This window comes from Sorex fumeus, unplaced genomic scaffold, assembly GCF_029834395.1.
Source record: "Sorex fumeus unplaced genomic scaffold, SorFum_2.1 ptg000131l, whole genome shotgun sequence".
NCBI classification, from domain to species: Eukaryota; Metazoa; Chordata; class Mammalia; order Eulipotyphla; family Soricidae; genus Sorex; species Sorex fumeus.
Genome location: NW_026606188.1, coordinates 39,860,464 through 39,928,978, shown reverse-complemented (window position 1 = coordinate 39,928,978; position 68,515 = coordinate 39,860,464). Strand labels below are relative to the sequence as shown.

At 54.1% G+C, this 68,515-nt stretch overlaps 4 protein-coding genes across 4 annotated transcripts; 1 reads left to right on the top strand and 3 right to left on the bottom strand.

The window, feature by feature from the left end:
- The first annotated feature begins 15,904 nt into the window (after window positions 1-15,904).
- On the top strand, window positions 15,905-20,892 carry AMIGO1 (adhesion molecule with Ig like domain 1). The gene is made up of 2 exons (XM_056139109.1): window positions 15,905-16,055; window positions 16,456-20,892. Exon 2 carries the CDS (start codon window positions 16,518-16,520, stop codon window positions 18,000-18,002), a length of 1,485 nt encoding a protein of 494 aa, XP_055995084.1. The 5' UTR covers window positions 15,905-16,055; window positions 16,456-16,517; the 3' UTR covers window positions 18,003-20,892.
- A 7,349-nt stretch (window positions 20,893-28,241) lies between these two features.
- LOC130046192 (probable transmembrane reductase CYB561D1) lies at window positions 28,242-30,483 on the bottom strand. Its single transcript, XM_056139113.1, has 3 exons — window positions 30,212-30,483; window positions 29,731-29,768; window positions 28,242-28,893 (listed from the first exon to the last, which is right to left on the bottom strand). The coding sequence occupies exons 1-3, from the start codon at window positions 30,357-30,359 to the stop codon at window positions 28,390-28,392; spliced, it is 690 nt and encodes a 229-aa protein (XP_055995088.1). The 5' UTR covers window positions 30,360-30,483; the 3' UTR covers window positions 28,242-28,389.
- Window positions 30,484-32,216: 1,733 nt separating this feature from the next.
- On the bottom strand, window positions 32,217-39,598 carry ATXN7L2 (ataxin 7 like 2). The gene is made up of 11 exons (XM_056139114.1): window positions 39,427-39,598; window positions 37,591-37,656; window positions 37,261-37,365; window positions 36,696-36,906; window positions 36,197-36,486; window positions 35,729-35,811; window positions 35,104-35,357; window positions 34,199-34,397; window positions 33,943-34,064; window positions 32,721-33,513; window positions 32,217-32,326 (listed from the first exon to the last, which is right to left on the bottom strand). The coding sequence occupies exons 1-11, from the start codon at window positions 39,551-39,553 to the stop codon at window positions 32,270-32,272; spliced, it is 2,307 nt and encodes a 768-aa protein (XP_055995089.1). The 5' UTR covers window positions 39,554-39,598; the 3' UTR covers window positions 32,217-32,269.
- Window positions 39,599-43,385: 3,787 nt separating this feature from the next.
- SYPL2 (synaptophysin like 2) lies at window positions 43,386-58,396 on the bottom strand. Its single transcript, XM_056139110.1, has 6 exons — window positions 58,286-58,396; window positions 58,132-58,206; window positions 48,287-48,411; window positions 47,088-47,286; window positions 45,784-45,975; window positions 43,386-44,052 (listed from the first exon to the last, which is right to left on the bottom strand). The coding sequence occupies exons 1-6, from the start codon at window positions 58,337-58,339 to the stop codon at window positions 43,906-43,908; spliced, it is 792 nt and encodes a 263-aa protein (XP_055995085.1). The 5' UTR covers window positions 58,340-58,396; the 3' UTR covers window positions 43,386-43,905.
- Between the last annotated feature and the right edge of the window lie 10,119 nt (window positions 58,397-68,515).

The following is a 68,515-nucleotide window of genomic DNA, read 5'->3' as shown; positions in this document are numbered from 1 at the left end:
AACCAGCTCACCTTTTCTCCCTTCTCAAGGAGAATATGGGTGTGTGGGGACTGGGGGCTATGCTAGTTCATGGATCCTTCTTCAGCATATAAAGACATCTGGTTGGTGAGACGGGAGTGAGAGTACAGTGGGCAGGGCTTTTCCCTGAACATGGTGACCTGGGTCCAACCCCTGGCACTGCATACTCGCCCCCAGGGTTGCCAGGAGCGATCCCTGAAAAAAGAGCCTGGAGAGAGAGAGAGTCCTGAGCATGGCTGAGTGTGGTCCCCAAACCAAAAAATTCTCAAACTGAAACATCTGGCTAGCCTAACAGCTGGCCCCTGCCACAGGGCTGCATTCCCGCTCTACAGAGGTGTCACCCCTTAAAAGAGGACCACCCTCGGGGTTCCACAGTGGGGCATGTGCTTGGCAGAATGGTGTGGGTCGGGGTGGAGGGGGGCAATGTCTTCCCAGAAGACTAGATCACCTCTACATTCTACATTTTTCCCCCCAGTTTTTCTTTTGGGAGTGGGGAATGGGGGTTGGCCATACCCAGTGGTGCCCAGGATTTACTCCTGGCTCTGGGCTCAAGGATCACTCCTGGTGGTGCTGGGGGCTATATCTGGTACCAGGGATTGAACCCAACCAGTAGCACACACGGGAATGTATGCATTCCCTTCCCTGCTGCATTCTTTCACCTGTCTGTGCATCACTTTTGATGCTCAGGGGTTACTCCTGGCTTTGCACTCAGGAATTACTCCTGGTGGTGCTCGGGGGACCATATGGGATGTTGGGGATCGAACCCAGGTCGGCCGCGTGCAAGGCAAACGCCCTACCTGCTGTACTATCGCTCTGGCCCCATTATGTGCCACTTTTCTTAAACAGATAACAAGCTGCTGGTTCCACCCGGGCTGTGAGAAGCCTCAGTCTCTTTGAGGAGGGTCTTCCTCACTCGTGTCCCTCCTAGCAAGTTTTCAAGACAGAGCGAGGGCAGTCGGGGGATGATGGGATGCAACCCAGGGTGGGGGCTTGAGCGCTGGGGACCTGAGGGGTGTGGGGAGAGCTTCTGACCCCACAGTCTGTCTCTGAGTCAGCGTTGTGACAGCCTCTTTCTAAAGTTAGGCCCCTCACCAGGATCTGCCTGACTTTCACACAGAAAGAAACGCCTCCTCCACAGGCTGCAAGAGCTGGACTCAAGGAGCAGCCTGATGAAGGCGATGGTCAATGTCACAGAGGGGACCCTGGCAGCCCGCCCCAACCCGGGGCCAGCCGTCCGCCTGTCCTCTCTGCTGGCGGCACTGCTGGGAACCACTCCCTCAAGCCGTGGGCTGGCAGAAGTAATTAGGATGCTAAGTGCTGCGCACATGGTCCCCGAGGACCCATCTCTCCGTGCGCTTGGCCACCCCCCAAACCTCCGGGAAGTCTTCGCCGGTCCTCTGAGCCAGCTCCCGCCCCGGCGCGGGACCCACCGCCACCGCCTGTCCGGAGCGAGGCTGCTGCCCTCCAAGGTGAAGCTGAGCAGGAGCGCTCAGAACTGTGCGTGTGTGTTGGGGGAGGCGGGCGCGGGCGGGGGAGGCTGGGAAGGGCAGTGCCGCCTGGAAAGGTTTGGAAATTTCCCTGCACCCAGGAGCAGGCTTGGAACCCTGTCAACCGGCGCATCACCGCTCCGGCGCGGCCTTGTTAGCGAGGCAAGCCGCAATCAGGAGATAATTAGCTGTTACTTCTTCCCGGCGCTAATCAGCGGCCCACTGCTGCACGGTGCACGGGGCTCCCGCCCCCAGAGCAGTGGGGGGATTCGCAGGGACCTTGAGCTACCAGCCAGGAGGCAAACAGGGGAAGACCAAGGGCTGGAGGAGGGAAAGAAGGCAGAGGAAGCCCCCTCAGGCCAGGGCACCAGACAGGGCACCGGACTCTGGGACCAGGGAGCCCCAGGCATCCTGGGCGCCTCTCCACTCCTCCTGGCCCTGCTCTTCGGGTGGGGCTCGCTGGTCAGTAATGGGCGGCTGGTGTTCAGCTTGCTGTTCTGCCTCACTGCAGTCAAATTGCCTTTTCTCCAAGGCGACTTTCAAAAAAAAATGACATTTATCAAAGGCTGCTGAGCAGCGACCTTGGTGGGAAGCAGAGGGTGGGGGAATTCTCTGGAAGCTGGAAAAAAAAAGCCAGTAGGATCTGGGGGGAAAGCAATGCTTTCAGGCCTCCAAGTTCGTGGGAATAGTCACAGGGCGTGCTTCCTGTCTGGGGACAGCCACCTGGCACTCACCTGAGCCGCCACCTGCCTCCGTCTCCTCCGCTGCCTTCTCTGTCCAAAGAGGAGGCTGAGGCAGAGGGTCAAGTGACTGGGAAGGGCTCAGGCCTGTGTGGCATCAGGAAATACAGAAGCAGAGCAATAGAAGCAGGTCCAGAGTATCTTCACCTGAGACGTAAGGAGGTGCCATTTTGGTTATAAGGAAGGGGAGCAGAATGGCGTGCCCTGAAATTGTGTGAAGAACTAGTTCACAAGGTCACCGTTGCTGTGGGATCTGTTTGCACGTGTGTTGGAACGGCCTGGATAAACCCCTCCACGTCACTTCTCGGCCCCACCGCTGGGAAGATAGCTGAGTTGGGAAGAGAACCAAAGGGTCACCTGGTCAACTTCTGATGCTATGAAGGACTTGGCCGTTTGCTCTCCTCTCCGTGGCTCCACCGCCCTCGGAACAGGGCTGTCCCCTGTCACCACACAGCGTGACTCACTGTGTCTCCTCAAATTAAGGCACTTCAGAGCAGAGACTGCTTCTTATGCACCTATTTTCACATTCCATTTTTCTAATCTTTGGAAAATGAGGGCCGCCCTCCCCACCGGAGAAGTCCTCAAGAAACTCAGTGGTGCAGGGGATCCGACTCGGGGCCTTGAACTTGCTTGGCATGTGCTCTCCCACTGTGCTCTTCACCTGGTTCCTATTCTACTTTTCTACACTTGAGTTCACAGGAGCTCTTGCTCTGCATGAATGGGTGTGTGTGAGAGAAAATGAGTGAAAAGACTGATAAGACTGATAAGACATTTGGGCAAAATTGCTGTCCAGTCTCTACTTCCTGTGATGGGGAATTTATGACCTCAAGATGGAAAAGCTCCATGAACAGAGAATGATATGTCAGAAGATAGAATAGAAACTGGGTCCTCTGACATATCTACCCAACCGACCTGCTCATCCCTTTAGAGGCTAAAATAGAACAGATGGGCCAGAATGATAGTGTAGTGGGTAGGGCATTTGCCTTGGACACAGCTGACCTGGGTTCAACCCCCAGCAACCTATATGGCCTTCCAGGAGCACAGACCCTAAGCACAGAGCCAGGACTAAGCCCTGAGCATCGCTAGATATCTCCCGAAAACAAAACAAACCAAGAACAGAGACACTCAACTCAGCACTCCATGGATAAGCTCTATGAAGCCTTTGTTTGCCAATAAATGTGTGTAAAATCCTGTACAGACCCATGTGCTCAGGGGCAAAGAATTCATTGGTTTCACAAAAGGGTATGTGTGACTAGAATTCTAAGCCACATTCTTTTTGTTTCTTCCCTCTTTCTCATGAAAATACATACAAGACCAACCACAGACATCAAGATGAAAATCTGTTAGATTTTCTCTCCTTAAATTTCTGGGAAAAAAAAAAAGAACATCTCCAGGCTCTTATGTATCTTGGGCCAAACTAACTCTGTACTCTAACCATAGATGAAGAGATGCTGGTTAAAGCTGAACACATTCATGTCTGGGTAAGACCCACAGGAAGTTAAAGGAAAGGGCATGATGGGAATTCTGCCCAAGGTTACTCCACGTTGGATGAGAGCAATTTGCTTCTTGGGAATACAAGCATCCTAGTGGTACCCACAGAAAGGGGATAAATCTGGGGTTGCAAGACTCTCTGCCATTCAAACCACTGTTTCAATCCTTCTCAAAACTACAGCTAATAATGCAACTCCCTAAAGACACTAAATCTCTGTGAGGTCCTACAAGAAAGCTCTTTACCTGAAACCTATCAGGTAGGTCATCCTTTGCAGTTGTTGAGATTCTCACTGGTTCATACACAGGTCTTCAACTTTCAGGAGTGGTTACTACCACTTCCTCCCAAAGTAAAGTCCTAGGTGCTGTCATGCCTCCTAAAAGAAATCCAAAGCACTCATCAACATTCTCAATCCACACCAAAGTCCTAAATAGTGGTTCCCAAATTTGGGCGTGCATAAAATGACTGAATTTCATGTTAACTACAGTGTCCCAGGCCTTATTTTTATGAATACTAAGAAATTCTGGGGTGAGCCTTGAAGTCCTTCCGTCTCCCCCTGCCCACCCCCCTCCCCACCAGATTCCTTGGAGATCCTGGTGTAGACAGTCTGAGAGATACAGCAGGAGAATTGCTCTGAAGGGGACTGTTTCTCCACAGCCTGGATCATCAAAGAGCTTTCTTTGCATGCTCCTAAGAAGCCTTATGCAGTGAATCAAGTGCTCTGGGATGCACTTCACAGGGAGGAGGTAACATAACTACTGTTTTATATGTGAGAAAACGGAGGCCCAAGTAACTTGCCCGCAATCACATCACTGGTGGAGGATGGAGGTGATATAAGAACCAACTCACCACAATTAATCCACAACCCTTTCTGGCTGACCACAAGGACTACACCATTTTAATGCAGTCCTAAACAAGAAAAGACCACCAAGGAGCAATAGTACAGCAGGTAAAATGCTTGCCTTGCATCCAGCTAACCTGAGTTTAATTGCCAGCACCCTGTGTGGTCCCCCAAACCCACTAGAAGTGATCCATGAGCACAGAGCCAGGAGTAGAAACTGAGCTCAGCCGACTATAAGAGCCTCCCCCAAAAAATAAAAAAAGAAACGTAAATAAAAGTAAGACTATAGAGCTCTGTAGCACTGTTAGCACTGTCCTCCCATTGTTCATCGATTTGCTCAAGCAGGCACTCCATTGTGAGACTTCTTGTTACTGTTTTTGGCATATCAAATACACCATGGGGAGCATGCCAGGCTCTGCCATCTGGGCGGGATACTCTCAGTAGCTTGCCGGGCTCTCCGAGAGGGGCAGAGAAATCGAACCCGGGTTGGCCTCGTACAAGGCAAACGCCCTACCCACTGTGCTATCGCTCTAGCCCAAGACTATAGAGATGTTTCTTAAATTGAGTAGAATTCACAAACTAAATTTTTAGATCCTAATTTTTCTAGGAAAAACTATTTTTTCATTTGTTTTATGGGTTTTTTCTTATCTTTTTGCAGTACTGAGGATTAAAACCAGGTTTCATGCATGAAAGTTCTTTGCATGCATGTGCTTTATATCCTGAAACTATTTCTCCTTTCTTTCTTTCTTTCTTTCTTTCTTTCTTTCTTTCTTTCTTTTCATAATGTAAGAGTACTGCTATTTGTTCAGCCATTAATTAAGCTGATTGAATTGGGCATGAACTCCACATTACTTTTATTTTCTGAAACTATTTCTCTGGCATATTGGCCTCAACCCGTCATATAACACAGTGGTCTGTCCTGAGGGCACGAGAGCTGCTCACAAGAAGGCTTCGGTGATAGAGACATCACAGGCCGTGCTCTGTTCCAGCAGCTGCCTCTGGCTGTGCCCCAGCCCGGCAAAGTGCTGCCCAGAACTGAACTTGCTTCTCAGCTACAGAAAGTGCCAACAGGAGTTCCTCCATACACAGTTTTATTTATTTTTGACACCCCTAGGGTCTGCTCCTCAGCATTCAGTCTGGCTATTGAGCCTCGCCAAGACCGGCAGCAGTCTTGGTGACCACTTGGACCACACCTGGCAATGGGGATCATGCGGTGCTGGGGATCGCACTCGGGGTCCAGTGTACCCAAGGTTCATGCTCCGAGCCCTCCCCTGGTCCTTTCCATGGTTTTGATTTTTATTTAGTGTTTTTATTTTTATTTTTTATACTGTCAGGGGGGCTGGAGTGGTAGCACAGCGGGTAGGGCATTTGCCTTGCACGTGGCCGACCCGGCTGACGCAGGTTTGATTCCTCTGCCCCTCTCAGAGAGCCCGGCAAGCTACTGAGAGTATCTCGCCCACATGGCAAAGCTTGGCAAGCTACCTGTGACGTACTTGATATACCAAACACAGAAACAAGTGTCACAATGGAGATGTTATTGGATCTGCTCAAGCAAATCGATGAACAACAGGAGGACAGTGACAGTGTCAGGGATCAAGTTCTGGGCTTCACACAGGTGAAACATGCACTCTGTATGGAGCCGCATCTAGTCTGCCCACGGCTTTATTTATTTTTAATTTACTTGGAGTCCTGTTCTATGTGACTCAGGAGTCACTTGAGCTCAGTGCTCACTCCTGGAGGAAGGGGTGGATGGTACAGCGCTGGAGATCAAACCCGGGCCTCAAGCAAGCCTGTGCCTGACCCATTGAGCTGTCTCTCCAGTCCCCTGCACTTGTTTTATTTTTATGACTTACAACGTTATTCATGACTGAGTTTCAGCCATGTTCCTACACCAATACCTTCATCAGTGTCCGCTTCCCTCCATCAATGTCCCCATGATCATGTGTTTTTTTGCTTTGTTGTTGTTGTTGTTGTTGGTTTTTGTTTGTTTTTGGCTACACCTGGCGATGCTCAGGGGTTACTCCTGGGTCTGCACTCAGGAATCAGTCCTTGTAGTGCTCAGGGGACCATCTGGGATGCTGGGGATGGACCTGGGGTCTGCCATTTGCAAGGCAAACACCCTATGGCTGTACTATTACTCTGGTACTGCTCATGATTTTAAAGAAATCACTTGCTGCTTGTTCTTGTCCTTCCTTCTGGGCTGGTGTGTGCCCTCTGGAGACAGACTGGCAGGATTGGGCCACTCTATTCCTGGCTCTGAGCCCTTCACAACTTCAGCTGCTACTGGTCTTCCTTTTGATTGTTTGTTTTGAAGCCATATCCAACTGAGCTCAGGGATCACTCCTGATCTTGTCCAGGGACCCTTTTCGATGCTGGGTATTGAACCCACGTGGGCTGTGTACAAGGCAACCACTCTACTTGCTGTACTGTCTCTTCAGCTCTCTTCTCCTGGGTTTCCCCTTTCTACCTCTCATTCATCACCACTGGAATCCTACAATGTCCTTAATTTGTGGCTGTAACCCCAGTAGAGTCCTGGCCACAGATCCCAGACTCTCTTCCAATCTAGCTGCTCTGCAGTATCCCCAGAAAGTCTCAGTGCATTTAACAGAACCCTGAACCAGGAGGAAGGACACGGCCACTTTGGCTCCCCGCTTCCCCGATCCCCACTCCCCATCATTTGTAAAGTTCCTACTGTGTGCTAGGATTAGGTTAGGTGTATGTATTCACTAAACCCTCACAACCAATTAGGAAGGTGCTCTTATGTTTTGTTTTGCTTTTGGACCACACCTGGCAGTGCTCTGGGCTTACTCCTGGCTCTGTGCTCAGGAATCAAACCTAGGTTGTCAACATGCAAGGCAAGGGCCTTATCCCCTGTACTATCTCTAGGGCCCCCAGTATCAAACGCTGATCCAAATAAGTCTGACTCTAGATAGATCATACTCACCCACCACAGAGCTACAATCCCTCTCTAACCTTCAATCAGCTCGTTCCCGTGTTTGTTTGTGAACTTGTCTGCTAAGGTATCTTCCAGCCCTGCTGTCTAAATTCCTCACCTTCCTGGGAAGGGCTAGACCTTAATATTATAATTAAACCAAGGACAGTGCAAGTGGTTGAAGAACAGGAACTCTGAACATAAATGAGTAGTAAGGACTCAAATGAGAAAAAAAAAAAGGACTCAAATGAGTATGGTTAACTCAAAGAGTTACTCAAAGGCCTTAAATAAGAGAGAAAAATTCCTACCATTTAATTTAACTGTAATCCCTCCCCCAAACAACAAAAGCACTGACTTCCTAAATGGAGATATTAACTTCCCAGATACAATACAAAACTGGTCAAGGACTCATATGAGACGAAAACTAACTAAAATTTCTCATTAGTTATATTTTAATATTAGATATAAAACTTTTTTTTCCCTTTATTTTATTTTATTTTATTTTTTTTAAGTTGTAGATTTACAATTTTTTGTGCTTTGGTTTCAATTATACAATGATCAGATACCCATCCCTCCACCAGTGCCCATTTTCCACCACCATGGATAATATCCCTCCCACCCCCATCCCCCCATCCCCCCTGTCTCTGTGGCAGGGCAATCCCCTGTGTAATATTAGATATAAAACTTTTAGACATCAAAAGAGATTTCACGGATAAGAAAATATCCCTGGGTCCGAGAGAGAGTCCAGGAAGGAAGGTGCTGCTTTGCCCTCAGGCAGCTGCAGTGATGCTACCAGGTTTGAATTCCAGGTCCCACCAGGGGTCAATCCTGAGCCCAGAGCCAGGAACAGCATTCTCCCACCCCCCAAGCCCCCGCCTCCCCAAGCGCTCGCTGCAGGTGATGCTCAGGGGTTACTCCTGGCTGTGTTCAGAAATCATTCCTGTCTGTGCTCAGGGGGAACATGTGAGATGCCAGGGATCCAACCCGGGTCAGCCGGCTGCGAGGCAAGTACCTGACCCATTGTACTATCGCTCCAGCTCCAACAACAAAAATAAGAAAATAGTTCTAGATTCTAATAACGTTATTAAAGAAGAAAAGACCATTTTGTTTGGGGGAGGGGAAGGCTCCTGGTCATCCAGACTCCCACACAGGGCTCCAGGGGCATCTGGTTTGTAGTAACACCTGGGTAACTGAGTCTCCATCTCAGTTGTAACTGAGTTTCTATCTTCAGGATGTCTGGGCAATGCAAACTGACTGCAGAACCCCACCTCTAATGGCTAAAATAACATTTTGAGCCAAAATTTACTTTTCAGTCATATTTTAAGACACATTATTCTCAGGGCAGGACTTTTTTATTTGGGGAGGGAGGGGGACACATACACAGCAATGCTTACGAATTACTCCTGGAATGACAACTCAGATCACTCTGGGAACTAACTATATGGGGTGTCAGGGATTAGAAGGGCTGTGTGAAGGCAAGCCCCCTACCCCCTACACTAGAACTCCAGGAGAAGGTAGGACTATTTTGAGAAGTTCATATGTGAGTGTGAAAAGTCAAGAAAGTGTCCATGATTTAATCAACAGGAATATTCAATCACCTCTGGGGGTAGGTGCTGGGGACTGAATAAGGAGCCTCCGGCACACTCAAGGCAAGCTATCTACCACTCAGTTATGTTCCCAGCCTTGAGAGTTCTCTGTTTTGAGACACTCCAAGAATCCCAAAAGCCCCACAAAATGCAAAAAAAAATAACAATTTTGTTGCGTCTTGTGGAGCTTTTGCAAAATTGATTAAAATGTTTATTTAAAATGGCAAAATGTTATTTTTTTTTTATTTATTTATTGAATCACTGTGGGAAAGGTTACAAAGCTTTCAGGTTTATGTCTCAGTCATGCAAATATCAAACACATTTCCCTTTACCAATACTTATTTTTTCCCATGAAGAACCCCAATAAAACCCCACCCCCCACCCCATATGGCAAAATGTTATTAAAGTATAAAAGTTAGGAAGAGAGAGAGCGAGCACTGGAAAAATATGAGTAAAAAAAATAAACATGTGCTTGACATAGAGGCAGAATGGTGGGTGGGATGGAGCCTGAGGACATGGTCACGGTCACGTTCTCCCGTTGTTCATCAATTTGCTTGAGTGGGCCCAGTAACGTCTCCATTGTGAGACTTGTTGTTACTGTGTTTGGCATATCGAATACATCACGGGGCGCTTGCCAGGCTTTGCCGTGCGGGCGAGAAACTCTCGGTAGCTTGCCTGGCTCTCCGAGAGGGGTGGAGAAATCGAACTCAGGTCAGCCATGTTGGCTGCGTGCAAGGCAAACGCCCTACCGCTGTGCTATAGCTCCAGCCCCTGAGGACATGGGTGGAAGGAAATGAACACTAGTGAAGGAACTGGTGTGTGTCTGAAACTCAGTCATGAATAACTTTGTAAGTCATGGTGACCCATACAAAATTTTTAAAAATTATGTAAAGGAACATAACTCCAAGACTCAGAGACTATAAAATCCAGATCCCGGAACCGCGCGGCCGCATTTGCGGCCGCGCGACATCTTAACAGAACTTTTTTTTATGACATCTTATTGTCTTATTCCTACTTTGGACAAACTTGCAGGCTATCGAATGTAGCCTGCCCACAGGGCAGAGTCTGGCACACTCCCCGTGGCGTACCAAATATGCCAAATACCAGTAACAATGATGGGTCTCATTCTCCTAAATAGCCTTGAATATAATCTCAGGGCTAGGATGAAAGAGACGTTACTGGGGCCTGCTCGAGGCAATCGACGAATAACAGGATGATGTAAAGGAACAGGTAGCATAAGGATTAAGTATATTAAGTATAAGCATTTGCCTTGCATGCAGCTGATCTGGGTCAGTTCCTGACACTGCATTTAGTCTCCTGAGCACCTCTAGGATTGATCCCTGAGCAGAGACAAGAGAAAACCTTGAGTACTGTCAGATGTAGCCCAAGCACGCACACACACACACACACACACACACACACACACACAACAAGTATTCCAGACAAGCAAGGTCCTAGAATGTGGGAGCAAGGCATGCAATTATGCAAGGTCACCTGTACAATGTTGATACCAAGACTGTGCTAGGGGCCACTGGTGGTAGCAGAGAACTTATCTTGCATGTATGAGGACATGAGTTCAATACTTGGCACTACAAAAAGGTTCTCTCGGTGGGTCTAACTCTCAAAAGATTTTTATTTGTGTGTGTTGTTGTTTTTTAGTTTTACTTTGTTGCTGTTTTTTTTTCAGTTTTACTTTATTTCATTTATTTGGGGCCTCCCCCAGCACTGTTCAGAAGCTCAGCACTCAGTCCAAGTATAGGGGATCTGCCAGTGCTGGGGATCAAACTCAGGCCTTCCCTGTGAAAAGCAAGTGTTCTACCCCTAGGAGCGATTGTTCTGGCCCTCATGGGGAGTTTTTAAAAAGATAATATTTAAAAATGGTAAGGCAAAAAAAAAATGGTAAGGCAATTTCACCACTGTTAACTCATTTAATCCCCCACAGAGCACATGAAGTAAGATGAGGTCTTTTCTTGTTAAAGAGAGGGTTCCATGCACGAGGCAATCCGTGCTACGACCGCCCCCAGGGTGCCCACCTCCCCCTGGTAAGCTTCCGACTGAAGACCGGTTCTGCTTCTGTTGCTTTTGGGAATTTGTTATTTTTCTTACTTTGTTTTTTTATATCTCAAATATGAGAGTCATCCTGTGTCTGTTCCTCTTCTGACTTCTCTCAGCACGGTACTCTCCAGATCAACCCATGTAGCAAATTTCATTTCATCTTTTCTTATGACAACTTCTATTTACAGTGCATATATGCCACAGTTTCTTTACACAGTCATCTGATCTTAGACACTGGGGTTGTATCTGGATCTCTGTCTATTGTGACTAGTGCTGCAATGAACATACCATTTTCCAGTTAACCGAATCAAATTTAGTAGAACAAAGTATATTTAGGAGAACAAAGAAATATCCAAAGTATATTTAACCAGCATATTTAACTTATCTAAACCACTGTGCTCCATCCTTACTTCTTTTGAAACCAGGCATTGAGACTAACATATTTAAAATATAATAATTTCATGCAATTATTAACAAATTAATTCAACGATGTTATGTTGACTGCCTATTATCCAGGCATAGGGTGACCCTGCTTTCAGGAAGCTTAGTCTGATGGGGAAGGGGATATGCCAAAAAGCAAAATAACAGGTGAACATTTGTACACCTAAGGACATATGTACAACCTGAAAGGGTATCATGGAAGGGAATGCCTACGTGTGCCCAGAAAATAAAACAACCTTGACCTAAAATTAAAAGGAGAGTCAGACACCTGGGGTTTAAAGGAATAAGGGTTTTCTTTTTTTGAGGGTGTTTGGGGTCACACCTGGCAGTGCTCAGGGATTACTCCTGGTTCAGTGTTCAGGAATCACTTCTGGTAGTACTCAGGGGACCATATGTGGTGCCGGGGCAGGAGAGGTTTTCTGCGGGCAATGGCATGGGCAGGGGCTCCCAAGCAGAGCTCAGGTCTGGGGCCACTTCACTCCCAGCAATACTTAATCAATTGGGCTGGAATTTTCCAGGCTAAGGTGGAGCAGCACTGCTCAGTTCCCAAATTCTGGTCATTAGGTCACCCTAGCAGTGCTCAGGGGGACACCCAGTACTGGGGATCAAACTGGGGCTTGCTGAGATATTTTCCCAGCTCCTAAAAGGAGGGAAAACATTCTTTTTTGCTTCGTTTTGGCTTTTGGCTTTTTTTTTTTTGGCGGGGAGGGGCCACACCCTGTGATGCTCAGGGCTCACTCCTGGCTCTGCACTCAGGAATTACTCCTGGCGGTGCTCAGGGGACCATAGTGATAATGAGGATCAAACCCTAGATTGGCCACAATGCAAGGCAAATGCCCTACCCACTATGCTATTGCTCCAGCCCCAGGAAAACATTCTTAATAGTGAAGACTTGGGGTCACAGAAATAGTACAGCATGGAGGGGATTTGCCTTGCAATTGGCTGACCTGGGTTCAATCCCTAGCACCCCATATGGCCCACTGAGCACTATCAGGAGTAACCCTTGAGCGCCCTCCTCCTCCTCCCCTCCCACCCCAGCCAAAAAAAAAAAAAAGAGATGATGAACTAACCAAAGCAGCATTTCAGAATATATTTAGGAACGCTGGGTTGATCCATTCCAGCAAAAGAAAATAAATGCCTACTAGAAATAACTGGTCACTGTTTATCCTGCCAAGGTTCTCTTTTTGTTGTGGATTTTGTTCCGATGGTTGTTTAGGTCTAGAAAGCAGCTGTGGGAGAAGCTATCATGAGCTCATTCCCCAGATCAGAACCACACAATGGAACTTCCACGACCCTATTCAATAGACTACCTATTCAATAAGGCAGTTAGGTAGCAGCTGAGTGTTTGAAATGTGGCTAGAGAAACCTAGGGAGTAATCTATAATGTTATTTAATTTCAATTCATCAAAACTAGGGCTAGGGGTTGAGAGCATGGCCAGACCCCTGCTTCTCCAAGCCTGTCTCGGGGACTGTCCAAGCCTGCATTGCCCTGACAGCATGTTAGGCATGCAGAACCAGGAGCGCAGTCGGTGGCAGAGCACTTGGCACAAGTGTTAAGAGGTCCTGGGCTTGATCCCTGGTACCCCCACTTACCAAATTCAGAATTCCAGGCCCCACCCTGAACCTCCTAATTCAGAATTTGCTTGTTAACACATTCCTAGGTGATCGCATGCATAATAATTTGGAAACAGTATGGGCACTGCAGGGTGAGCTTGTGTTTGTTGGGGGGTGGAGGGGTGTCCCACACAGCCTGGGCTCAGAGCTGGGGATCGAATCTGGGGTTCCTGCATGCAAAGTAAGTGAGTTGTTTCTCTGGTGAGCTATCTATAAGGGGGGAAATCGGCTAAGGACACATAACTGTAATAACTTCTTCACACTTCAGATACCTACAGTTATGATATGTTGGATAGAAGTGGGTTTCTTTCTTTGAATCTGTCTCTCCTCTATCCTCTAACAACTGAAGAAATAGGACAGAGCAAGAGAGAGGCAGGATGCTGGGTCTAAGCTACATTGGTGGCAGGTGACATGGCTTCTTCAGGGCTACTTGTACAAAGTAAAATGTGCCATTGCCAGGGCTGGAGCAATCGCACAGCAGGTAGGGCATTTGCCTTGTATGCGGCCGACCTGAATTCGATTCCCAGCATCTCATACGGTGCCCCAAGCACCGCCAGGAGTAATTCCTGAGTGCATGAGCCAGGAGTAACCCCTGTACAATGCCAGGTGTGACCCAAAAAGAAAAAAAAGTGCCATTTCCTAGATAATTGACGTGAGTGTGAAATTCACGGGAGGGAGTTCATTGGACTATTTTCTCTACTTTTATGAATTCTTAAAGAGTTTTCAGAACTAGAAAAACATGTGATTACAGAGATGACCTGTGTGACAGCCAGCCTGGAAGCTTACCCCTGGGGACTACCTCCTCCTGCTCCTCTTTCTGTCATCACCTTTCCTACTAAGCCAGCACAAGTCTATGTGACCAAGGTGGAGGGGACAGGTGCGCCCTCGAGAGCTGCAGTGTCTTCAGTCTGGGTCTCTCTTGGCTCCCTGGCCTTGAGGGAGGCCAGCCACCATGATGGGAGGAGACTCAAGCAGTCCTCCATGAAAGGAAGTCTCTGGGGGAGAGGAGCCAAGGTGTCCTGCTGACAGCCAGTCTCGCTGACACACAAGGAAGCCAAGCTGCTGCCGAAGGATTTTCGTCCCAGTCAAGCTTCCACTGATGGCAGCTGTGGGAGCCTCCAGCCAGAACTACCTGCCCAGCCGCTCTTCAACTCTGGTCAACAGAAACAGTTAAAAACGATGCGTGTCTGTTCCAGTGAGCTACTGAGTTTGAGGGACGATTGTTATGTGTCCCTTAAGAACTGGCAATAGAGAGTAAGGTGGATTGGGGCTTTCCCACTCCCTGACACCCTCCCCACTTTGTTTCCGATACCTAAAAAGGCTTTTGCACTCTCACATGCCAGCACGCTTCAAGGTGATAAAATGCTGACTTAAATTCATAGTAAAACATGTGTGACAGATATAAATTCTTTTTCAAACTCTTAGCAGGCTAATGTATTGAGATATTAATTTCAGCCTTGCTCCTGATGTTGTAAGAGACTAGAAAGAATAAAAATGTGATTTGTTCCCCAGGATCTACTGTCTCAAACCTAAAGTCAGAAACTGTGCAGTCAAAAAACTGTGCAATCTCCCTTCTTTTCACCATCCCCTCCCCCAAGACCCACACTGCCCACCGCCACCAGTGGGTTACAGCTCCAGGGGGTTGGCAGAGGTGGGGGTGACCCTAAAGAAACACACACTATCCTCATCTCAGAGATTAGGTGACAAGCCGGTATGGAATTACTCTGGGTGGGGGGGCGGGGGGAGTGGGTTTGGAAAGTGGGCCGGGGTGAGGTCTAGGCGATGAATAAGGTCCCTCAGGCTGGGAAGGGTTTGGAGGAGAAAAGCAGAGGCCAGGAAAGGAGAGGCAGCTGGGAGAAGCATTTGGGGAAGAGGGATCCTGGCCAGGCACCAAGACTCCCAGCCCCACCCCGCTGAATTGTCCGTGGTGCAGCGAATACTTAACCGCTGCCCCAAGCACTGTAGATCCAAGACTGAAATTTTATGTTTTGTGTTTGGGAGCCGCACTCAAAGGTGCTCAGGCCTTGGTCTTGGTTCTGCACTCAGGACTCACTCCTGGCGGCCCGGGGAACCGTATGAGATGGCACCTGGGTCGGGTCTGCGCCCTGCAAGGCAAGTGCCTTCCCCCGCGCTGTGCTCTCTCGGCCCCAATTTTTGATTTTTTAGGACTTTCCACAAATTTTCGAAATATTCGGATCTTAGAGACCCCTGCGAGAGGCCCCCACCTCCAAATCTGGGGGCGAGAGAGAGGGGGCACCTCCAGCGTGATTGATGAATTTCCCGCCAACACTGACACGCGGGAGCCGAGCCCGATCCGCTTTAATCGTGAAATTAAAAGGCTGCTCGCCCCGGAGTCAGTTTCGGCGAATTCCGTTCAGTTTGACCTACTTTCCCGAGAGTGTTCGCGCGGGGAGCCGGGCCGGGCGGCGGCAGGGGCGGGGGTCGGGCGCGGGGGCGGCGCGGCGGGGCCGGGGGGCGCGGCGGGGGCGGCGGGGCGCGCGGCGACCCCCCAACCCCGCACGTGCGCCCGCCCCGCCCCCGCGCGCGCGCGCCCCGAGGCTCCGGCGGCGACGGGCGCGCGCGCGGTGCTCCTGCCCCCACCCGCTCCCGGCGCTCGGCTGCGGCGCCTCCCGCGCCCCGCACGGCTCCCCGCGCGGCCGGACCCCCGCAGCGGAGGCGGCGGCCGAGGGGGCGAGCGCGCTCGGGGCCCCGGAGGAGGCGATGGTGCCCGGCGCGGGCCCCGGCGGCCGGTGGGCGCCGCGACAGGCCGGCCCGTGGGGCGCCGCTGCTGGGCCAGGCCGCGACGGAGCTCCCGCAGCGGCCACGGGCTGAGACGCGTCCTCGCCGAGCAGGTGCAGTGGCCGGAGGCCGGGGGAGGGGGGCCCGCCGACAGCCCGGGGACCCGCGAGCCTCCCGGGACGCGCCCGGGCCGGCGGGGTGCCCCGGTGACCTTCCCGCGGCTCCTCCCCGAGACCCCGCCGACCCCGCCTCCAGACCCCGCCCATCTCCCCCCGCCTGCCCCCGCAACCCACCGCCCGCCGGACCCCGTGTCCAGCCCTGCGGGGCCGCGCCCGCTCTCCGGGGCCCCAGGATTCGGAGCCCTTGGTGGCGCGGGGCCTTTCCCTCCCAGCGCCAGGGGACAAGGCGAGCAGGGGGTGGTGCGGGCGGAGCGGGGGACCCACCACCCCGCCGCCCGTGGCCTCTCCCTCCAGCCTGTAGTGACCCGCCCTCCTCCCCGCTGTCCCCCACCAGAGCACGCCTGCGTGACTTCCTGCGCCTCCCCCGTGGCCTTCCTGGTCCTCCCCGGTGACACTATGCAACCCCGGCGCCGCCACCTGCGAGGCCTCTGGCTCCTGCCGCCCTCCTGGTTCCTGCTGCTCCTGGAAGTGGTCAGAGCCGGCCGGCCCGGGGTGAGCTGCCCCGCCGCCTGCCTGTGCGCCAGCAACATCCTCAGCTGCTCCAAGCAGCAGCTGCCCAACGTCCCCCACTCCTTGCCCAGCTACACCGCGCTCCTGGACCTCAGCCACAACAACCTGAGCCGCCTGCGGGCCGAGTGGACCCCGACGCGCCTCACCCACCTGCACTCCCTGCTGCTGAGCCACAACCACCTGTACTTCATCTCCTCCGAGGCCTTTTCCCCGGTCCCCAACCTCCGCTACCTGGACCTGTCCTCCAACCAGCTGCGGTCGCTGGATGAGTTCCTGTTCAGCGAGCTGCAGGCCCTGGAGGTGCTGCTGCTGTACAACAACCACATCGTGGCCGTGGACCGCTGCGCCTTCGACGACATGGGCCAGCTGCAGAAACTCTACCTGAGCCAGAACCAGATCACGCGCTTCCCTCTGGAGCTGGTCAAGGAAGGCGCCAAGCTCCCCAAGCTCACCCTCCTGGATCTCTCCTCCAACAAGCTCAACTTCCTGCCCCTGTCCGACCTGCAGAAGCTGCCCGCCTGGGTCAAGAACGGGCTGTACCTACACAACAACCCCCTGAACTGCGACTGTGAGCTCTACCAGCTCTTCTCCCACTGGCAGTACCGGCAGCTGAGCTCCGTGCTCGACTTCCAGGAGGATCTCTACTGCATGAAGGCCAAGGTGCGCCACAGCGTCTTCCACCTGGGCTTCCTCAACTGCAGCGAGTACAAGGAGCGCGCCTGGGAGGCCCACCTGGGCGACACCCTGACCATCAAGTGTGACACCAAGCAGCAGGGCATGACCAAGGTGTGGGTCGCTCCCAACAGCGAGCGGGTCCTGGACGAGGCGGCCAACGGTTCCGTGACGGTGTCCAAGGACGGCAGCCTTCACTTCCGGCAGGTGCAGGTGGAGGACTCGGGCGTGTACACCTGCCACGCCATGGGGGAGGCTTTCAACGAGACTCTGTCCGTGGAGCTGAAGGTGTATAATTTCACCCTGCACGGGCACCACGACACCTTCAACACGGCCTACACCACCCTGGTGGGCTGTATCCTCAGCGTGGTCCTGGTCCTCATCTACCTGTACCTCACCCCATGCCGCTGCTGGTGCCGGGGCGTGGAGAAGCCGTCCAGCCACCAAGGGGACAGCCTCAGCTCCTCCATGCTTAGCACCACACCCAACCACGAGCCCGTGGCCGGTGAGGACAAGGACGATGGTTTTGACCGGCGGGTGGCCTTCCTGGAGCCCGCCGGACCTGGCCAGGGTCAGAATGGCAAGCTCAAGCCGGGCAACACCCTGCCGGTGCCCGAGGCGGCCGGCAAGGGTCAGCGGCGGCTGTCGGATCCCGAGTCCGTCAGCTCAGTCTTCTCTGATACACCCATCGTGGTGTGAGCAGGACGGGTTGGTGGGGAGATTGTGCCCCTGGAGAGGTAATGCACCCCGGAAGGCTCCGAAGGGATGGAGGAGAGGGCGGGCTGCTCCCAGACGGGTGGGTTCCCCCTGACCTCGAGGGAATGGGTCGTGGGTACGACCGCAGGCAAGACCCCAGCCCGGGTGTGGCTGTCCGAGTTTTCAGAGGCGGAGGGCTGAATGTGAGGTGCCTACTGCACCTGCCCTGAGGCCTGGCTCCAAGAGGCCGTATCTGCGCTGGGGAGGAGAGAGGAAGGGCTGGGAGGAAGAGCGGATTCCCTCAACTCGTCAGGGTCATCCTTAGCTCCTTTGGAGAAAATCATATTTTGGGGGGGAAACACCACTTTTTATTTTTTTCCGCTTCTGTCTTGGCCCACCCACACCTGTGCTGTTGCGTGTGTTAGAGAGAGCTCGCCACACCTGGGAGAAGCTACAGTGAATCTTCTGTGGCCAGGAAGTCACATGGGAACATGGGACAGCTGGGGAAATGAGAACCTGTGGGAAACTGAGTCAGACGGGAAGGGTGGGCCTCAGTCAGAAACGCTCCCCACAGCTCAGCTGAGTCTTCCCTCTGCTGCCTTCCGCGTTCCCAGTGGGCCCTGGGGAATCTGGGCGGGAGACTGGCCTGTTGCCAGTCAGATGTGGCAACAGTGTGAGATGTCGTGGCCTCTGGACCTCGGCCCAGGGACCAACGGTCCTGAGGGTGACAGTGTGAAATGGGGAGGGGATTCAGCATCCCGGCACAAAAACGGGGGTGCAAACCCCAAATAGGCCATTTCTCTGACAGCTGACACCCGTGGCCAGTGGCCATGTGTCAGAGCAAGGTGCGGTCACTGAAGGCAGAGGAGTTGGGGCCACTTGCCCCAGATGTGAGGGGGGAGGTGGCTTCCCACCGGGAGGGGCAGCTGCGGGGGCCACGGCCTCCGTTGTGTAGCACCCAGTGGAGTGACCTGATTTTCTGGGTCTGCTCTCTCCCCAGCCTCCTTATCGTGCTCAGGTGGGGTTCGCTTAGGTGGGGTTCGCAGTTTTGCCTCATCTGCTGCCCTGCAGACGTAGGAGGTGCTGAAAGGCCGGGCACCTGCTGGGCTAGAAAGGGTTTGGCTAGTCACCGTCACTGTCACCAGAGGGTTGGGATGGAGCCATCTCGCCCTCCCTGCCCCAACAGTTAGGAGGGTGATTGGGTTCTGTGCTCTCCCCGTGACCCCCTTGGCACTCATCTAGAGATATGAGGACACGGGGACCACATCCGTCCATGCTGTCCCTCAGCCAGAGGTCAAGTCTGACGTTCCATGTCCTGGTGGTGAGGGCAGAGAATGGCCCAGTGGACTGCCCATGGAATCAAGGAATGCTGGGGAGCGCGGTCATGGCGCCCTCTGTCCTACAGGCCCCAGGGGATGGTCCCTTGGAGCTCTGGAGGGACTGGGCAAAGGTGAAAGCCTTTTCTGATGCAGCCCCCCCTCCCCCTAGGGTCCCTGTCTGTTTGAGGTTGTCCAGATTGTCTTGTTTCCTCATCTTTTCTTTAGGTTCCAGCGAGTGTCACTTTCCTGTGGGGGCAGATGTGGGCTGGGAGGGCCTGACCCCCACTGCCGCTAGGAGCGGGAGGGAGATGGGTGCTGGCCGTGGAGAGGGAGCTGCCCGTGTGGGGCTGGGCTGCGAACAGGCTCCTGTGCTCCCCCATGCATGCACCTGCTTCCCTCGGGACCCTGCGTCCTGTCCCTGCTGACACCCACCGTGCAGAATGGCCTTTCCCCATGTGCACCTTCAGACCCGTGAGTTTCTTCCCTGTAGGAGAGACAGTGACCACGCCAGGCTCCCCCACTACAAACGCAGCTGTTTCTCCCTCCCACACTCTTGTGTTTTTGATTTCTGAACTCCCTAAAGCTTCACCTTTGCGGCCCCAAACAACTTCTTTGCAAAGGCTGGTGTTAGCTGCACAGGCTGAGAACCCTGGCAGGGCCCCCAGAGTGAGGAGATACCTTCAGACCCCTCAGAAACCTGCCTTGGATCCAAGGCTGGATAAGGGAGTGTAGAACTAGGTCACCGATGGGCCCAGCAGGGAACTGGCAGGGTCCCCAGCAGCTCCAGTCACTCTTCCGACGTGACCTGTGGGGGTTTTATTCCCGGGCTTCTGGGACTTTAGTGGTCAGAGCAGCAGTATACAGAGACCCCCTCCTCAGACTCTCAGGGAACCTGAGCGACTCCTCACTGCAGCCTCTCAGCTGGGCCCTGGAAGGCTACTCTGAGGCGCTGATGGTGTCAGTGGGGGCTGGGGACATTCTCAGAACTCCTGAGCCAGTAGACCCATCTTTTTCATCTCAGAGAGTGAGAGAAAGCCTTGAGGCGTCCAGTCTCGCAACTCTGCCCACCCAGAGCCCCTTGGAAGAGACTGTCCCTGTCTGCCATGCCCGGTTGAGAGTGGGCGCTGTGTGGGTCGTGGTTCCAGGTGACAAAACTGTTGGGGGATTGGGTTCTCGGCAGACACCAGTGGGCTGGAACCCGGCCTCAGAAGCCTCCAGCCAATTCCAAGGAAAGGCTGAGTGAGCACCCCATAACCAACCCGGCTTGTGGGAAGCCGGTTCCCTGGGCATGACAGGGCTTTAGTCTGTGAGTGTCCATCACCTTTCCGCTTTGCTTATATTTACGGCTCTCCTTGGTTGAGGGGGTCCCGCCAGGGTGAGCTGAGACGAGTCCAGCTTCCTGTGTGTTCTCACCTCTGTACTCCCCTATAGTCCTGTGGCACCGTCTCCAGAGTCTGGGATCCCCTGACCCCACGTGTCTCCCACTGTGTGTCCCCAGGCTGGCCAATCTTTGGAGCTTCCAGGCTCTGGAAACCAGACAATGATCATTAAACCTGGCTTGAGTCTCTGTTCTAGCATAGTCTGTGACTGGTTTCTTTAGGTTTATTTCTCTTTGCAGTGTGTGGTGGGGTTCACTGTGCCTCGGAAGGGTGTGGTGTGTCTGGGGAGAGAATGCAGTTCTCAGGGGATGCGGAGATTCCACATATCGGACTAAAAACAGCTTTTTTTCCCTCCCCTGTAAAGAGCCAGATAGCAAAGACTAGCCTTTTGAGGCCATAGCATCTATTCAATGGGCCCGGGTGAGAAGCTGCCACAGACACAGTACATAAACACATTAATGTGGCTCCATTCCATTCAGACTTGATCATGGACATGGACTCTTGAATTTCATGTCATGTTAACCAGGCTTTTGAGTTGTTTCAACTATTTAAAAAAATGTAAACACTCTTATTAGCTTACAAACTACACAAAACCAAGCTGTGGGCTCATTTTGACCTGTGGGTCATTGTTTGCCATCTAGCTGGTCGATTTTTGTTTCATCCCCTCTCTTTTGGGTGGGGTGATGTAGAGCCACATGCGGCAGTGCGCAGGGGTCCTTCCTGGGGGGGAAGGGGCTGGGGACTGAACTCCGGTCAGCCCTATGAAAGACAAACACCTTAACCCTGTACTATTTCTCCAGCCCTCAGGTAGATTCTTAAAGGAAATATCCCTGACACTTTAGAAGTATTGAAAAAATTCCACATCTCGGAGGTGGAGCCAGAGAAATTTTTTTCAGGAAATATTGGTTTCCTGAATCCCTGGGGAGAAGGTTCCCCCCGCCCCCAATCTAATGCACCCTCCCCCCATGAGTTCTCTTAAAACTTCACATCGTACCTACTAATTGCACTTTGGGAAAATGCATGGACTGGGTTAAAAAGAAGTGGTAGGCAGCTCACTTTCACAACATTTCAATGACCAGTACATTTTCATGTTGTAAGTGGTAACCACCTTAGTTTGGCCCAGGGTATCTAGTCACCTAACCAGCAGGTTACTATTCACTGACAGGTTCAAGTGTCCTCTGGATTATGTAGAACAGAGAGACATGCAATTCCCATTTTCTTGCTAGAGCCTGCCAGGAATTGGACTGGATTCCATTAAACTCTGAACTTGCAAATTCTTTGGCTACTCTCTCAGTACTTCTGGAAGGGGACTGTCATGGTGGACTCCAAAAGTTGGGGGTGGAACTGGACTGAGAAATGAAAAGAATTGGAATTTGAGGCATTGCCTAATTGCTTAAACTGGTAAAGCTTTGATCAAAGGGCTTGTGGTCCAACTCTTCTCTCGTCTGGAAAATTGTCTCTTAGACTCAGGACAAATGTGGTGAGGGCTAGACACCTCACAGCCAGCAGTACTGGGTAAAGCAACCTTGGCAGTCAATGAAATGATGGACTGTTGCCAGGACGCCCCCATAATGGACATTCACGTAGTGTTTGCTCATCTCCTCAAAGCACTTTTTGCTCTGGCTGACAGTTTGCCTGAGCAGATGAAGCAGAGGACTCTGTTCTCGCCTCTCCTTTGACCAGTACCAAATCTTTTTTTTTTCCTAAGTTTTTTTTTCTTTTGTGGGGGGAGGGGTCACACCTGGCAATGCTCAGGATTTACTTCTGGCTCTGCATTCAGGAATTGCTCTTGGCGCTGCTTGGGGAACCATATGGGATGCTGGGCGTCAGACCTGTGTCCGCTGTGTGACAGGCGAATGTCTTACTGGCTGTACTATCGCACCAGTCCAAGCCAGCACCAAATCTTAGATCCTGACCTAGTTTCCAAACCTGCAACATTGTTCCCCCACCCTCAACCCAAGAAACCCATGGCCACTTCTCTTCAGCCTGTCCCCCTTGCCCCCAGCCCTCCCCTCCCCCTCCACAGTTTCCTAGATCCTGAGTCAAACTCCAGTTCTGGCCTGCTGTCTGGCAGCCCTTGGCCTGCTGAATTCAGGGGAGCGGAGAAGGCCCTTCCAACAGCTGCTTTAGGACTGAAGCTAAAATTCCAGTGATGGGTCAGTTAGGTCTATCTCCCACCTGATCTCTCTTTTTTTTTTTTTGCTCTTTGGGTCACACCTGGCGGTGCTCAGAGATTACTCCTGGCTCTGCAGTCAGGAATCACTCCTGACATTTCACGGAGGACCATATGGGATGACAGGAATTGAACCTGGGTTGGCTACATGCAAGGCAAAGCCCTCCCCACAGTACGATTGCTCTGTTCCCACTCCCCTCCACGCATCTCTTGACTTCTTTCCTTTCAGCAAATGCAGTTCTTGTTCCTGTCTTCCGGAAAGTCAGCAGGGGAAGCTGCATTTTTCCTCTCTACCTAGCAGGGAAGGCTCAGCCCATGCCTAGGAAGGTTGGCTTTTGTGGTCTGGCCACAGCAAGCCCCTACTGGCTGCTTCCTCTCCTGGGCCTTGAGAGAGGAAAGCTACTGTGATGGAAACTGGTAAAGATCGTAGGTAGGCCGCACTCCCCGCCCCCACCTTCCAGGCAAGTCCATCTGGTTACAGCCCTGGAGACCCTGAGGGCATGGAACCATGCCTGAGAAAGCATCTGCCAGTGTGCCAGGGTATGAAACCTGTGGGGCACTGGCCAGTGCTCTCCAGCACGGACCCCAAACTCGGTGGGGAGGACACACATCTGTGTGTACAATGCACACAGGGAGAGGAGTTGCTGCCCCATGCCCAGCCCCCACACTTGCTGTCGGTGTGGGTCTGATCAGAGGCCAGGCCCTGCTCTGGGGACCCTCAGGAAGTGCCACACAGACTGGAAATGAAGCAGGAGGCTAGAGGTCCCCCATGTCTACACAGATATGCGGCCTTAAGTCTGGACATTCTCTGGTTCCGGCAGGTTAAAGAATCATCTGGGAGATTCCAATGACTGCAGGTGGATTCCAAACAGGGGCTTCTATTCTTGGACCCACCGAGGGGGGTGGTGCAGGGGCAGGCAGGCCTTTGCAAGGTGACCTGTGACTTCTTCTAGTCTGGCCGGGCACTGGGAAGGCTGGACTGCAGCCGGCGCCTAGCTGGCCCCACGGGCGTGTGCGCTGGGGGAGCCCTGGCGAGCTCTGGCAGGGCTGTGCAGACGACATCTGGTTCTTCTGTTCCTGGATCCCAGGATGGAATGAAACGATTCAGGCAGAAAAGGAGCCGGAAGTCCCAGCGCCTCTGCTGTTGCTGCCTGGCCTAGGTACTGCAAGCCACTGTACCCTCAGGCATGCGGTGGAAAGTAGCCTTCTCCTCCCTGCCTGTGGCAGGCTTCTGTGTCTGGGGCAGGGGTTAGTTGAGTTCCAATAATTTTTTCCCAGGAGGGGGGCTGCCCAGGCAATGCTCAGAGTGGTCACAGACCTCCCAGTGAATCTCATAAGCTGTGGAAGGGGGGGTTTTCAGTGTGGGGTCCCAAGGACGAAGCGCCCAGGGTTACTCAGGCGACTGCAAGTGTCACCTGGGAGCTACACCCAGAGATGCTTAAAAGGGCCACATGGTGCTAGGGGTCGAACCAGCGTCATTTCCATCAGTGGCAAAGCATATACCGTGACTCCTATATCAAGTCCCTGGCCCCCCAAAAAAGCATGTTCTGATGATAGGACTCTGGATAGAGAAACCAGTGAGTGCACCACGGCTCTGCACTGGCTGGACACAGAGGGACAGGGTGGTAGCACCATCGCCCTTACCTGTGCTTCTCACTGCCCGCCTTGTCTGTGAAGAGCAGAGTAGGGCAGCACGGGGTTAGAGAGGCTGTGACCACCACTCCCCGCAAACTTGTCAACTTTGCTGCAGCCTCCCAGCGGAAAGCCTCCGGCATCCGGGCACTCCTGGGCTGACAGCTGTGCAGGCAGCTAGGAGATGCTGAGGATCCCTCCAGGACGGTCCCCAACACGGCCTCTGAGACCTGGGAACGTACCAGCTCTCCTCCCAAGAGCAAGTGGGAGCTACAGAGCCTGGCGGGGGCTCAGGGCTAGGGGCCAAGAGCCAAGAGCAGAGCTACAGCCCCAATGACATTCGTGCACTGGCTTCAGCCTCTGAGTGACCCAGTCCTCCTGAGATCCCTGGAGTACATGGTTGCCCCTGTCCCTGCGGGGGGTGGAGGGGGTACAAGGGAGAGGATCTGAGGAGACCCCAATTTCCGAGTTCCCTGGTCAAAGTGCTGGCTTTCCACATATTTTTTTTGGGGGGGGGGCACACCCATCTGTGCTCAGGGATCACTCCTGGCAGTGTCCGGGGACCATATGGGATGCCAGGTCAGCTGCATGCAAGGCAAGTGCCCTACCCACTCTCCTGTCTCTCCTGCCCCAACTGCCCACGTCGTAAGGCATGTCCTTTTTCTGCCCACCAGACACAGGGGCGGTGGGAACTCACCCAAGGCTCTCTGCCCGCTAAGCCTGCTGCAGGGCTCCTGAATCGCTACAGGGGGGCCCTGAGGCCCAGGGGTGTTTTCTGGAGACCAGGAGATCAACAGAGGGGCGGGGTCACTGGTAGGTCCATGTCAGCAGCTGCTGCCTGTGCTCGGCCAATCCTGGGGAGCGGGCACCTTCCCATCTAGCCCCCGTGTCAGGCACAAAAGCTGGAGGGGGGACTTGCAGTCACTCGCTGCTGTCCCACTGCCCCTCCCAGAGCACCTCCCTGCTTGGTGATGCTCAGTGACACCAGACAGCCCTGGAAGAAGGGGAAGGTGAGGGCTGGCTGAGTCAGCCAGCAAGTGCTTAGAGATCTACAGCTGAAAGGCCCCGGCACTGCTCAGCTAATGATTATTATTAACCGGGAACAGGCCTTGGCACTGCAGCCAGCTGGCTCAGGAGGATGCCTGGATCTCCCACAGTGAGGTTTGAAAAACAAGGCCCATCCCAGCAATGCGGGGGTGGGAGGGTGGGGACAATGAGAGGGAAGGGATGGGCCAGCGTCGGAGGGGTCTGCCCTGGGAAGGGGGCGGGCAGGGGCAGGAAGCTTGCCCCGGGCCCTGGGATACTGTGCTGGCCGGGAGGCTCTGGGAAGGGGGCAGCCGAGGAGGGGCGTGGGAACCTGCACCCAGCACATCATCCTTGCACCGTTTGGATCTGGATACAAAAGCCGTCTCTATCTCTAATAGCCTCAAGGTTGAGTCTGAATCAAATCAGACTTGGAATCAAGAATTAGTGAGCCTGATATGCAAATTTGTGCAAATGACTTTTTTTTTAATGTGAGCATCCTGGTTTTTTATTTGTTTGGTTTTTTTTTAAGGCAAAACAGGCAGTGTGCCCTACCCACCAGACAAGGGCAAAGGGACACCCTTTGTTCCCGCCCAACCCTTCCACCTCCGCCTGCTTGCTGAGACACAGGCGGGCGGGTGAACTGGGTGCAGGGGGAGAAGGACACAGCTGGAGGCATACGGGTTGCGACCCCCCATATCCCGGCTGCAGGAAGATCCCAGCCAGGCACTGAGGTCTGCCGGGGTCCAGCTGCTGCCCCAAGATGTGAGGGCAGGTGGCGCCAGAGGGGAGGGGCCTCCCGTCTGTCCAGCTTCTGCGCGGTGGGGGTGGGGTGGGGCGGACAGCCCCTGCTGCCTGGCACCGGCGGAGAGGGGACCCGCGGGAAGCCCGCCTCTCCGCCCGGTGCCCTGTGCGGTCAGAGGGGTGACAGCTGGGGCGCCTGCCGCCCGCAGAATATAAATGACTTCCCCCTTCCTCCGAGGGCTGGGAATAGACATCAGCTGGCACAGCCCCCGCAAACTGCCGGCTGTCAGCCCGCCTGCCCGCCCGCCAGCCCCCGCACCACCTGGGAGGCGGCGACACCTCGGCAGGAGCCTGGAGGGGGGCGGGGCAGGCCAGGGACCCCTCCCCCCAACAGGAACCCCACAGAGAGGACCTCACAAGCTCGGGCTCTCAGGCGCCCCCAGCCGGGCGAGGGAAAGGGACAGCGACCCTCTGAGCCCCCTTGGGCAGCTCCCACTCGCGGAGGGCCGTGGGCATGCCATCTGACCCAAGAAGCCCCAGTGAGGGCCCTCCCAGGTTCCAATCCAGGCCCACCTCCTTGGCTTCTGGGCTCCCTGGGGGGAGGCTTCCTGGGCACAGCCCCTGCACCAAGGGACATCAGGTTTCCCCCACCCTCTACCCCAACACCCGGTTCTCCCTGAGCTGCCTCTCGACACCCGCTTTCCCTGACTCGTCGTCTGCTGTCCTCGCCAGACAGACCACAGCTCACCATCTGGCGTCCAGCCCTCACCAGAGGGCAGTCTGGGGAACGACTGGCCTTCTGGAACAAGGAGGGGGGTCTGCAGGGAAGAGGGCCCGGCCCCCACTGGCCAGCTGGCACTGAACTCAGCCCCCCACGGGCCACAGAGATGACAAGTGAGGAAAGTCGCACTGACAAGGTGAGAAAGGGCATCAGGAAGGCTCGTTCATTTCCCTGGTCCTTATATTATGCTAAAGGACACAGTGTAGCTTCTTGGAGGTGATACACTAAGGCAAGAAGCTGAGTCCCACCTGAGAGGTAATACAGCAGGGAAGGCGCTTGTCTTGCAAAGCAACCAACCCGGGTTTGATTCCCAGCACCCCATATGGTCCCCCTGAGAGCTGCCAGGGGTGATCCCTGAGTGCAGAGCTAAGAGTAAGCACTGTCAGGTGTGGTCCCCAAATCAGAATGAAAACCAAGGAGCTGAGCCCCAAGCAGTAAAGCGTGAGATGCTCCAGTTGTTCAGCCACTGGCAGGGGCAGAGGACAGAGCTCTGTCTGCAGTCTGGTGGCCAGCTCCTCAGGGGAGGCTGAAGGGCCTTCTCAGCCAGGCTAAGCTGACGGCCAGAAGCCACAGCCTGCCAAAGGCAATGCCCTTTTGCTCCCTAACAGCGGTAAAGTGACTCTAGTGCCTTCCCTGCCCAGCGGCTGGGAGACCCTCACTGGATCTCTTCTCTCCACCATGCCTGATCCCACGTGCCCCAGGCCAGTGGCCAAGTCAGCACAGACTGTTGGAAGGCCACCGGAAGGGCAGAACCGACCGTCCCACGAGAGGTAGGCGGGGGTGGAGGTGAGAAATACACCCTGAGTTGCCAGCACAGTCCAGCCCGTGGCCGAGAGCTGGGAGGTACTCTGTGACATCAGTGTGACCGATGCTGCACGCTGGAGACGCTTCGGGAACACTGATGACAGAGAAGGGCGCTTGGGTCCTGATGTGCCTTACGGGGGCTGCGATGCCACACCAGGCCCCGAGGTGCTCCGTGATGCCACACTGCTTTCTGCGAAGTGATGTCAAAAACACAGCCGCTGCTCCTGGGAACTCCATTCCTCGGTCATGCAAGCGAGAAGTGACGGTCAACCCCATCACCACCGTCACCCCACACGCCATCGCCCATCGAGAGAGGAGGCATCAAGCTCCCCGTAACTACCCACACACCACACCTCCTCACCAGTTTCAGTTCCCATCTCACCCGCCAAGCCCTCCTCCATCCACAGTCTGGGTTTCTGCAGCCCCGGGTTCAGCTACGTCGGCTTACTAAACCCACCCCTTCTCACAGGGCTCCTCTGCAGCGCTAGTAAAGTCCAAAGCCCTTGTTCCGCCTAGATTTGGAGGTGGGAGGGATTCACATTTCTGTTTTCTTCCTTGGCAAGTAGGAGCTAGAGATTTGGTGCATGATCACCAGAGCCGGGTAGAGGGGCAGCGCCAGGCACAGGTACCAGGCAGTGCCTTTGATCTGGGCCTGGAACCACACCGAGTACATGCCCAGGAGCACTGTGACCGTGGCCATGAGGTAGACCACCAGTCCGCAGGTCAGATGATAGAGCTTGAGGCGAGCCACCTTTGAGACCCTGGCCACCCGGGGACAGAGGAGGCACAGCCCACACAGTGCCTGCCCGGCCGTGGCCACCAGTGTCACAACCCCTATCCAGCTGTGCCAGGACACCAGGTGGGGCAGCTCACTGCGGGTCCTGCTGGAGATGATGAAGCCTAGGCCCAAGGCCGCACAGAGGATGGTGACGGCCTGGCCGACCCAGTGGAGTCGGATCCGGGTCTTCCGGGAGCAGCAGAAGAAGAGAGAGTGCTCGGGCGAGAAGAGGAGGATGGCCTCAGCCATGCAGAGGCAGAACTGTGGACAGAGGAGAGGACCAGTGAGCCTCACATCCAGCTTGGAGGCCTGAGAAAAAGGAGCACACTCCTACACCAAGCGGGGACAGAGCGGAGGCCCGCAGAACTCCCGCAAGCATTGCCTGATGCAAGGTCAAGATTTCTGGGCACAACTGGGATTTTGTGCTTGCTACCCGTGACGTATTCGATATGCCAAACACAGTAACAAGTCTCACAGTGGAGACGTTACTGGTGCCCGTTGGAGCAAATCGATGAACAAAGGGAGGACAGTGCTACAGTGCTTTTTTGTCCAGGCCACACCTGACAGTGCTCAGGGCTTACTCTTGGCTCTGTGCTCAGGTGTCACTCCTGGCTTTGTGCTCTGGGGGTCATTATGTGGTGTCAGGGACAGAACTTTGCCAGGTCAGTCACATGCAAAGGAAGTGCCTACCCGCTGCGCTATCTCTTGGGCCGGAATCAGCAGCGGGCAGAAGTCATCATTCAGACCTGTCTCCCACTTCCCAGCCCCCTTGGCTCCCTCCAGTGGTTCTTGCTTCTGACCAATGGGAACAGTGACTGTCAAAGTGCCTGGTCAGGGAGAAAGGAGCAACTGTCAAGCACTCCTTGACTTCCTCCTTTCAGCCCCTGGAATCCTCCAGGCCTCCCCTCCTCCCTTCCATTTCCTGCTGTGACCTAGAGAGCCTGCCCTCGGATTTCCCCATCCCACAGATCCCAGGAAAGCAGGGGGCCTGGCTCCCCCCAGCTCCCGAAGCCATGGAAAGGCTGAGTCTGTGGCAGGCCGGATGCTTCCCTAGGGCCTATCCAAACAAATCAGCTGCAGAGCGAAGCCCAAACTCACCGCCAAGGCCATGAATACCGGGTGCCAGGAGAACCGACCTAAGAATCAAAAAGAACAGACTCTGGGCACCGTTGTTTCTAACCCAACCCCCCTCCTTCTCCCCCAGGGCTGGCTGGAGCCCAAGGCGTCTGGGTACAGGGGGCAGGTGCGGGTGTCCGCAGCCCCCAACCCCGTTCAGAAATCAGGAATTCGGTACTGAGCTAGCTGCCAAGAAACCTGGAGGTGAACGACCGAGAAGGCAAAGGCGACCCCCGATAGAGGGTCCCTTGGGGTGGGCTTGTGCGCCCACCACCCCGACCTCCGAAGCCCCCCCCCGGGTCCCGCCCCCCCCAGCCGTCGGGGGCGCAGCCCCTCCGGCCTCCCGGCCCCGCCCCCCGGCTCAGAGTTCCCCCCCCAACCCCGCTCCCCCCGCCGGCCGTCCGGGGCGCAGCCCCTCCAGCCTCCCGGCTCCGCCCCCAGCCCCGCCCCGCGGCCCACTCACTGGTTCCCGGCCGGGACAGCAGCGTCAGGAAGACGGTGAAGCCCAGCGCCACCAGGTGCGCCAGGATCCCGCTGCCCCTCCGCAGCCAGCGGCTCAGCCGCGGCTCCCCCGCGACCGCGGGCGCCGGACCCACGTCCAGGGGCTGCATGGCCGGGCCGGGCGGGCGCGCTCCCAGCGGCCGGCGCGTCTTCCGGGTGTGCGGCGCGGAGGCGGCGCGGCGGCCCCTCCCCGGGGACGCGGTGCCGGGCGCGGGCTCGCCCACAGCGCCCCCTGCGGGGGAGGGGGACGGCGGCCACCCCTGCAGCGGCCTCGCCCCACGCGGGCGCGAGCCCGGAGCCCGTGGAAATGACACTTATGGCGTTGATTTCCCCCGAGTCCCACTTGCCAGCCCCGCAGCGAGGGCGGTGCCAGGACCGGGCACCCTGGTTAACTAGGGCGGCCCCCAACCTCCTACCCGCTCTTCAGTGGAGCCTGCGGGAGTAAAGTTGCTCCCTGCCCTGTGCTGGCTGAACCCAGGTTTGGGGCCCCCGAAAGCAGCAGCAAGGCGTGTCTCACCCCCGCGGCCCCGTGGGTGTCCCAGGGAGATCAATGCAAGAATGAGGGTGCTGGGAGGTGAGCCCGGGGGCAGGGCTCCAGCACCCAGAGTTCTGTAGGCGAGGGTGCCTCTTCCCTCTCCACTTCCAAAAGGAATGTGGCCCTGCTGCACCTACCCCCAACTAAGGAATCCACCCAGGGGAGTTCCCGTAGGGGCAGATGCAGGGGTGAGACCAAGCCAGGGGCTCCTGAAAGTAGGGAGCTCCTTCCAGCCAGTGGCAAAGGGTAGGAAAGGCTGAAACAATTCAGGGCGGAGATGTGGACCCTGGGCTTCGGAAGCCCCTGCAGGGTCTCCAGGCCAGCTCCCAGAGACCCTTAGGGAAAAGACCCAAGAGGGAACCAGCGGGGGAGAAGCAGGCTCTGTTTGGGGGAGCCATGCTCAATCAGGGCCAGCACCCACTTAAGAGTCCCCTAGAGCCACTTCCAGAGAGGCTGGCCAGTGCCCGGCCATTCCACTCTGACTTGCAAGGCAGAAGATGCCAGTGGTGACTTTCCAGCAAACCTGGGCTCCCACTGCCCTTATCACCTCAGTCTGGGCTGGGGGGGCAGGGGAAGAGAAGGTACCACTCGGGACAGTAAGCAGACTCATTTCGTTAACATGGTTTTTTTCCCCTTTCCTCTTCCCCGTTTTCTATTTTGTACAATTTTCTTAGCAGCAACAGAATAGGGAGACAATCTTGAGGTATTTTAAAGACTTTTTTTTCTTAAAAAAAATAATATAAAGTTATAAAAAGCGGCAGCAGCCGGGGGCCCGGATCTGGAGGGAGGAGGTGCTGGCGGCTCCGTCGCAGGCACTTTCTCGTTAATGAGTTTTTGACTGTGGGAAGACAAGAGGCAAGAGGGTCAGGCTGTGGGTCCCCTGTCCTCCTGCCCAGCCAACTGTGGGGCCCATTAGTGCTCAAGCTTGGTTTCCTCCTGCTGATCTGGAGAGCAGAGCTGGGCACAGGGGGCTGTGACTCTCAGCCACAGGGGAAGCCTGGACAGTGGTGGACACAGGCATGCCCACCCAGGGCAGTTTCAAGTCCCTACTCTCTCATGGGTGCAGGTGAAGGTCTGGCTGTCGCCGGAACCAGGAGGGCGGCCTCCCTCCCACCTCCCAGGAGTCAGTCCTGGCGGAGCGCACAGGGTTCCCGTGCCAGCGGTGGATGAACACTTGCCTGGCATCAGAAAGCCTGCAAGTGGGCACATGCGCAAGGCGGCAGTCCCTGTTCTTCTGTCCTTCATGTCCCGAGACAGAACCAGCGAGCAAGACGAGCTTCCCCATCCTGTTGCCCATTTGGACAAACCACACAGCTCAGTCAACTTCACTGGCCTAATCATTCTCTTGGGGCCACACCCAGGGGTGCTCGAGGCTTATTCCTGGCTCTGTTCTCAGGGGACCCTAGGGGGTGCCGTGGACGGAACCCAAGCACCCTACCTGCAAGGCTATTGCTCCAGCTTCAGCCCCAGCCCTAACCACTCATATCAGAGCTTACAGACTCCAACTTCCTTTCCCTCGGGGTACAGAGGCTGCTCCAGTTCCTGGAGTGAGGGCCAAATCAATGCAGAAATCGGATTAACGGCGAGAGTGGGAGGCGAGCGGGTACAGGACCGGAGCCGAGGGCAAGGCGGCAGGGCTCGGCCCGAGACGGGGGCGGGCGCGGGCTAGGGCAGTGCGCACCGCACAAATGCTGGGGGCCGCTTCCCACGGGCGGGCCCTCTTTTCCTCGGAAAGGAGGGCCAGAGACCGGAGAGCGAGCTCGAAGCACGAGCGCCGCCCGGGTCGGCGCGGGGACGGGTCGGCGCGAGTCGCTCAAGGCGACAGCTCGGAGGCCGCCCCTTCCCCCTTCTTCCCTTGCCCGCACGTCCACTCGGCCCGGTGGGCGTGCGGCTCCCGGCGTGCCCAGCAGTGCCCGGCGGGGCGCGCGGCGGGTACCTTCAGCGTGGCACACTTGTCCTCGAAGGCGAGGCCCGGGCCCGGCTTCTTGCGGCGCGCGGGGCAGCCCACGTCGGCGGGGCCGCCGGCCGGGCAGTGCTTGGTCTTCGCCGGCCGGCAGTACGTGGCCAGGTTCTTCCGCTTCTTGGCGACCTCCTCCTCCGAGAGGCAGCCGGGGGGCAGCGCCTTGGCGGGGTGTCCGCCGCCCCCCCGGCCGTCCGGCTGCGGCGCCTTCGCCGGCGCGGGGGCGTGCGGGGCGGCGCGACAGTCCGGGGGCCCGGCCCGCTTCACCCGCGGACCCGCGGTCCCGTTGAGTCCCGGGGCCAGGGCCGGCTTCGCCTTGGCCGCGGGGCCCCGGCACCCGGGGGGCTTCCCCTTCCCGCCCGGCTCCGGCAGGCAGGTCCGTTTGAAGGGGGCGGGGCCGGGGGACGACTTCCGCTTCCGGGAGGGGGCCTCGGCCTCGGCGCGCTCCTTGCCCTTGGCCGACCTGCTGGCCTTGGAGGGCGGGAGCTTGCTGAAGGACGGGCACGGCGTGTTGGCGGGCAGCGGCGAGGTGATGGCCTGGCTGCCGCCCGTGCACTCGGCCTGGCTGCAGGCGGCCGCCACGCTGGGGGAGCCGGCGGGGTAGCTGGGGACCAGGTGGTCCTGTGCGGGGGGCGCGGCGGCCGGGCAGGCGGGCCGGGGCGCGGGGCCCGGGAGGCGCGGGCAGCTGCCGGTCGCCGAGGGGCTCCGGGGGGCGGCGAGTGAGGAGCCGACGACGTGGGGCGGAGGCTCGGCCGCCGGCGGGATCTTCCTGCAGCAGAAAGGGGGCGGCCGCGGTGATGCCACGCGGAGAGGCGGAGGGGCGCACGCGGCACCGGCCCCGCCTCGAAACGGCCCGCAGCGCCCGGGCACTGCTGCCACCTGCTGGCAGACGGCGGCCCGACCACTGGTCCGGGAGCCGTGGCAATGAACCGGCCCCGGGACTGGGCCGGGGAGCCGTGGCAAGGAAGCGGCGGGGACTGGGTGCGGGACTGGGTGCGGGGAGCCGTCCCCAAGGACGTCCCCAGCCCTAACTCCTCCCCGGCAAGGGGGCGGGACAGGGGAACCGCGTCCCCAGACCAACCCCTGCGTGGCCAGGCCTGGCCCCGGCCCTGGCCTCCGCACCAGGGCCTCCGCACTCGGGGTGAGGCTGGGGCGAGGCGGGAAGGATCGGGGCAGGGAAGGCTCTGGCCCGACTCACTTCCACATGTGCGAGCTGAGGTGCCGCTCCAGCATGGAGCTCAGTGCTGAGCAGAACCGGTCCAGCCGGCGGCTAAACACGTAGCATCCGGGACTCACCAGCCGGCTCCCAAAGGTGCAGAACTGGAGGCGGAAGGAGGGGCGGTGGTTAGCGGACCCCAGGATGCGGGGAGGGAGCCCACGCCCCAGTGATCTGACCCGTCCCACGCACCAACGGGCTCCCCCACCTCCCCCATCAGCCCCCAGCTGGTCCTTACCGCCTGCGGCCGTGGGGGCCGGGTGGCGTAGTGGCAGTCCGTGGGGAGGTGAGGGTCATCCGCAGCCCCCTCCTCCTCGCTCTCCTCGCTGGAGGCCTGGGCCCCACCCCGGGGCAGGGGGAAGGGGAACAGGCCTGGGTCTCCATCACCCCCACCGAGGCCTTCATCATCCAACTCGCTCTCAGAGGAGGCCTGGGACCTGAAGGGTCAAAGACACGGGGGATGTGGCAGGACTGGGTGTGGGCTGGTGGGTGGGGGTCCCTGAACCTGCCCAGCTCCAGAGGCCTGGGGGGGCACCTTGACGGGCCAGGAGACAAGCAGAAGCAGGGCAGGATGGGCCGGGAGCTGAGAAGGTCCCAGGGGCTCCTCTCCCCAGCCCTGCCTCCTCGGGGCACAATCTCGGCTCCAGAAAAGCTTGTGAGGGTAAGTGCCCTCCGCTGGCTCGGGTGCGCCCATCACCGCTCTCCACCCGCTCCTGCGTCACAGCTTCCTGGGAGCCCGTCTGCGGGCCTGGCCTGGGCGTGGCGTCTGCCCTCACACGTGGGACAGTGTGTGTCTCCTCTGGCCTCTGCAGAGGGGCCAGTGACTGAGCCTGCGATGGGACTGTTTCCCCCAGGGCCTGCCCTTGAGGCTCTCCAGCCACAGGCTCCGGTCTGCTGGAAGGAGCCAGGAGAAAGCTTTCACCCAACAGAGAGGCTGGGGTGCTCCGATGCGCTAGGCTAGGAATGGCAGAGGGCGGGAAAGGCCACCTACTGCGTACTCCGCCAGGAGCCCTGCCCACCGGCCTCCCCCCACACACTCAGCACCCTCCAGGCCACGCCCTGCGTCTGAGACCAGGAGGCTGATGGCCCTGGCCGAGGATCACAGAGACGCTGGCCCTGACCGAGGATAACGGAGACGCGTACCTGGGCAGTGCACAGTATGGGTAGGGCTGCTTGGCCCGAGCCGCAAGGGTGCTGCTGGGAGCAGCTGCCGCTGCCACGGCCTGGACGGAGGAGGGGGCCTCCTGGGCGGGGCGCTCGAGAGCCGGCTCCTTGCGCCCCGGGCTCTTCTCCTTGGGGAACTCCCCTTTGCGGGAGCTGGCCTTCAGCTCCGCCACTAGCACGTCAAAGTCCTTGGCCCGGCCCTGGACCTCCCGGCGCTGGTGCACCGAGTGGATCTAGAACACAGCAGGGTGGAGGGGTGGGGGTGGTGTGAGCAGAGCAGGGGTGAGGGAGAGCGGTGTGCTCTGGCCTGGGCAAGCGGAGAGAGAGGGGGTATGAGTGTGTTTGTGGGTGAGTCTGCAGGCCTTTGTTCCACTCCCCCACAGGGTCAGACCCCGCCTCCGGAAGTGTGTGTGGGGGCTCAGGAGCTCACCCCGGCCAACTGGGACTGGGGTCTGCAAGAAGGCGGCCCTCTGTCCCACTGCCTGCTCTGGCCAGCCCCCCAGCCCCCAGCCCCGAGCTGGATCTCCGCTGTCAGCGCCCCGCCCTCCTTACCCAGAGCCTGCGTCTGTGCTCCCCACCCCGAGGGCCGTGGGAGGGGGCTTACCTTGCAGGTCAGCAGTCGGGTACAGATCTTCTTGGTCTCGGGGTTGATCACCCCACACTGCCTGTTGAGGTCACACTCCTTCCCTGTGAGGACAGTGGCTCCCGTGAGCACGGAGGCCACTTCCAGGAGGCCCAGGGCGGGAGGACGTGGCGGGAGGGGCTGAGCCTCAGCAGCAGCCCCCCTGGTCCCCCAGTCCAAGCCACAGTCTGGCGGGGAAACTGCCCTGGGTCCTGGAACCACACCAGAGAGTCACCTGCTCGAGCAGGCTCGCTGTGGGGTGGGGGGGCAGAGCGGGGACCCTGAGCTGCGGAGAGGCGCGCTGAGCAAGTGGTCAACCTCTGGAACCCTGGCACTCCAAGATGCCAGGCCCAGCTGTGCTGTCAACCTCCCCCACAGGCACTCAGGGCCTGAGCAATCCCAGGGAGTCTGCATGGTGCCTGCCTGACCCCCCAGACCGCAGCTACTCACGAGCCATCTTCCGGTGGGTTTTGAGGGGCAGCCTGGCTCCCCCGGGCTCTTTTTCCGGGGGACTGCCTTCAGCCCGGGGGGTGCCCAGGCCCTCGCCGGGGGTGCTCTCGATGCTCTCTCTGCCTGGAGGTTCTTTCAAAGGGGGAACCAAGGGGGATTTCCCTGGGGAGTCCTTGGGGAGGCTGCCGGGCTGGCTGAGGAACGCTGCCGGTGGGGCCACCCTGATCCCCGGCCCGTCGGGTTTCGGGAGACCGGACATCTTCTCCAGGTTCACCACAGGCACGAAGAGGCTGCAGGGGGACAGCGAGCGCGGCCTGCGTCCTGCACGCCAGCCCCGAGCCAACCCCTTTCCAGCCTGGTATGGGGTGCTGAGAAGGACGAGGGGACCCCGTTCTCTGGAGCCCCCAGAACGGCAGCCGCCTCTGCTGTGGGCTGTGCCCTTGGCGCTCTGAAGGGTCCCACTGGGGCGTCATCTGAGGGGTCCCCCGCATCTCCTTACCAGAGGCTGTCCTTCTGGGTCTTCTCTGGAGGTGGGTGGCCACGGCTCCGGGACCCGTGGCCCTTCTCCCTGGAGGAGCTTCTGGCGGAACCCGGAGCCCTGCAAGCAGGGCCCTGCCCATTCACGACATGGCATTTCTGGGAGCTGGCAGGGGCAGGAGGGGGCGGCGGGGCTCGGGCGTAAAGTTTGCTGAGGGGCCCGTGTCTTCTTTCTGTCACCAGGATTGGAGAGAGGGAGCACGGTGAGCGGCACAAAGGGTCTCCTTCCCCTGCACCTCCCAACTCTGCTCGCTGACTCGGGCTCCGGGCCCAACTGCCCTTTCCCTGGCTTCTACACTCAAATCCACCCCTCCCTCGGGATGGTAGAGGCTCCGTGGAAGTCTCTAGACCCCGGCTTCCTGAGATCCGAGTTCTTCCCTTACCCTCACCCTGGGGACACTTAGCTTGCTCTGGTGATGGACTGGCCCTGGGTCCCTGGAACCTCCCACCTGCCATCCCTCCCCTCTGACCCCGTGCTCGCCTTCTCCCTGCCCCAGCCCCTCTTGCTTCACCCGGGGCACCCTCACCGCAGTGCTTCTGGAAAGCTTGAGGCTTCACCACTTGGCTGCAGTGGTTACACACAACCAAATAGAAGTCGTCATGGGCAGGGCAGTGCCCGAAGATGGACATGTCTGCAATGACAGAAGCCAGCCCTGTCACCGGGAGGAGGATCGTGCACCCCCACCGGCCCTCCTGGGCTTCTCTGTACCCGTCCTGGAGAGGGGGGGCATTCGGTGGCACCGCTGCCTGAGGCAGGCCCTCCCCCGTCAGGTCACGGGCCCCAGACCCTGCTGCTTCAGCAGCCACATCTCCCTGGGGTGTGTGGGGGGCCCCATCCCCCGGTGCACGGCCCCCACCTTCTTTGATCAGGGTCATGGCGTCCAGCTTCTTTGTGGATTTGTTACAGTCCTCCAGCTCGGGCCCTGGGGAGGAACACAGCTCACAGCACCACCCCAGGCAGGAGCCCCGTGCCCGCGCTATGCCCACTCCAGCACCCACTCCTCCCTCCTTGGCACTCCCTTCAGGGGCTGGCCCCCTGGGAGGGCTGTGGCCGCCTCTGCTGGCCCTGCCCGGCGGGCTCCGGCCTCTGCTAGACTTCAAGGAGGGCTAAGGCCCTGTCTCCCGGGCCTGCCTCCCCAGGGAAATGGACACGTTTTCCTACCACTCCCCGGACATTTCCCAGACGGATCCTGTCTGCTGCTTGGATGGTGGCATTCCCGACGGTCACCCTCCCGAGCCCTCGCAGTAACGAAAGTCAGTGTGGTTGAGCTCATGACCTCAGTCGCCCACCTGCCCACCTGGGTTGCCAGAGTGTTATCAAAGTCACACCTGGTTTCTTGGGGTCCCCCACGGACAGGATGGCCACAGCCCAGAAGCTGCTGCCTTCCATCTCCCAAGGCCCCTGGTCAGCTAAGCGAGCCTCTCCCCTCCTCCGGAGGGCTCTGGGCAAGGGCTTCCCTTATGACCTCAGTTTCTGGGTTGCTGACAAAAACGTCTCAGTGGTGTGAAGCCGCTTTAGCCCCCTTCCCTAGCCAACACCTCTCCCTCCCTCCTCAAAGCCCCCTCCCTGTCCCTTGGGAGGAGAAAAAAAATCAATTCTGAGTCACCAAACCCATCGAATTCCACTTCTGGTGCTCACTGCGCCCAGATCCTTACAAGGTCCCCACCCTTGCCCACCCAGCATGGGGCAGTCCCGGGAGGGCCTGGGCTCCCAGTGACCACTTGCAGATTTGCCCTTCGAGGACGAGAGGGCTGTTAACTGTCCTATATAATCCCCATACTCAGGGGTTGGTGGGTGCCTGCAAGAGGCCAGAGGTCACTCCTACTCCAAGTCCAGTGGAGATGCAGTGAGGACAGAGCCTGGCTGGGATCAGCGGTCTCAGAGGAGAACAGGTGTCATCAGAGACGTCTCCTCCCCCTCTTCTCACTTGCAAACTTCTTTGGGGGGCATGATACCTGCTGTCACCTCAGAGGCCACGAGGGCAGGTGCCCCCTGGGGCCCAGAAGACAAAGATCCAGAGAAGGGGCTGTCAGCCAGCTCACCAAAGGCACTTGTGGGTGGGGGTCGCCTCGAAAGGGCTCGGGGCCAGGGTGAGAGCCAAGAAGCAGGGCGAGAGGCCGGGAAAGGACAGGGGGGCTGGAGGCATAGCCGCGGGGATGGCCAGCAGGAGGGTGGGAGGATGCATAAATGGCTGGGAGGACAGGCTACTGCGGAGGGGAAGGGGGTCCGGCGGCACCTCGGCCGAGAGGCGGACAGAGAAGGAGCGGGAGGCGTGGGGCAGAAGGCAAAGGAACAAGGGCGGTTGGGAGGGGGGCACAGAAGTGGGGTGCGTGGGAAACACGTGGAGAGCACCGCCGCGGCTGGGGAAAACCCAAGGCAGGTGCCGGAGGGGCGGAAGGCAGAGCCCGGCGGGCGCGGCGAAAGACGAGGGCGTGCAGACGGAGGGCCAGCACAGGGCGCCCGGCAGCAGCAGACGTGGGCCGGGTGGGCTGCCGGCGGCGGGCCGGCGCTAGGACCCAGGGGCGCGAAGGCAGCGGGGCGGGCGGGCACTAGGACCCGGCGGGTCCTTTGTTCGGGGGGCCGGGGCGCCGGACGGCGGCTCCCGGCGGCGGCTCCCCTCCGCTGGCGGGGGCTCGGAGGGGGGAGGGGAGGCGGCGGCGGGGTCCCCGGACTCCGGGGGGGCCTCACTCACCGTCGGCCGCGGGCAGGTCGGCCCGCTCCACCCACGAGCTCCAGCTCTGTCCCGCGAAGTCATCGAGACTCGGCACCCGCCGCTCCAGAGCGGCCATTGCTGCCGCCGCGCGTTCACGCACCGCCATCACCGCCGCGGACGCGCGCCCGCCCCGGCGCCGCCGCCGCGCGGCCCCCGCCCGCCTGCCCGCCCGCCCCGCCGCGGGCACGCCTCCCCTCGCCCCCCGCCCCCGCGCCGGCCCGCTCTGCGCACGCGCGGCGCGAGGCCCCGCCCTCCCGCGCGCGCGGCCTTCTGGGAAGTGTAGTTCTAGCGCGGCCGCCTCCCGAGCTGGCCGCGGGAGCCCCTCCGAGACGCACCGCGGCGGGGAGAGGCGACCCCCACGCCCCGGACCCCCTCTCCTAACCCTCGCGCCCGCGTTCCTTGTGAGGCCTGCGCGCTCGCCCACTCCGCGCACACCCCAGATCCCAAACCTCTCTCCGCCCCGGACGCCCCTCCTCGCGGCGCCTCCGCCCGCGGGCTGGCGCCCCTGCCCGGGCTGGCGGCCGCGAAGCGACTTCGCTCCCCCGTAGATGCAACGGGGTAGGTGCAGGGAGGTGGGCGCTGTGCATCGGAAGGGCGAGGGGAGGGAGTCTGTAGGATGTGCTGAAGGACACAGGGGTTGGAGTGGGGGAGGGCGCCGGGCTCCGGCGATGCGCTTCCTCTCCGGGAAACCCACGCTGCCCCGGTGCACCGCGGAGGCTGGACGTGGGCTCGGCCTGGGAGGACCTCGCTGAGCTGACCGGGATCACCTGTCAGGATGACGGAAGACGTCTCGACCCAGAGCCAGCCCCGGAACTGGGGTGGCCCCAGGCTGCTGGTGTTCGCAGCGTCCGTGCTGCGCCTTCTCTTCTCAGCAAGGCGATCGATGCCCCTGTGCTGCTGCTTCCCAGATCCTGGCCGGACCCTGACTCCATCCATCACTTTGGCTTCTCTTTCTAATGAGTATTTTCTCTGCTGGAAGGGCTCCGACCAGAGCCTCGGCGTGAGAAGATTTCTCATCAGAGGTATCATTCTCCTTGCCAAGGCTGGGAAAACACCTTGATCATCCATCTCTTTCTTCTTCGCAGCTGTAACATTTCTTCCCACCCTCCCACAATCAAGAGACAAAAGCCTGTGCTCCCCAGCCCTCCTCCACCCCCCAACCCCCACCCCAGCACATCAGAAAAGAGAACTGATTTTTTTTCCCCTTCCTCAACCCTCACAACCTCACCTCATATTCATTCCTGCAGCTAAGGGGGAGCCAAATTCGAGACAGATAAGTCAAGGTCTGTGACTTCAAGACCTCAGACTTCCTTGTCATTTTCACAAAGCAGAGACTTAATTACTTCAAGGATAACCTCTGGGGGCAAAGACTCAGAACCAGACCCGAGAGCCACAGACGATCTCCAGGGAGCCGAGGGGCTGGTGAAGGAGAATTTTGCTCACCGTGCCCCATATATTTCCTGGGGAATGGAGATATAGCATGTGACTGTCCAAAGGGGGACACGGGAGCAAGTTTGCTCAATAAGACCTTCACAAGGCAAAAGGCAAAGCCTGCGGACCCTCGACTCCAGCCAGGAAGCTAGTCTGAGACACAGACAGCCAGAGAGCAAAGGGAAATAGCATTGTGGAGGCTGCACTTTCCCACCTTTTTGAGTTTGCTTCAAATTTGCTTGTGAGTCTGTTGCTCCAGCCTAATTGCTTCTGCCACAAGAAGACATGTGACCCAGAGCCAGAGAGATAGCTCAATGGATTGGAGTATACCCTTTGCATGCAGGAGATCTGGGTTCAGTTCCCAGTACTACCACTGGGTATGGCCCCAAAACATACCAAAAAATGTGGAAGAGGAAGAAGTCATCCACCTGGAGATTGCCAGTGGCAAATCTTCAGCCCTGAGACTCTTGCTGGGGTTCGGAATGGAATGACATCTTGGTGGAAATGTTAGTATTTGTCCAACTTTAGACAGAGTGAAGAATTACCAAACAAAACAAAACCAAAGATCCAATCCCTAGAAGGGCTCCAGTCCAGGCTCCTTCATGGCAAATGCTCAAAGCACTGTTTATTCAAATATGTAATAACAAGCACCAGAAAACAACATGCAGCATTCACTCTCCCCCCAGCCCACCCTTCTACCTACATCCTTGTAGGTAGAAGGCTGTGAGTATGACGGTGGCAGGAACTCTTGTTCAGGGAAGGTCCTAGATGGGCACCCTGGCAGGGTCATAGTTCACTAGAACAAAGGGCAAGTGTCTCAGCCTCCAGAAGCTGCTGGAGAAACCAGACACCAGGTCCTGCCTTAGGCCTCACTAGGCCAAGCAGAGATGCCAGCCCTAGTGGAAAGGACATTGTAATAAGGTTGGGTGGCCTCAGAGAGAGGCCACCACTAAAATCAAGGCTGTTGGGGCTAAAACCAAGGCAGGAAGCATTCCAAGCAGCCTTGGGGGCGGTAGCCTGTTGCTCCCCACTCCCACCCCTTTTCCATTCTCTGGAGGACCAGTTCCTACCATTAAAGCCCCACCCCACCCAGAATACTTTATCCCTCACATTTCAAATAAGTTATAAATACATACACAGAATCCAAACAAAGTTCCAGTAGAAAGACCCTGATAGGGGCCAGCCTGAAGAAAAGTGAAGGTCACTCCTTTGTTGTCTATGTCTTGGGGTGGGGGCTGTAGATGAAACTGCTCCCCTGTCCTCAAGTAACCATGAGGATGGCTTGGGACAGAGAGAGGGTCAAACTCATGTTCTCCCCCACCCGCTTCCCATCTTCTCCCTCCTCGAATTCCTTCCCCCAAGTTGGAAATACCTAACCCAACCAAATGCCTAGTTCTTTCACTGAAGAGCTGGATTGCCTGGGGTTGGGGGGGCGGGTGGAAATGTTGCGCTTATCCCATAAAATGGGGGGAAACTCTGAGCCAAAGAAGAAGCAACTGGCCCAAATTTAAAAGGCCTGACTCCCAGACACCCCAGTAATGCACAGGCCAACCTTGTGGGTGGCAGAGAGGAGGCAGGAGGGGGTGAATCTGTCCTGAGAAACGAGTGGCCTGGGGCCCAGGCACTGTTGGGATGATAAATGGGTCAACTGGCACTGGACTGGAAAATGGCTGGAGTCTTCCTTCGTCATCTCTCTCTGGGTGTTTTGTGGCCAGGGCCAATGGAAGGGCTTCAAGCTGGGTGGCAGCCCCAAGCAGCCCTTATTCAGTCAGTGCTGGCTGTCAAGTCTTGGGGTCCAGAGAGAGACTGAAGGAGATGTCAGGAAGAGGGGACACAGCAACAACACATATGGAACTGGGTCCCAAAGTGAAGAAGCACCAATCGCATAAGTCTGCCCTGGACTGGGGATGGGACCGCACCTGGGAGTAAGGGGGCAGGGAAAGAAAGGAGGGCCTGTTCTTTCATCGTGGGATATGTGGAAGTATGAGAGAGAGCCAGGAGGAGGGCTGGGAAGGAGAAGAAATGGGCCCAGCCATTCACGACCCGGGGCCTGGAGCAATGGGACTTTGGATGGTCCTTTGGGTTCATCCAAAGTCCTTCTCTGGCCCTGTAGGAATGAAAGGAGGCCTGGACAGACTTGGAAGTGACTCCTAAATACTTCCAGCTAAAAGGCAGGAGAAGGGAGATGGGCGTGTGAAAATGGACCAACAGCTTGCGTCTCCAAGTCCAAGGAGAAGAATGGGTCAGAGGGGAAGAGTTTCAAGGGCAAGTGTGAGTCTAGAGGTGACAGTTCCCGAGCCCTAACATTACTCCCACATCCTCGCTCCCCAATAGAAAAACTCATTCCCCAGCAAGCTTCCTATCTGGAGTTTCTTAAGGCTGTAACTGAGTCACAATTTATCTGCTTTGCCCCTGATGGTTTATCTAGGCCCCTGGCAGGCTCCACTGAATTCGGGGCTGTTTTCCAGGCTATCTGGGCTTCCCTGCTTCCTGGTGGGTACTCTGGGGACAGGTAGTGGTCAGAGGAGAGTGGGGGAAGCATTCTGAGCTGGCCGGCTGGAGGTCAGTACAGGTACAGGCCTGAACGACAGCCATTCAAGAGAGGCTGCTAACCACCGGAGTGCCCTCTATGTAAGAAACCAGGGAGAGAGCTGCCGGCCAGTTTCCCCAATCCCCTCTTTTATTGAAGCTGGACAAATTGCTGGAAGGACTGTTGGGAACCAGTGTCAGGACAGTGTTCTCCTGTCCCCAGCCCTCACCTGCTGCCGTGGTGCTCAGGCTGGAAGGAAGGTCCGAGTAAGACCGTAAGTGAGACGCCTGATTTTAGACAAGAATCATGGGGCTCTTGTCATCAGGGTTCCACCGAGGGCCACCGGAAGGGCTGCCCAGGTTTCCAACAGCTGACGCCTCTAAAACTCAAAGTCCAGAACACTGGGGGAGGGCCCTGGAGGAGGGAGAGGGCTGTCCTGGGAGCTGGAGGTGACTGAAGAGGTGCTGTCCAGGTCGGGGGAAGCCGGGGGTGCCCGCTTACTGCTTCTCCACTGCACCCTGCTCTGCGGCGCTCTCCTGGTTGGGGCTCTGGGCCTGGTCCTGGCCCTGCCCGTGCCATGGGGTCTCCTTGAACACAAACCAACAGTTCCCGGCCCACAGGAAGAAGTTGATGAAGCCAAAGAGCTGCAGAGACATCAGGGGACATGGTGAGAATAGCCTCAGTATAAGGGAACATGCCTCAGTATAAGGGAAGAGACCCAGAGGGTTAGAAAAACAAAGAACTGGAGAAAAAGGGCCAGTTTGAGGCTGACACCCTCCACAGGGAACTCTGCCGGCAGTAGGCCTCAACATGCACCCAGCCTGTAGCACGGTCACTAGAGGCTTGTGGCCCCAGGAGTGGATCTTGTGGAAAGCATAGTAAGGAGCAAGGGGGAAGTGCTTCCTGGTGCTTCCTACTGCTCAGGGCAGAGGGATACCCTGATCTTCCCCTGCTGCAGCCTCGCCAAGGAGTAGGTGTGGACAGAGCTGTCCAAGGTGCTTCTCTCCTGGGGTCAGAGACGCTGCCAGGTTCTATTCAGATACATTCCTTTTGAGGGTAGAAGGCCACACCCAACTATGATCAGGGCTTATTCCTGACTCTAGGCTCAGGGATTACTCCTGGCAGGGCTCAGGCGACCGTATGTGGTGCGAGGAATCTAACTGGGGTCAGCTGTGTGCAAGGTAAGTGCCTTAACCCCTGTATTATCTCTCTGGCCCCATCAAATATTTTCCAATATTAGAAAGTCTCTCAGCAGGAGGTATTTAGGGATAAGTGTACTGATGTCTGCAGTTCACCTGAAATGCATTAAGAAGATGGATTAATGGATGGAGAGAGGCAGAAAGAGGGATGTGACAAAACAGATGTAGAAAAGTGTTGATGGTGCTGTCTGAACTAGAACTACATGGGTGTTCATTGTAAAATTCTTCCAATTTTCTCTGTGCGTGAACATTTTTTTTAAATTAATTTTGATGAGGAGTCACATCCAGCAGTGCTCAGGGGCTAGCTCTGGCTCTGTGCTCAGGGATCACTCCTGATGGTGCTCGGAAGAACCACATGTGGTGCTAGGATCAAATGGAGATCAGCCATATGCAAGGCAAGCTCTGTAGCCCTGAACTCTCCCCCTGGCCCTGTGTGTAAACCTTTTTGCAATAAGATATGGGAACTGAGGGGCCAGAGAATCAGCAGGATTTCAGAAAGGTCCAGAAGATTCTCTGCTGTGCACTCATCCACTTCCCCTGTGGATCACATGGAAAACTATTTCACTTTCAGGGTGGGGGGCTCGAGCTTCTGGAATGACAGGGGCACATGGAAACCTCAGGCCTCAGCTCTTATAAACTGGTAGGAAACTCTTTTGATGTTCAGATAACTGGGCTGGCAATTATGTGCATGCCAGATGGACTACAACCCCCTTCCCAACACACACACACACACACACACACACACACACACACACACACACTGCTCGAAAGCAGAATTCTTCCCAGTCTGGGAAGCCTGGGAGACCCTGAGCCTGCTCTCAGCTTTGAGCACAGCCCCACCCCTGTTCCCACACCAAGTGCTCACATGTTAATGCCTATGTAAAGAGGCCGGAAGTGTGGCTCTAGGAGAGTCTAGAGGTGGGGGAGTGGGGAGCAGGGTGGGGAGGTGGAGCTCAGGAGAAGGAAGGAAGGGGAGGCTGGTGGCTCTTGAGTTTCCCCAAAATGCCTTCCCAGGGTTCTGGGGTGGGGGTGGGGCCAGGAGCTGTCACTGGGCTGAGGGATGCTCCAGCTGTTGAAACTCCCTGGGATCCCCCTCCAGCTCCTCTCGGATCCTGCAAACGGGACAGACCTAGGCAACCTGGCCAGCACGGCATCGTGCAGTGGCCTCAGTCTCACCACAGAGAGGTTGGCCAGTCCCATGGAGGGCGTGGCCCCGGCACTGCACACCGCGTTGTCTCCGTGGCACACGGACATGGCTGTGATCAGGCTGGAGGGCCTCGTGGCACCCTTGACATCCGTCAGGCCCTTGCCCCAAGCGGCTGCAGCTACCAGCCAGAAGAAGGTGAAGGAGACTGTCACACAGAAGTCCTGGGAGGGGCAGAGAGACAGGGAAGATGCTCAGACAGTTGCTTGGTCCTGCTTCTTTTTTATTTTTATTTTTTTCCTTTTTGGGTCACACGTGGAGACGCACAGCACAGGGGTTACTCCTGGCTTTGCACTCAGGAATTACTCCTGGCGGTGCTCAGGGGACCATAACCATATGAGATTCTGGGAATCAAATCCGGGTCGGCCACGTGCAGGGCGAATGCCCTACCTGCTGTGCTTTGGCTCCAGTCCTGGTCCTGCTTCTTTTTCTCTGGTCACTTGCAGTAGGATCCTGGGGTCCCAGGAAAATGGCTTCTTCCATCCCACCCAAAACCCAGAACCTCAGGGAGCCTGACTCATCCTGTGGCGTTTACTCACCACCAAAGAACCTGCCCCCATTGGCCAGCCCTGTCCAGGTGCTCAGAACCCAGGTGCAAGCAGTGATGCCCCAAGGCTTCCCAGAATCACTAGGCGGGAGGTTTCTCTTTCCTTTGTTCAGATAGGCTTAATCATTTTTTTTTTCTCTTTTGGGATCACACCCAGTGATGCACAGGGGTCACTCCTGGCTCATGCACTCAGAAATTACTCCTGATGGTGCTCGGGGAACCATATGGGATGCTGGGAATCGAACCTGGGTTGGCCACGTGCAAGGCAAATGCCCTAACCGCTGTGCTATTGCTTCAGCCCCTTAATCATTATTGTTGTTGGTGGTGACGGTGGTTGGTTTGGGGAGTCACACCAATGGAGCTTGGAAGGCCATGCAGTGCCAGGAATTGAACCCAGTCCTCCAGCTTCTGCAGCATGTGTTCCACCCTTTAAGCTCCCTCCCTCACCCAGGACAGGTGTTATTTTGATCCCTATTTGATACTGGAGAAAACGGAGGCCTCCAGAGCCAAGGGAATTGTTCAAGAGCCCGCAGTCAGTGAGGGACTGAACTGCAACGGAAGCCGGATGGTCTGGCCCCAGAGCCTGCAGGTCAGCTTGGCTTTGTGTCTCCTAAGAACTGGGGGCCTTGTCAGAGTCAGTGTCCGAAACTGAAGGCCTCACGGGGGGACCTCCCCTCCTGCTCTGATCTCAGCTCCTCAATCTCCGCCCATCTCCTCCGGTCCACTCACCACCAACGGAAAGCGCCGGTTCTCTGTGTAGAGTACATGGAAACGCAGGTAGAGGACAAGTGCAGCCATGGCATAGAAGAAGGAAAAGATGCCCAGTGTCACAAAGAACTCGGCGGGGGCAGAGAAGTCCCCCAAGAGATGCATGGTCTTATAGGTGTCATCCTCACAGTAGGGCATCTCATACTGGACCCGGTTCAACCTACGGGGGGCGGGAGGAGGGAGACCATCCTGAGTTTGGCTAGCCTCTCTCTGGGGAGACTCTGCCTGCCCTGGAAGTAGTTCTGTTTGAGCTCTCACCTTGGGACTCTTACAGAGACAAGAAGGGGGCAGGGGACGGGGGCAGGGGATGCTCCTAGAGAGAACCTTGTGGTCTAGGTGGCAACTTCCCCAGAATTCTGGAAATTCAAACCCAACTCCTGTTCAGCCACCACCACTCTGCTCAGAGGTGGGAGGAGCATTTCCAAGTATATGAGACCCTTCTGGTCCCAGCCACATACATAGAGCCCGTGTAGCTCTGGTTGTCAATTGGTGATTGGCTGGCAGTCTTGTTCTTGAAAAACACCAACCCACAGTGACCAATCAAGGGTCGCAACACCCATTCTCAGGTCCTGTTTTGACACCCAGTGAGACTGAAATAGACAAAATAAGAGAGAAAAGTCTCTAACTTGGCAGTTGGTATTAGAAATTTCTAGAAAAGAGAACCCCAACCTCTGAATAATTGGGCTCTCCTTTGCGAAGTACTCAGGGATGAGTATAATTTCCTCCTCCTGGTCCAAGCCAGCCTCCTTGTATTCCTGTGAGAGCCAGTGGGCATGATACATCAGCTCAATTCAGACCACAGAGCTTGAAGTTTCCTGAGGAAGCTTGGAAGGCAGAGACCTCTCCTATTGCCCCCCCACAACCACCCCACCACACCCCTGTCCACAACCCTGCAGCTTCACCACGAAGCTTTGGAGGTCTGCCCCAGGAACTGTGCTCACTGCGCTTGGTTATCTCAGGCCTGCAGTGGGATCCTGACCCTGGAGCAGCCTCTCTGAGCTTCCCAGTATCTCTCAGGTCAGGGTGTCTGATTCCAAGAGGGCAGTAAAGAGTCCCATCTTGAAACTCTTTAGATCTGAAGTGGCATTTGGTCTTTGGGTTTCTCAAGGAAGAGACTGAACTAGTTCCATGGATGTGGGGTGAGAGTCAGTGCAGCTTACCTGAAGGGATAGCCGAATGAAACAATGATGGCGCTCACATCCTTGGCATCGTTGTTGCAACGAACCAGTGCTCCTGTCTCCCCGCTGTAGGAGCCGCAGGACCCGAAGGCGAAAATAGCAAAGAGCTGAGAGGAAGAGTGAAGCCCCAGGTTGGGTCAGAAGGCTTCAGGTGGCCAAACTCAACCCCTCCAGAACCTCTGTCTGATTCCCAGCAGGTGCAGAGATGGGAGTAGGGTTTTCTTCCATTGAGTTCCCCTGATTCCCATTGGTTTTTCAACCTCAGGCCACTGTACAGGGTGCTAGACAAGATAGCCCAGTGCACAGGGCTGACCTGATGTCAGAGGGAGCAGAAATGAACAGTATTCAGGTCTCATTGTCGGATATGACATTAGGGACCAGAGGTACCTCCTTAAGAGCATGACTAACACAAGACAATTTAAGCCTTTGGAAACGTCTAGCTCAAAGCTGAACTTGAATTTCTTCCCCAAGGGAGAGGCAGCCTAGAATAGATTCCCTGCACCAACCTCCATTAAGCAAACATGGAACGCTTTCCACTTCTCCTTTGACTCTTTTGTTTCGTTTTGTTTTGGCTTTTTGGTGTTGCTCAGGGGTACTCAGGAATTACTCCTGGAGGTGCTCGGGAGACCATATGGAAAAACAGGGATCAAACCCGGGTTGGCCAGTTGTGCAAGGCAAACACCCTACTCACTGTACTAGCCCTCTCCTTTGACTCATGCTAATACCTTGTTACTAACTTCCAGTGGCCTCCTGCTAGCTGGGAGATAAAGGTGGAGGGGTCACCTCTGGCCAAGCCTTGGGGTTCCCAGCTGCTGTCCTGTGGCCCCCCAGCCTAATTTCTCCTTTGCAGTGGCATGTTTCCTTACAGCAACCGTGCTGGCTGGGTTGCTGCTGGCAGGGCTGGCTCAGGCCCAGAGCAAAGCACCCTCCACTTGCTTTATCAGCCTTTGCTTTCCCCAGTATTGTTTCCCTGTGTTTTATCTATCTGCGGCCACTGACATTTCTCAGCCTTCTGAACCAGAGGTGTTTCTGATTGCTTGAACTGTTTTCCTCTTTACCCTTCATCACCTTTACTAAGCCTTCCGTCTGCAGTGAGGTGAAATTCCCTCATCCTGTGATATGTTTCCCAGGGAAATAAACTGCATCAGGGAGGAGAGTCGAGTGCTCTCTCTCTCTCTCTCTCTCTCTGATTTTGAATCCTGCAGTGCTCAGGGCTGCATGCAGGACAAGTACCCTGCCCACTGTATTATCAATCTAGCCTCAAAGTTGGAATCTCTTAACCCCCACATCTTCTGTCCAGATCTGTATGCTGACCATTGACTTGTTGCTGAGCTATCATACTTAGTGAGCCCTGATTTTATTTTATTAATCGTTCATTTGATGCATTTCCCTAGGTACCTGGAACAGCTCATCTATATCTTGGTCCTGACTCCAGAGTTTAGAGTTGCATGCACATTATGTTACCAATTCTTGAAGTGTTATGAAGTAGAGAGAGACTGGGATTAGCAGTCTGGAAATCTGGGTTCTGGCTCTAGCTGGCTAATCTAATAAATTTCTCTGTAAGTAAGCTGTTCTAGTCAGTTGCTCTGCTCTCTGGTGAAGAGGTAGAGTGGGAATGTTGGGGCCTTTTTGGCTCTGCAAAGCCCTTCCTCTTGCAGCTAACACCATCGCTGTGCTCTTGGCTGGCCTTGTCAGCAGCTGTGCTCTATCCCTGGGTGGTGTCTGGTGCCACTGCCCCACCCAGCGCTGCCTGGCCTGGCAGGATTTCTCCATGCTGGAGCCACTGACCACTTTCTAAAGGTCATAATGGCACCTCTCTATTTCCGGGAAGTTTCATTCAGAGAAATGAGAATAGTCTCCTTTCTTTTCCTTTCTTTCTTTCTTTCTTTCTTTCTTTCTTTCTTTCTTTCTTTCTTTTAATATCAAGGAAAGAGCATGACCTGAACAACCTCTTCATCAGTCCCTAAAACCCAACCAACCTCCTCTGACACTGCACAGGGTGCAGGAAAGCCCTGTTTGCTCATCTTCTTGATAGCAAGAAGTTGCCTAAAGGCTCGATGCACCACCCTTTCCATACTCTGGCTAGCTTTAGGGTGTGTGTGTGGGGGGGGGGGGCTCTCTCATCCTTCGTTGGAGGAATTTACTCTTTTACTGTCAACTCTGAGTCTGATTCCTTTATTCCCCTCACTTCTGGGAACCAGAATTGGAAATGATTAGGGCAGCACATTAGAAGAAGGGTAGTATGTTAAAAGGCAACTGTTGGCAGTGGAGTCAGTGGAAGGATCTGAGCAGAGCCCCTTCACCCACAAAGCAGGGGTCTCGGACTGTGCACTGTTCTCCCCAACTCCCTCCTGCACAGTAACAGAAAGAGGGAATTGGCTGACCAGGATTTATGTTCCTGGCACCATCCTAGGCATTACTATTTGGTAGAGAGCGAAAGAGAAAAAAAAATCTCTTTCTGGAGCAAAGTCTAGAGCTACATGCCCCAGCACTCAGCTGCGAGCTGAGAGTAGCTGTCTACATGGAAATGCAGTTTACAGTCAAGCTCAGCAGTCACACTAGCCATTTTTTAGTATGTAAGGACCACTTGTGATGAGCAGGACACACACTGGACTATATCAATTAGAAAAACTCCCATCATGGCTCTGAGACTTGCCCAAGGTCTAGAGCAGTATCTCCCAAAGCTTGGAGATACTGCTTGGAGTGTGTGTGTATGTGTGTGTGTGTGTGTGTGTGTGTGTGTGTGTGTGTGTGTATCATGTATCATATGTATTCCCCATGGTGCTGGAACCATGAGAAGAAAGAGTAGCCTTGGGATAGATTGGGAGGTGCTTTCTGTTTGTTTCATTAGTAAAGGTAGATTTCCAGGGGGTGCTGAGGAATTTTTTTTTCTGGAAAAAAAAGGGAGTAGGTCAAATAAATTTAGGGCCCTGGAGGTTCTGAAAATCCTGAACCCTGCTTTATGATTCCTCAGAGAACAAAAATATGCCCACGACAACTTCAGAATTAATTTTATTCTTTTCTCTTCTAAAAGTCAAGAATCACTAAGCACCTTCTGGCACTCTTTATTCACCAGAATATATGGTTAAGTCTGAACATCACACAAGCAGTGGGTGTCAGATAACAGACAGCTTGTTACATAGGTGGAGGAAGGGAAAAGTTGGAGGAGAATATCACAGATTTACCAAACAGCAGAGCAAAAAGGATCAAGATGAGCAACTCAAACCATCTCACTTCACAAATGTGAAAAATAATGCCCCCAAAGATTTTAGATCCCCGGCACCCCTTATAGTACTACAGGCCCTGCCAGGGGTGATCCTTGGCTCTGCAGCCAGGAGGAAGCCCTGAAAACTGCTGGGTGTTGCCCAAAACCAAAACAACACACAAAAAATGATTAAGTGTTATTCCAAGGTGATGTTTAGCCCCTCTGAGAGACACTCCACATTGGCATCTCCTGATGGCTGGTCTTTCTACTCTTCTTGGCATCTCTTTCTGCTCCATTAATACCCAGTGACTCTCTACTCTATGCCTGGTATGGAGACGCGAAGGAAGAGAGCAGCAGTGTGCCGTTAGGAGCTTCTGACAAAGCCATAGAGACAGTACAGTGGGTTAGACTCTGGCCTTCCCACAGCTGGGTTTGATCCCTGCCACCCTAGGTGATCCCCTGAGCTCCCGCAAGAGTGATCCCTGAGAACAGCTCCAGGAATAAACCCTGAGTACAGCTGGATGTGACCTTAAAGCAAACAAAAACGATGTTTATAGTCTGAGAGAGTGTCATACTGAAACAAAACCCCGAATGACAGTTATTAAGGGGAAAATGAGAAAGAGAAAAAATGAGAGAGAGAGAGAGAGAGAGAGAGAGAGAGAGAGAGAGAGAGAGAGAGAAATAAAAAGTACCTGGATCAGTACTTTTTTTTCTTTGCCCAAAAGCAAACAAAAAAGATGCTTATAGTCAGATAGGAAAGTGTCATACTGAAACAAAACCCCAAAATGACAGAGTTACTAAGGAAAAGAAGGAGAAAGAGCAAAACAGAGAAAGTGAAAAAAAGGATGAGAGAGAAAGAAAAAAGAGAGAAGAGAGGAATAAGGAAGTGTGAGAAAAGAAAAGAGAAAGAAATAGAGAAAGCACAAGAAAAGAGAAACAAGAAAAAGAGAGAAATAGAAAGAAAAAAGATAAATAGAGACTTGTACAAGGGCTTAATGGCTCCAGGGTGAAATGCAACAATCTTACACACTTTCCTCACTTTCCTCTAAGGAAACTTTTTTGGATCATTTTTAGTGGACTATTCGTAACAAGCAACACAAAATAAATTATTTAGGCCAGACTTTGGGGACAGGCTTTGGAGGTCAGGGTAGAAATATTCAAAATATGGTGGTGGGAAGGGTAATGGTGATAAGATTGGTGTTGGAATATTAAATGCAATAAATTATTGTGAACAAGTTTATAAAAATAAAATAAAATTACAAAAAAGATAGAGAAAGGAGGGAGAGAGAAAGAGAAAGAAAGAAAGAAAGAAAGAAAGAAACAGGATAAAGAAAAGGAAAAGAGGAGAAACAAATAGGGAGAAAATGAGAGAAAAGAAGGAAGAAAAAAGAGAAAGTCATGAAGAGAGAAAAGGAAGAAAAAAGAGAAAAGGGAATAGATAATGAAAGAAAAAGAAACAGAAAGAGGAAAGAAAGGAAAGGAAATAGAGAAAGAAATAGAAAAAAGAAAGAAAAGAGAAAGCAGGAAGGAAGAGAGAGAGAGAGAGAGAGAGAGAGAGAGAGAGAGAGAACAAGGAGAAAGAAATCCCTACTGTGCTGGGTAGAATAAGGGAGGGGTGAGGCTTTGGACCCTCCACCCCCAGCCCTGTTCTTCTGCACCAGATGTGCTGCTTTCAGCAGCTGTGCCAAGGATCCAAGCTGCTGGCAAGTGTGACACAGGACAGAAATGGCCTCTGCACTGAGCGCCAGCAGGACTGAGTAAAGGAGCTAAAATAATAGGAGTCGGGGGAAGGGGACTCAGCAGCCTTCCTCCTTTCAGAGCTAGATGGCGGGAACAGTGCCCTCCCCACGCGCCCCATCCTCCTCCTGACGTTCCTTCCCTGTCCTTCAGAAAGGGGACAGAGGAACCTGCCAGCTGGGCACAGGGACAGGTTCTTGGGCTGACTTTAGGGCTGATTTGCTTGTTGGGGGTAACCCCAAGAATAGTAAACTGCCCGTGAGTGCAGGCACAGAGAAGACAAACTGCCACCAGACCTTCCTCCTGTGGCGTCTCCTTGGTTCTGTGGACTCTGATAACCTCCTCTTCTCCTTCTCCTTCTCCTGTTTTTTTTTTTGAGTCACACCCCAGTGGTGTTCAGGGCTTACTCCTGGCTCTGCACTCAGGGATCATTCCTGGGTGCTCAGGGGACCATACTGGGTGCTGGCGATCAAACCTGGGTCTGTTTTGTGCAAGGCACCTTGCCTGCTGCACTATCACTCCAGCCCCTCTGGTGGTCATCTGCCTTCCCCATACCTTCTTCATACTGCTTCTTTTCATTATTTATTTATTTTTATATATTTATTAATTTTTGGATTTTGGGTCATACCCAGCAATGCGCAGGGGTTATTCCTGGCTCATGCACTCAGGAATTACTCCTGGTGGTACTTGGGGTACTGTATGGGTTGCTGGGGATTGAACTCGGGTCGACCGTGTGCAAGGCAAACACCCTACCCACTATGCTATCATTCCAACCCCACTTGTTCTTTTTTTTTCCCCACTTGTTTTTATTAGAGTCACAGAAATGATTTTTAACCTTAGTGGTGATTTACTGGTTAAAGGTACTCCCAGTTAAAGAGAATTTGACTTTTTTATTGTGGGAACAGTGACTGATTCAGGTACTTCTTCTGGACCTTATACTCTGGTTAATGATTTGGCATTGATATCTGAATAACTTCACCAGAGGACACATCTCATTGACAAGCTGCTAAAGCTGGGGGCAAAGCAGAAGTTCAAGGGTGAGAAGAAAGGAAACCACATCCCTCCTGGACTGCTGGTAGTCCTGAATGCTTGACCCTAGACAGATCTTACATCTTACATGAAGTCCTCCCAGAATGCCAGTGAACTACAGATAAGAAAAGGGAGACCCACAGACAGCCAGAGCCATAGTATGGTGGGTAGAATGCCTGCCTTTCACACATCTGACCTGGGTTTGATCCTCAGCATCTCATATGGTCCACTGACTGCCATTAGAAATGATCCTGGAGCATGGAGCCAGGAGTAAGCCCAGAGCACTGCCCGGTGGGCTCCCCAAACAAAAACAATAACAATCTCCCCAAACAAACAAATTAAAGGGAGACTCACAGAGATTTTGTCACTTGCCCTAGGTTCCACAGCTTAAACCTAGGAGACTGGATTTAAATACAAGCCTGTAAGACCTCAAAGTCTTCCTTCTTTCTTTTTAAAAAAGATTACTCCTTCAGCACATTCTCCGTCCTGGAGACTGGCTCACAACTTGACCTGGAATGTGTATTCTTGGGCTTTTTCCCCTATGGAAAAGCCTATGTTCTCTCTTGAACATGCACCTCTCTCTCTGTCTCTCTGTCTCTGTCTCTCTCTCTCTCTCTCTATCATATTTCTCTAAATTTCTTCAACTAAAGAATGACTTTAATTTACTTCTTTAATAATCGATCTATACTCATATTATTTGATCACCTTAGTATAGATTAGGGAAACTTTAGAATCAGAATTAAGGTGAGATCAATTTGTAAATTTCATTTCTTTCTGTTTTGTTTTGCTTTTGGACCATAGCCAGTGGTACTTGGGGGCTACTCCCAGCTCTGTGCTCTGGGTCATTCCTGGTGATGCTTAGGGCCACGTGATGCCAGGGACTGAATGAGGATGCTCTACGCAAGACAAGTCTCTTCCCTCCTGAGCCACCTCTGCAATTTCTGAACTTTAAAAAGACATTCTAGGGGACCTCAGTGATAGTACAGCAGGTAGAGCACTTGCCTTGCATAAAGCTGACCTGTGTTCTAGCCACAGCACCCCACATGGTCCCCTGAGCTGTGACAGAAGTATCTCTGAGTGTAGAGCCAGGAGTAATCCCTGAAAACCTCCAGGTATAACCCTTTCCCCCCCAAAATTCCCCCCGAATAAAAGAAATAATACAAAGACACAGTAAACAAGCCCTTGAGTAGGAAAAGAATAATGTTATTTTGTTAGCTCGGGTTCCAGTAAAACCTTTGTTTTATTGGTAATAAAGACAATAAAATTTTTCAATTCTCATTTCAGTAACTTCAGGATTGGGGGGGTCTGGAGAGCTAGTACAGTGGATAAGATACTTGCCTTGCATGCTGCCGACCCAGTTTTGATACCCAGCACCTCATGTTGTCCCCCCAAGCCCTATTAGGAGTGATCCCAAAAGAGTAGACCCTGAGCACCACCAAGTGTTACTCTCCTGGCATGCAACAACAGCCAAAAATTGTGTTTACTTTTCCTTTCTTTTTTCTCCTTTTCTAGTCAGTTGCATTCGATCCCTCCAAGCTGAAAATAAGTCAAAATCCCAAATGACATTCTCACTGCTATTTCTGACAAGGTTCCCAGGCACTTTTATGTTAGCACATATGCAGAGACTGGGAGCAAGGGAAACCCACGCTCTGAGCTCAAACCACCAGGACATTAATTAAGCAAACTGTCTTTATGTGATGTTACCATTGAAGGCTGAGCTCAGACTGTTGCTCTAAGTTCCTGGAGTCAGCACTATGAGAGGACAGTAGCAGCTCTCTGTGAGAAGTTAAGAATCCCAGAAGTCAAGCAGAACTTAACCTTCGGGTATCAGTGATAACTCTGGGAGGAGGTGGATAATGTCCAGGAATTGCTTTGTGCGGTCTTTCTAGAAATATTGAACTATTGGCAGAAGGAGATATAAGTTGATCAAAGGACAGAAGGGCTGGAGAGGGGAGCTGTTTTGGTAAGAGATTGGGTCTGGGGCCTCGTCCATGCAAGGCACGTACTACTACGGCACTGAGCCACATGCCCTGCCTGGAAAGGAAGCTTTTTAGAATCCCCCCATGGAAGACGATTCCTTAGTCTAATAGCCTGATTGTTTCCTTCATCCCTTGACAGTCTTTCTCAAATTTCCCTTAGAGCCATTTGTCTAGTTTAACGATCAAATTGTACCCTTATATTCAGGTTCTGCTCCCCTGGAGCACTCATAATGGCTCCCGGTTCTGAATGACAGATACTTGGAGTCTTAATAGCACTCTTAAATAGCCCCCTCTGGTGCCCAAGAGGTGGTTGGGAGCAGGGACAGGGAGCCAGGGAAGAGCTCGCTCAGCACTTGATCCGACTGTTCCTGGACGAGTGGAAAGTCCCCCTACAGTTTGCTCTTGGAAGCTCCCCAGGCTGACCCTGTAGCCCCACCTAGAGTCTCAGCTCTCTGGAAACAACCTTAAATGTATTGTTGTCCTGAAATTGCAGATTTGTGGACTCACAATCACAAATTAGGGATCAACGACACTGTGTGGAGTTCCTACCTCCAAAAAGTTAACAGCCCTTTAGAACTCAATCCTTAGGATAAATGGTAACTTATTCCCTAGCTGCATTCTGTGCAGAGTTCTTTAAGTTATTCTGGTGTATGGATGATCTAATTTAGATTTCTTCAAAGAGTGACTGCACCTGTCCACGTTCCTACACTGTACCCAGGAGGCCTGGTCCTAGATTTTGGGGCCATACCCAGTGGTCTTCCTGGCTTACTCCGGGCTCTGCTTTCAGAGGTCATTCCTGATTCGGGGTTTGGGGGCCATATGTGGTGATAGGGATTGAACCCTGGTCTATTGAGTGCAAGACAAGTGCCCTACCTGCCATACTATTGCTCTGGCTTCTGGCCTGGGCCCTAGGAAGGACAGAGAGTATAACAATACCTCAAAGTACCAGTGAAGCAAGAAGATAGTATTAGCCCTCTAACGATATAGGGGAAACTCAGGTCCTGGACAAGTGGTTTCTTCAAGGTCACGAGGGGTAAACCAAGAGAAAGATGATGTTTACAACGGGTCTCTTCCAATTCATTGCAGACCCTAGGGGAACCCTAGGGACAGTCTGCTCCCCATGTGGCTAATGTTGGAGAGAGCAACCCCAAGAAGTGATTTGTCCAAGGTCACACGTCTGGAAAAAACAAGTCTAGTTTTTTGAACCAGGCCCTAGCTTCCCAGTGCAATCTTCCAGGTTTAGTTTTCAATCACATTTTAAGGTGCGCTGTGATTTTCAGTGTCTTCTTTTTCTTTCATTTACACCTACAGCCCAAAGCGCCATTCATTCATCCACTCCAATGTTCTGTTCCAGGGACTCCGATTACTCTAAGGCCATGCAGGCCCCTGTCCCACCCCATCCCCAGCACCCCCTCCCTTTCAAGGCGTCCGCTTCCAGGATTGGGGGCAGTGAGCCGGCCGCCGCCTGCCTCCTGCCTGCCCTTGTCCTCCGTGGCTTTCCCAGGGAAGAGTGGACCTCGTCCCTCCTGCCCTCCCCCCTCCCGCCACCGATGAGTGGTATGTGCAGGATCAGGGTTCTGGGAAGGTTACACCCGCCCGCTCGCCCGGGTGAAATGCGAGCGCCCCGGGCAAAGGCTCCTTGCACATAGAAGGACCGAATCCGGCGCTGCGCAGGCCCTCGCAGCTGGCCCTCCCGCCCGGCCAGTGCAGGAGCAGCGCCCCAGCCCGCCCCTCCCCCGCCCACCTGTCGCCGCCCCCCACCCTTCCGCGGGGGCCCGGCCGCAGCGCCTCCCCACCCCCCGCTCCGACCAGATTGCTTCGGGTCGGCGTCACAGCCTCGGATCCTGAAATAGCCCGTGGCCGGGGCAGAGACTTACCCACTGGAGAACTTTGATGAAGCCCAGGGGCTCCTCCAGCCGCCGCCAGCGCAGCCCCACGAGCAGGCGGTCCACCTGCGGAGACGGGGGAGGACAGGGTCAGCACGGGGGTGGGTCTGGTGCCCCCGGGGCGCGTGCGGCGGGGCCCGGGTACCTGCTGGCGCGGCGACTTGTCGGCCGTGCGACCCGGGCTCTCCGTCGAGGACATGCTGCGGGCTCGGCGGGGCTGGACGCTGCGGGCAGCGCGGGCGGGCGGCGGGCTGCGGGGCGGGCACGCGGGCTGCCGTCGGGGGCCCGGGATCCAGGCTGGCGGGTGGGCTGCGGGCGCGCGGCCGTCGCTCGGCCCCTCCGGCAGCAGAGAGCCCCCGAGTCCGATTCAAACTTCTGTCAAACTCGGGAGCGCACTGGGCGGCCGGGTCACGTGGCCGCGGGCACCCTCCTCCCCACCCACCGCGCTCGCGGGGCTCAGCCGGCGCCCGCCCTTAAAGGGCCCCGTGGCCTCGGCGGGCCGCTCCGTCCGCAGGGGCGTCCGGGTGCTCGGCCGGAGCCAGCGAGGGCGGGGCCGGCAGCACCCCAGCGGCTCCCGCTCACCCCGGGGCGCCCGAGTCCCCGACTTCTCTGGGACGGATTCGCAGCCGCCCCGCGCGGTTCGTCCTCTTCGCACTCCATCGTGCCCAAACGGGTGCTAAAACACCTAACGCGTTTTTCGTAAGGTCTTGTCGGATCTGGAAAACGGTGCTAAAACTTAGGGTGCTCAAACGGCTAGCACAAATCTAGAGCTAGCTCAAAGGGGGGAAAAGAAAACGGTGTGTGTGGGGTGGGGGGAGGCGATAGGCGATGCATTGCTCACTGCTTTTTTTAGGCGCTCCATGTGCGGTGCTGGGCCCAGTGGTTCAGTGCTTGGGTGCGGCGCTGCGATGCTGCCCGGCCCGGCCCGAGAGGTGCTGGAAGCCCGCAGGGCCACACAGTGGGTCCCCCGCACTCCCTTTGGTGTTTGGGGCCGGGGAGCAAGCGGTGCTCGAAGGACCTGCGCTGCAGATCGACGGATCTGTCTCCCTGCGCCCATGGATTGCTCATTTTTAATTCTGTCAAGTCTGGTGTTGGTTCATTTTTTTTTTCTTGATACCAGGGATAAAACTCCCGTAGTTCGATCCCGATACGTCGTATGGTCCCTCAACACCAGAGCACGCATTCTGCTGCGGAATTACATTCCCCTCCCATGTTTTTTATTTGTATTTTTAAATTTTACTTTAAGTTGGGCTTTGGGGCCACATCTACTGGTGTTCAGGGGCTAGTCCTGGCTCTGTGACCCCCTGGCAGCACTGGGGAGGAGGGGAACCCTTATGTGGTGCCTGGAATCAAATGGATTGGCCACAGGCAAGTGCCTTACTCCTTGGACTATCTCCCCAACCCCATACATTTTTATTTTATTAATTAACAGAATTTTGGGCAACGACCAGGGCTCAGGATCTTCTCCAGGTTCTGTGCTGGGTGCTGGGGGATTCGGTTGCTCCCTTTAATGCTTGGAGAACCTTGTGGTGCCAGGATCCAATTGCTATAATCAAGGCAAGCACTTTAACCCTATGCTCTCTCCTTTCATTCTTTGTATGTTTGTTTGTGGAGGGCGGGCGGGGTGAGGAGTGACACCTTGCATGCAGCTGACCCTAGTTCAGTTCCCAGTTCCCAGCACTAAACACTGTCTTCTAGCAGCAGCAGTTATCACTCCTGAGCAGAGTCAAGACTAGCTCAGGTGGGTAGGAAGGAAGGAAGGAAGGAAGGAAGGAAGGAAGGAAGGAAGGAAGGAAGGAAGGAAGGAAGGAAGGAAGGAAGGAAGGAAGGAAGGAAATGGAAGGGAGAAAGGGAGAGAGGGGCGGGAACTGGCTGTGTCGTTCATGAGAAGTGCATAGACTGTGTGGGGCAAGAGGAGGTTGTTAGGGCTGGGGCGATATCAGGGATAGAACCGGTAATGTTCATGGGTAAAGGAGAGGACTGGACATTTGGGGAGGAACCCAGACGCCTTACTTAAACCTTAAAATAAACTTAATCTTTTAAGTTTTGTATGCACATCTTTCATACAATTCTCAAGAACCCCCAGCACAGGAAAATCCACTTTCGTGTTAACACCCCCGCCAAATTATCTTTGCTCTTTCGTTGAGGATCAGCTTGCCTGCCTGCCCTCCCTCCTGTCCTCTCTTCTTTCCTTCCTGCCCATATACGCTCAGTGGCTAGTCTGGCTCTGTTGTCAGCAGTGATGCCTGGTGCCGCTGGGGGCTGTGTTTAGTGCTGGGAACTAAACCAGGGTCATCTGCATACAAGGTTTTGTACCAACTGTACCAACTTCTCTATATTTTCAACAGCTATTTCTATAATACATCTATTTCTATAATTTCAACACCTATTTCTATAATACCTCTATATCTATAAATATAGTACAATTATATTTCTATAATATTTCTATATTATATATCCTATAAATACAGGTATTTTAGGATATATCACATATTGCTGAGCTTAGTTTTCTGTTATCTATTTTTTTAATTTTTTTTTTTTGCTTTCTGGGTTACACCTGGTGATGCACAGGGGTTACTCCTGGCTCTGCAGTCAGGAATTACTCCTGGCAGTGCTTAGCGGACCATATGGGATGCTGGGGATCAAACTTGCGTCGGCCCCTTGCAAGGCAATCACCCTACCCACTGCACTATTCCTGCAGCCCTGGTTTTCTGTTCTCTATTTACTATTTTTGTATCTATATTCATCAGGGCTTTTTTTTTCTTTTTACTGTCTTTGGTGTTGTTATCAAGGTAATGTTAGCCCTTTTAAATGAGTTGGAGAGGGGAGGAGAGAAGATGGAGGTGGCAGGCAGCAGGCAGAAGAGTTGGCAGAGCGGCAGCAGCTCTCAGCGCTCTGAGCAGCGGGGCTGATGGGGTCATAGCATTTCTGCGTGAATGACTACAAGTGTCCTTTCAGTATTTTCTCTCAAAAAGAGTGGTTTTAAGTGGAACCAAACCGGCGCCGGTGGTGTTGCGCTGCAGCTCTCGGTGCAACAGGCAACTGGCCACTCTGGCAGTAAAGTTTAGTGTGACTGAACAGGGCTGTTTGGGTCCAGCAATGCACGACCATGGAGTGCGGGTCCCGGAATTGGGGGAGCACCTGGGTTCGCACTACGGTCACTGTCTGTAGCACTGTAGCACTGTCCTCCCATTGTTCGTCGATTTGCTTGAGCGGTCACCAGTAACGTCTCCATTGTGAGATTTACTGTTATTGTTTTTGGCATATTGAATACGCCAAGGGTAGCTTGCCAGACTTTGCTGTGCGGGCAGGATACTCTCTCGGTAGCTTGCTGGGCTCTCCGAGAGAGACGGAGGAATCGACCCCGGGTGGGCTGCATGCAAGGCAAACGCCCTACCTGCTCTGCTATCGCCCCAGCCCACTATGGGCAACTCAGGCAACTCGCCGTCAGCAAGGTGCCCCCACTGCCAGTGCTGCCACAACATACTATGGAGGAAAACCCCCCTGAGCACCAACTGTCTGCAGACTGAGGGTGGGGGTTGTGTGCCTCCAGGGCAGGTTCTGCCAGATTGGTGGCTACAGTCCACCAAGAGTGCCTGAATTGTGAATGGTATTAGCCCTGACCTTCGTCCTGGTCCCTGTTGGGGTCACAGCTGTTGCCCCCCAGTAAGACCCAGAGGGTACAGCACCACTGGCAGTCAACCTGGACACAGTGGGCCAAGGGCATCAGCAGCCTACTAGTGCCCCAGCATTTCTGACACCCCAAAATTGCTGCTATGTCTCTGGCCAGACTCTAACAACTCAGGACCAAGTTTTTTGAGAAATTAAACCGCCAAAAGATAGGTATGCTCACAAATCACCTCAGCTCAGCCATACAAGCTTATTGCTTCAGAGATCCATACATAAATCTCCAAAGAGATCAAAAGCCTCAATTAATCTCAGACCCATGCAAAGCTGAACGGACGAGAGTAGATCAGAGGGGGACAGGTTTGCCTCGTGCCCACCCAAACAGAGCCCCTGGCAGCGGCTTGCTCCCACGATCCAAAATCGCCATGCCCCAGGTCAGACTCCACAGTTTTGAGACAGACCTCACTAAGATATTAATGTGCTGAAAATTTGAGTATGCAAATTTTGTGACTGAGATCTCCAGGCTTTCTTGGAGCTGGGATGGGCTACCTCACCCCCACCTCCCTGTACCCCTGCAGTCACGTCCACACCTCAAAGCTGCCACCCAGTTAAAAAAGTACATCCAGATGTACTTTCCTGCTAAAAATACTAAATGCCCTGAACAAACACGGTGGCCTCTTAGAACTTGTATTGCAAACCATAATGCACAAAAGGAGAGAGAGAAAGAAGAAAGATACTGGCCATAGAGGCCTGCCAGGGGAATTGAGGTTTCAGGGGGTTGCAGGGAAACTGGGGACATTGGTGGTGAGAAATATATACTGGTGGAGAGATGGGTGTTGGAACATTGTATGACTGAAACTCAATCATGAACATCTTTGTAATGGTCTATCTCATGGTGATTTAATAAATAAATAAAATTTAAATGAGTTGGGGGGGACAAAGAGAGAGTAGAGGAAACAAGACTCTTGCCTTGCATTTGACTAACCCTGGTTCAACCCTGGCATCACATACGGCCCCTTGAGCACTACCAGGAGTGATCCCTGAGCACAGAGCCAGATTACGGAAAGCACTAAACATAGCCAGGTACAGCCCCAAAGCCAATAATAAAAATAGAATAAAACGAGTTGGAAAATGTTTCTTTTTCTTATGTTTTCTGATGAACTGATTTTTTAAAAAGCTGAAACTGGGAGCTAGAGAGATAATACAGGGATTAAGGTGCTTGCTTTGCATGCAGCCAAGCTTGGTTTGATCCCTGGCACGACATATGAGTGTCACTAAGTACTATCAGTTGTAGTGATAGTACACTACACAGCACAGCATCAGGAGCACAGCATCAGGAATATCCCCCTGAGCACCACTGACTGTGACCCCCCCAAAAAAGCAAAAGGAAACCAAGAAAACAGCCCCTCCACGTTCCCAGAACCATATTGTAGTCAAAACAATGGTATATTCAAGGTAAACTCACTCTCAGCCTTTTTTTCAACCTATTAAATTATTCCATAGCAGATACTTCATTTAAAAAATCTGCCTATTGAAAGTAGATATAGCCTACAAAAAGAGATTGACTATTTGTCTGAGTTCTATCTTAGTAGCTTTATGTTTGTTTGTTTTAGATGGTCTTTGGATTTCCTAAGAGTATTTGGACTTACACTAAAAAGTCTTCTAATGTCTTGAATCCTAAATTATATTTCAGTAAGATTTATAAACAATTTGTAATAGTTAAATAATTAAAAAATAATCTTTATGCGTGCTTTGAAAGAAATAATTTACTTTTAATTAATTAATTTGGGTGAATGGGCCACACCTGCTGTGCTTGGGGCTTACTCCTGGCTCTGTGCTAAGGGACTACTCCTGATGGTACTCAGGGGATCATATGTGGTGCCAGGAATTGAACCCAGATTGGCCTTGTGCAAAACCCTTCCCTCTGTACCATCTCTCTTGACCTAATTAAAATTTTTAATTTAGTATCAATTTACTGTACTGTTGAAGTTGTTGTTTATAATTACAGGCACCCTTCACCCAACCTTCCACCATTGTTTCAAGATCCTTCACCATTATTCCAGTCTCCTCTGTCTGCCCCCACACCCAGTCAGTTCCCAATTCTATTGATCAGGTATCAGGATTTGTTTCCACTGAAGATGGTCTGATTCCTCTCTTTGCTTCTTTATACTCTGCATCTAAGCGAGATACATACAGAATTTATCTTTTCATTTCTGAGTCACTTCGCTTAACATGATATTCTCTAATTCCATCTCTATTGCAGCAAACTGCAAAAATTCATCTTTTCTCATAGCTGAATAGTATTCCATTGTGTATATGTACATCACAAATTCTTTTTTTATTTTAATTTTTTAAAAATTTTAAAAATTTTAATTTACTTTTTAGAGCATTATGAAGCCATTCATGATTGGATTTCAGTCATACAGTATTCCAACACCCATCCCTCCACCAGTGTACATTTCCCAGCACCAGTGTCCCCAGGTTCCCTCCTATCACCTCACCCCCTACCCCCCTGCCTACCTCTTTGACAGGTGCTTTTCTTCCCTCTCCCCGCCCTACCCTTTTGGGCATTTTTAATGTTTTTTTTTAATGTTTACATCACAAATTCTTTATCTATTTATTTGTTGTTGGGTACTTAGATTGTTTTCAGATCTTAGCTATTAGAATAATGCTGCAATGAACATAATATGCATATTGGATTAATTTTATTGTTGTATTTTTGGGATAGACCACAAGGCGTGGGATTGCAGGATCATATAGAAGTTCTACCTGTAACATGGTAGGGAGTCTTTATTTGTTGTTGGGTATTTATTTATTTGGGCTGGAGCGATAGCACAGCGGTAAGGCATTTGCCTTGCATGCAGCCAACATGGCCAACCCGAGTTCGATTCCTCCGCCCCTCTCGGAGAGCCCGGCAAGCTACTGAGAGTATCTTGCCCGCATAGCAGAGCCTGGCAAGCTACCCGTGACGTATTCGATATGCCAAACACAGTAACAACAAGTCTCATGATGGAGACGTTACTGAGCCCGCTCGAGCAAATCGATGAATAACGGGAGGACCGTGACCGTGATTTATTAATTTATCGCTTTTCTAGGTCACACATGGCGATGCTCAGGGGTTATTCTTGGCTCTGCATTCAGGAATTACTTCTGGCAGTGCTTTGGGGACCATATGGGATGTTGGGGTTCAAACCTGGGTCAGCTGCTTGCAGAGCAGACACCCTACCCACTGTACTATCTCTCTGGTCCCTATTAAGGAGTCTTTAAACCATTTTCCAGAGAGGTTGAACCCTGCGGCAATCCCTCTAACAGTGAATACGAGTTCCTTTTTCACTACACCCCTACCAGCACTTATTGTTTCTGGTATTTTCCGTACAGATCATTCTCACTGGTGTGAGGTGATATTTCACTGTTGTTTTTATTTTCATGTTCCTCATTGTCAGTGATGGTGAACTCTTTTACTATACCTGTTTGCCATCTTTTTGATTTTTTTTACTGTCTGCTCATCTCACCCATTTTTTAATAGGGTTATTTATTTTGTTGTTTTTGAGCTTTGAGAGTGCTTTATATATCTTAGATATTTGCCTTTTGTCTGATATGGTGTGCAAATGTTTTCTCCCAGTCGTTTCTTTCGCAGTGCAAGAGCTTTTTTGTTTAGGTATGGCTCCATTTTCTTATTTCTGCGTTTATTGCTTTTCTTTTTATTTCCCAATGAAGTTGTATCACTCAGACTCCTCTGAGGTCAGTGTCTTGAGAATCCTGTCTGTTTCCCTTAAAAGGAAAATAAGTCTAATAAAAATACACCTGAAATAAAAACCAATGGTGTTGTTGCAGCAAAAATGAAAACGATGGCAATTATTGTATAAAACAAGGATGGAATGATTTCTATTTTTTCTGGAAGCAGTGACACAGAGTGTTCTTCCATACATGAGCAGCCTGGATGAGTAGCCCTGGTGTATGAGCAAAGACATCTGTTTGCTCTGAAACTGGGCTGGGTGGAGGGGGAAAGAGTAGGAATTTGGAATGGTCGTTGGGGGCAAGACAGTGAATGATAAGCCCTTAGATTCCATTAACTAGTCATGTCAGAATGAGGGGCACCACACCCAGCAGTACTTGGGGGCTGCTCCCAGCTCTGTCCTAGTGGATCACTCTTGGTGGTGCTCTGGGGACCATATGGTACGGGGATCGCAGGGTTGGCCGCAGGAGAGGCCAGCACTGTCTGGCTCCTACATTTTGAACAGAAGAGGTCAGATAAAACAGAGGCAGGGGGCTGGAGCAACAGCACAGCGGGTAGGGCTTTTGCCTTGCATGCGACCGACCCAGGTTCGATTTCCAGCATCCCATATGGTCCCCTGAGCACTCCAGGAGTAATTCCTGAGTGCAGAACCAGGAGTAACCCCTGTGCATTGCCAGGTGTGACCCAAAAAAGCAAACAAACAAACAAACAAACAAAAAAAGAAAACCAGGGGCAGGGATCCAAGCTCCATTCAGATGGCTCTGAGTTCCAGACCTCACTGCCATGTGGTCCTTATGTCTTCTATTCAAGAACTATTCTTTCTTTCTTTTTTTTTTTTTAAAGGAGTACTGCTATTTATTCAGCCACTGATTAGCTGATTGAATTGGGCATGAACTCCACCTTAATTTTTTCCATAATTTTATTTATTTATTTTTTATATTTATTTATTGAATCACTGTGGGAAAAGTTACTAAGCTTTCAGGTTTAAGTCTCGGTCAGACAATGATCAAATACCTCTCCCTTCACCAGTACTCATTTTTCACCACCAAGAACCCCAGTATACCCCCCTCCCACCCTTCAAATGCCTGTGAGGCAGATGATTTCTACTTAACTCTTCTCTACATTGATTACATTCACTATTTCGACAAAAGATGCACCATTATTGTTTAGAATTTCCCCCCAAACAATCAGAATTGCTGGAAAGGCATTGTGAAATATTTTGTTTTCTATAGCTGGTTATGAGAATCATATAATGTCACGCGGCCACGATTTTGGATTTCTGCAAAGAGTCAAATAATTACAAGATTGGTTTCTGTGTGTCTGGTGTTATGGCCATGCCAGAGAGCCGCTTGTGGGGGGTAACTCGTGACCTTGGTAGGGCGTGAAGGACGTGCTGGTACCATCCCCCTTCCCATGAGACTGCAGTTGCCCTGTCACCGCTGGCTCGTACCTGGCTTTCCTATAAGTTCTGAAGCGGTGGCCACCTTGCTGCCAGGGGGGAAAAAGGCGGAAGGGAGCAACACCCTTCCCCTCCCAGGGAGGCATGGCACCGTAGTTCAACGCATGGTCCGTTCACTTTTCTGCCGCAAGCTGCCAGGTTCTGAATTAAGTCCTTTTGCCTCTGGAGCCATGGCCGTAGTTTAACGCATGGTCCATTCACTTTTCTTCTGCAAGCTGCTGGGCTCTGGACTAAGTTCTTTTGCCTCTGGAACCATTGTCATGCCAGAGAGCCGCTTGTGGGGGGCAACTTGTGACCTCGGTAGGGCGTGAAGGATGAGCCGGTACCGCCCTCCTTTCCATGAGACTGCAGTTGCCCCATCATCGCCAGCTCATACCTGGCTTTCCAATAAGTTCTGAGGTGGTGGCCACCTTGCTGCCAGAGGGGGGTGGGGAACGGCGGAAGGGAGCAACACCCTTTCCCTCCCGGGGAGGCATGGCACAGTAGTTTAATGCATGGTCCATTCACTTTTCTGCCTCAAGCTTCCGGGCTCTCAATTAAGTCTTTTTGCTTCTGGAGCCATAGCTGTGCCAGAGAGCCGCTGGTGGTGGTGGTGGTGGTGGGGAACTCATGACCTTGGTAGGGCATGAAGGACAAGCCTGTACCACCCCCCTTCCCATGAGACTGCAGTTGCCCCGTCACTGTCGGCTCATACCTGGCTTTCCAATAAGCTCTGAGCCGGCGGCCACCTTGTATGCAGTCCAGATGCATTTCTGCCAAAAGCCGCTGGGTTTCAAGATTTGTTTCTGAGTCTCCAGTATCATGGCCATTAATCAGCTTGATCAGGAGCTAGAGAGGCCGTTTGTAGGCAGCGACTCGGGGTCTCGTTGGGATGGGGAGAAAGAGTCGACTCCACCCCCATGTGGTGAGACCCCATGTGTCTCGTTACTGCAGACCCAAATTTGACTGTCCAGTGGCCTCTGGAGGATGGTGGTCACCAGGCCGCCAGGGGGAACAGGCCAAGGCACGAAACCTATTCCTACCTGGAGTGGCCCAGTGCCAGTAACCTACTGCAGGAACAGGACACATTTCTGCCAGAAGCCTTTGGGTTCCGAGATTTGTTTCTGAGTCTCTGGGATCATGGCCATTAAGCAGTTCGATCAGGAACCAGAGAGGCCATGCCTCCAATTATATAGCTGAGCTGGAGGTGGTTTGTGGGTGTGTCCCCACATACCTAACTTTTGACCGTTTACTTTCTTGGTAAACTTTGCCCCAAGTTTTTTGGGTCTGACCAAAGGCACAGCAGCAATTTTGGGGTATCTGAAATTCTGATGTTGCCATCAGGCTACTGATGCACTCACCTCACAGGTACAAATTGACCTGCTGGCGGCACCATACCCCCAAGAACTGTTATTTCTTGATGCTTCTATTTTCTTGTCTACAGAGTTGGGCTAAGCGTCAGACCTCCTGCAAAGGGCCGTCGTGAAGGTTAAGTCATTTCTGTACAGAGAGCTGGTGCTTGTGATGAGGCGGCTTGGACCCTGCTTTAAGAATATTAATCTGGCCACAGTAGA

Bases quoted from the DNA above. Each gene is read 5' to 3' on its own strand.
- AMIGO1 (XM_056139109.1), top strand. From the start codon at position 16,518: ATGCAACCCCGGCGCCGCCACCTGCGAGGCCTCTGGCTCCTGCCGCCC.
- LOC130046192 (XM_056139113.1), bottom strand. From the start codon at position 30,359: ATGCAGCCCCTGGACGTGGGTCCGGCGCCCGCGGTCGCGGGGGAGCCG. The intron at 29,769-30,211 runs GTGAGTGGGCCG...TTTGATTCTTAG, and splicing joins GCTGTCCCGGCCGGGAACCA to GTCGGTTCTCCTGGCACCCG. The intron at 28,894-29,730 runs GTGAGTTTGGGC...CTCTGTCCACAG, and splicing joins CGGTATTCATGGCCTTGGCG to TTCTGCCTCTGCATGGCTGA.
- ATXN7L2 (XM_056139114.1), bottom strand. From the start codon at position 39,553: ATGGCGGTGCGTGAACGCGCGGCGGCAGCAATGGCCGCTCTGGAGCGG. The intron at 37,657-39,426 runs GTGAGTGAGGCC...GTTCCTCCCCAG, and splicing joins CGACCTGCCCGCGGCCGACG to GGCCCGAGCTGGAGGACTGT. The intron at 36,907-37,260 runs GTGAGGGTGCCC...TCCTGGTGACAG, and splicing joins AGCTTTCCAGAAGCACTGCG to AAAGAAGACACGGGCCCCTC.
- SYPL2 (XM_056139110.1), bottom strand. From the start codon at position 58,339: ATGTCCTCGACGGAGAGCCCGGGTCGCACGGCCGACAAGTCGCCGCGC. The intron at 47,287-48,286 runs GTAAGCTGCACT...CGCCCCCCGTAG, and splicing joins TCATTCGGCTATCCCTTCAG to GTTGAACCGGGTCCAGTATG. The intron at 44,053-45,783 runs GTGAGACTGAGG...ATGTCTCTGCAG, and splicing joins GACTGGCCAACCTCTCTGTG to CTCTTTGGCTTCATCAACTT.